General features: G+C 39.5%; 1 protein-coding gene across 1 annotated transcript; it reads left to right on the top strand.

The window, feature by feature from the left end:
* The first annotated feature begins 3805 nt into the window (after positions 1 to 3805).
* Positions 3806 to 29814, top strand: kiz (kizuna centrosomal protein). Its single transcript, XM_042500144.1, has 15 exons — positions 3806 to 3969; positions 4481 to 4543; positions 5080 to 5242; positions 6583 to 6657; positions 7958 to 8573; positions 8656 to 8914; positions 12459 to 12578; positions 13267 to 13431; positions 14494 to 14644; positions 16670 to 16826; positions 17265 to 17327; positions 18665 to 18751; positions 20565 to 20634; positions 28527 to 28573; positions 29509 to 29814. Exons 1-15 carry the CDS (start codon positions 3821 to 3823, stop codon positions 29601 to 29603), a joined length of 2280 nt encoding a protein of 759 aa, XP_042356078.1. The 5' UTR covers positions 3806 to 3820; the 3' UTR covers positions 29604 to 29814.
* The last annotated feature ends 31134 nt before the right edge of the window (positions 29815 to 60948 follow it).

Below are 60948 nucleotides of genomic sequence, written 5' to 3'. Positions count from 1 at the left end.
ATTGTTTATTGCAATCATTTTTGGGACAGTATATTGTCCAACAAAAGTAGTTATTGTGACAGCCATATGTACCATTACTGCGGTTTTACTGAATATGCAATGGTTTTGTAATTATACTGCAAGGTACAATTAAAGCAGACCCAAAACTTCTACATTACAGGTGTACGTATTCAAAATGTGGGAAAATAGTTAAAACACGTGATACAGATGCACAGTGAGCCAGGACAAAAACAACACCAGCCACCCTCTAAGCTCAGCATCAGTAATAGGTTCACTCCAGTGCAAGTCACCCGCTGCACAACAGCCGGTTCACTACTATCAAGTCTGAGCTGGTAAACACAGAGGTGGAAGGGCAGCTCCTTAACCAGGCCAGGGATCATTGAAACCAACCAGGCCCACTACAGGAGCAAACACTAAGCCCTAGCTGTCAGACGCCTGACCCACACAGCCCAGCCCACATAAATCTCATCATCTGACAACCACACACGCTGCCCTTATTCGCTGATGTGTACTACACCGCCCCTGCTATCAGCTGTCGGTCAAACTCCAAGCTCACAGACTCTTGTCAAACTGAGAGATGATCCTCTCCTTCCTGTCTCTCTCGCCCACTGACAGGATCTGCCCATGGACAGCGAGGATGCAAAAATGATTTGAAAAGCGGCAGATGTCCAACGGAAAGAATTTTTTTTTTTAAAAGGGAATAAAATAGAGAATGAATCCACTCTGAAAACTGCGACATCACAAGGCGTGCATGCGCTAACAACAGGCCACTGTCATTAGACCTGGGAGTCTTTGTTCAAAACCACACTGAAGCATTGTGCTCTCAGACAGCACTCGAGACTGCCCTGATGTTTATTCAAATAACCAACAAGTGCAGCATCATGGTGAATCTGATCTCCTCGCTCATCTTCTGTGATAGAAGACACAACATATACAGAAGAAAACAAGTGTACATTTTGAAAAAAAAAAAAAGAGGTACACAATATGTCTTAACACAGCTTAGCACAGCCTCTTGGTGTTCAATTTCTTCTTAAGTTGCAAATGAAAAGGCAAGCATTGGAAACTAGTTCCCCTCCACCCCATTCTATTTTGTCAGCTTTCTTTTCCATGAAATTATAAAGGGGATTTGTTGCAGCTTTTCATCCACTTGATAGCACTTAACTAATTGCTGTCCTCTCATAGACAAAAACGCACTCGCAAAACATAGACACGCAAATAAACCATATACAGGCATGCAGGCACACGTGTGCACATACACACAAACGTAGAGTGATGATATTTTGTATCCTTTTTAAAATTTTAATCAGACCTGGTTCTGAACAGATACTACTAATATCATCATCTGGACACATTTAATCTTTTTAATATAACTTTGTGAAAATCAAACCATACCTGTGCCAACTACAAGTGCCTACTTTTTGAAACGATTATAAAAGCCCGGTCAAATCTCTTCCGCTAGTGGTATCAGCCAATTATAGAAACAAGTGACCATTGAATTAACACATGGAACTTGAAAGCTTTTGCACTCTGATGTAGAATGCTCTCTGGAAAAAAATATGTCAGACCTTAATTTGCAATTTCACAGGGAGTCACCTGAGTTCTGGGCAAACAATGGGCTGTAACTCAATGGAAGCACAATGGCATTGTAAATGTTAAAATGTGTTGATAAATGTCACAGTTCTTGTTCAACATTTTGTAAATGCTATCCGGGCAGGACTGCGAATGAATAACAAATGTTCAGACTAAGTTCATTTTAAACTTGCCACAATAGGCAACTCCTACGCCTTTTTTCTTCATAGATGAGAACTGAGGATTTGCATTAACCCCAAACACTGCTTCAGTATCTAAGTGATAGTGAAAAGAGTGAAGGGAGAGCCATGAAAACCAGAGCCGTGAAGGAACAGCCACAAAAGACAGATAAACCCAACGCCACAGAGAGGTGAGCCAACTGTTCCAAGTCTCACACAAGGGGAGAAAGAAAAAGGGAGGGGGCGGAGAAGATAATTTAGCATTTGTGTAAGCTGTTTATCAAATTATTAACTGCACAGATGTTTCTGACTAGCTAGGGGCTGAACATGGGCTCTGCCAGGCAGGGGAACAAAGGTCTGAAGGATTCAACGGAGATGTGCACTGAATATCAATTTAATTTACTAGCTGTTAATTCTCATGCAAATTGTGACCTCTGTTAGGGCATATCATTGGCCATACACATTGTATGTCTTCCGAGGAGCAGCAGGCAGAAACAGTGCAGAAACAGTGTGTAAAACTACAAATAGAGAAAATAATATGTTCAGTGCAGCCATTCATGTGGTGAGATTTGAAAAATGTATGCGTAGCTCTCTTTTGTTTTTACCGATAAACACTTGTAAGAGCTATACCTTCTCTATCATCAAAACTGTTTTTGTTTTGCACCATTTTGGCTGTATATGTTTGTTAAAGCTAGGAAGGAACTACACTGTAGATAATTCTCTGTGGAGTTGAAATGAATGCTGTTCAAGAAACGGGCAGATAAGAAAACAGTGTGGAAGAGAAGAGAGTATAATATATGAGCGCTGAAGTTTTATATGAATTAATCTACGTAAAGTGACTGAAATTATACTTACCCGTATGTATTCACCTTAATTGGAGTGTTGTTACTTTTGATGCAATCTCACTCATGGTGCCAGTACATCTTGATGAGTTTTCAGCCTGATACACAAAGCAGGAGAGAGCATCGTGAGTAAACTAAATGTGAGTGTTGTCTCATAATCTGCCAAAAATAATCATGAATGGATGGTATGACATCCACCAAAAGGTTGATGACTGGCATAAACCTCAGCTGAGCCCAGCTAGAACGCAACATTGCAAGTCCCATTTTCTTCATCACCTCCAAAGTGCCGCCTTTCAGCTCTCCACAGCACAAACAAAAAGCCTGGCAACAATATCAATTATACATGCAGGAGGCAAACAAGGGGATTTATTTCACAACAAATAGCCTCATAGAGAGATGCTGAATAGGGCAGATTAGCATTAGAAAAGGACAACAAAACTCCCCAGTTCAACAACTAAAGAGCAATTTGATGGGACTGGAATTGGGGAAATTGCTTGATTAGGGTGTGTATTTGGATGGGGCTGTCAATTTCAGAATCCCAGCAAGGATGTGCAGTGTTGTCCCTTTGATAAAAATGGCATGCGGCTGCAGTCAAAACATGACATTATGAGAACTGTCAGTGGTGAACTTTGATAATGCGAGACAAGATCTGGGGATGATACAGCATCCATCTGGGCAAATGAAACATCAATCTCTAACTGATAGAGGAGGCTTATCAAATAAAGACAAAGGAAGCCCTTTAATAGCTGGTATTTAGCCTAGTCAGATACAGACATTATTTGTAAGCAAATAGTAGTTTTTTTGTTTTGTTTTTTTTAAACTGTGAGGTCCTATTTTATCCTGGAAACATAATTTATAGGCTACCTCATTTGAATTTACAGGGATACACAAGAAAGTATATTTAAATATCGTCATATGGGAGCATTAAAAGACGTTGACAAATGACTGACGTTGAAAGAATATTTAGTTTACTTTCTAAAAGAGGGCTATTTTCAACAAACCTTTGAGTTTCTTGGTTTAAAATACTGCCGTTTTTCTTACCTAAGACTTATAAGGACGCATTTGGCTGCAGTACATTTCTTTTTGTCGTGAAAAGCATTATTCTGACATGCACAAGCTAGTTTTGAAAGAGCAATATCGACTTCCCTATGATACATCCGTGGCTCGCGCCCGTGTTAGCACCACGTGCTTTCTGTGTTTATCAGCAGGGACTTCTGGGAAGCGGTGCTCATGGTAACCACTGTAAACACCGGCCGCCCCCCTCTTCCTCCTCCCGACTCAGCAGTAGCGCCAAAGCGGAGGAAAATGGCAAGCATGGCTCGCAGAGAGGACCAATATTATGAAAAGATTCAGTCGATTCGTCAAAGCATGAATACAAGGTGAGGTTTCCCTGTTTTCTTTGATCGGGACAGGGCCTTGAGGAGACGGCGGACTTGAGTTACAATCTCTGCCGCCTTCCACTCTCCTCCTGCGGCTTGTCACAAAGACATAGGCGGCTAGCTACCAAGCTAACCAGCACAGTTAGTGCAGACGGGGATGCTAGTTAGCGTTGTTAGCCTGTTTACCATGAACGCTACTTTTGGCTAACAGTAGTAATGTTGCTGTTGTTCTTGCATGTAACTAGACGAATGGACAGTTAACTCCAAATAACGGAGACATTAACGTCTGTGAAGCTAATGCTCGTGTTTTTTTGTATGTGCGGCATATAGCTAATTTTGTAGCTAATGTAGCCAATTCGCGTATTAGCACGCGCTTTATTGTTTGTTAATGAGTAAAAAGGGACCGTTAGTAGATTTAGTATTGCTGGTAATTAGCCATCAATTAGCCTAGCATACCACGGAGATGCTGCTGTGGTCTGTGTGACAGCTCCCCTGACTTTTCTGTGTGCAGTGAGAAACGGAGACAGGAGCTGGAGAGGGAACGGTTTGCTTACTCCAGATCTGATCATAGAAAGTAAGTTACACAGATTACGATATTTCTATATATAAAAGATTACCTTATCCTTGTTCTTATATCTTGACTTAAAGATTAAGCTGTAGCTTTTATGTATTAGATATTTGAGAAGAGAGCCCTTACTATATAATTCGTTTTTAAAATAAAATTAGTTTTTGCATATTTACCATGATATTTAAATATTCTACAACCTATATTGTATATAGATGCCTTGTCATGTTAGTATGTTTCTTTTGCATTTGTGTTGATCTGATTTAAAACAAACAAGAAATATATCACCACAGTACTCGAGTGTTTTACAAGCACAGTGCACCTTTGGATGTAAGCTGAACAGCCTGTTTTCATCGTAAATTGACTCTCATGAATATTAACATGCCAGGTCAAAACAGCAAAGCTTAGGCTGATACGAGAGTTGAGAAGATTCAAATTTAAAACATATTGTGCTTAACCTTTTCTTGTGAAACGTCTAGCTCTTATTTTTTGACAATGCTCCAAGATAATATTTCTTTGGAATAATAGTTCTCCACTGCCTTCAGCTCACAGATAAAGTGTTCCAAACTGCGCAGTTATCTCAAGGAAATCTGTGACAGGGAAGCACGAGCGAAAATGAGAAACCTTGAGCTTCTGAGGGATGTGGAGTGCATAGAAATTAGCATGAAGGAATATAGTCCTGACCGTGGCCCCCTGCAACAACAAAAGGTAGAACACACACACACACATATGCACACGATTTCATTTGTTCAGTGGAGTAGTTTTTCTAATTATGGGGTTTTATGAAGAGCAATGTGAACAAACACCCTGCCCCCTGAGGTTTAGTCAAGTTTAGACAAGCATATTTCTTTCTAAAATATTAAATTAAATTCCTAATAATTGATTCATTTTTGTATACTGTGTATTTAGAAAAACATTTGTTCTAGGTTACCACATATTCTGAGATTTTATTATGAGAACAAAAAGCACACTGACCTACAATATCATAAAATGTCTCGATTAATGTTTTTGTATTATTAGTAAAGCATGTTCATGCACATTTGCCTTAATGCCATGCAGTAATTTTAACACAGAGCAGAAACATTTGTTTGCAATTGCTTGATGTGACAATAGTAAACACTCAAACTGTGCAATTTATCACGACAAGCAAATGAACGAGGGAGAAAACAATGAGCCAGTCAGATTATCACTTAAAACTCAACGACAGTGCTTGACAGCTTAATATCAAATTAACAAAATTGGCTAATTATGACTCACTGAGTTAATTGCCCAATATAGAGACTCTGAAGTGCACCAGAGGTTTAGTCATTCTCTCCCCTCAAGCAGTTGGTTTATTTCCTCTTGATGCTTTATGAGTCCTGCATGTTTGTTGTTGTTATTTTGGTTGTCCTGTTGCTCTTTGTTTTTTGTTTTATGAATTTGCCCTGATTTTTTTTTCTAGTTTAACTCTACAATGAAAAATAATCAAATAGGACAATGAGTGAAATGAAATCTGCATGCTGAGTTGCATATATTTATTCATGACAATTTTAGTTAGATCTTTTTTTAGTGTTGTTTGTGCAAAACGTTCAAATACATGAGTGGATAAATGCAGAATTATGATTTTTAAAAAAAAAAAAAAAAAAAAAAAAGGTCTGCTTCTGTAAACTGCCACTGTTTTGATAAAGGGTGGGGGGGCATGTTTGAGCTAATCCAAGTGCCCTTAAAACGACCATTAGGATTTTTTAATTGGAGTTGGGATTAAGGCAGTTAGTCTGGCCGGTCAGATAAATGTTAAAGGGTGTCAGCAGCAGCAGCTACACAGAGGACACTCACTTGGGAAAACCAGTCGTGACTGACTGTGATTGACTGTGATCGATGTTGTCACTTTTGCCTTCATACCTGCTGCTTTTACATCACATGCAGATAATATTCAACACTATCACAGCAATATAATGGACAATTCTTGGGGTTTGCATGCACTGACAATGTGCTTGTCACATGTCAGTTACGTATCATTTTTTCTGCTTTTATCTTTGTCTATCAATCTGTCTTTACATGTCTTGTAGGCTGAGTTTTTCGAGAAGATTTCCAGTTTTATGGAAGCAAAGAAGAATACAGAGAACAGGCTTGACACTGCAAAGGTAATATGTGTTACAATGTTAGGTAACAAGAATAGCACTGTTGTTTGGAAGTAACATAATTGTACATCGTGTCATATCTACAATTTTTTTGCGACACCCTTGTTGGTGTGTGTTTTTACGCTTTTTTTTTACGGTTAAAAAATTACACTTTTTTTATGTTGGCTCCTTCTTTTTGAAATGTTTACAAGGTTTATGCAAATCTCACTTCTATCAAGCTGTGTTTTCAGGTTTAGAATAACAAAGGGAAGTAGACATTATGCCTGGTAAATCTGTAGAGGAGTCTACATTTAAACTGTGTATCTGTAATAGCACAGGTGTCTAATCCTAGCTGGTGCATCTGTACAAGCGATGTAGTTCAAGTCCATAGCTGCTTTCTCCCTTCACTTAAAGCAGTTAAAGCTCTTTTAGATGAAATGTCTAAGACATCTCATAATAACTTGGAGCATGCTGTCTAGAGCAGTCACTTGTAACTGTGTGCAAAACCCCCGTCAGCCTGTCGATATTGTAATGAGCAAAATGGTACCGTCACTCCATTATGCATACAAGCCATTGGCTGGCAGTGTGCATGTCCCTCAGGCTGCAGCATTCATTAAGGGAAGCTTACCGGGCTGAAAGCTGGAGACAGATGATAACGGGATATGATTTTCATATTTAATACATTCCTTGGAAGAGCACACGCGTGCCGCAGATTGATAGAAGAATCAATTGCTACTTTAGTGAAACACTTTCTACTTTGCCCTGCAGCTACCGATGGAATCACTCAGCCAAGAAATTAACTTTTCCTCTTTTTTTACCTACTTTGTGGATCTGCTGGGCAGGCTGCATGGTTTACAGTGAATGTTATTAAGCAGCTAACTGTTTGGTATTTAAGACGCTTATCAGAAAAGAAACAGAAGCCATGCTTTTTGTTATTATGTTTGGAGGGAGGCTTTTTTGCTTCACTCCCCCCCTCCCCTCCTTGGTGACATTGCAGACATGAATCAAAACTTGTCTAAAGGATTTCTAATAAGATGAAAAGTTAAAACATTGATCCGGAGACATTCTTCTGAAAGATGCCGTGAAAATAATTCTGACCTTGGCCCAAATAAGCTACACTTATTCAAATTTGTAAAATGGATAGTTAACATACTTGAGTTTAATTTCTTTCAAAATAGGCTTATACCACCTAAGCATAAAATTTCAAGTCTTTGAAGAATTGTGTGTATTTACAAATATGATTTTTAAGAGAAAGTTTTGTTGCCAAAGATGAGTACATTTCAGTGATCGCCCACTCCCCCTTTCTTTTTTTTTTTATTTGCAGGTTGAAGCTATGTATAAACAGCACCAGGACTGCTCCCTTTCTCACCCAGCTAGGGATTTTACACAACCACCAGCGGTAATTTTTATGGGCCGCCAGACCTCCAGAGGGTCTGACGCTGAAGCTGGCACCACAAGTGTACACTCACACCAAGCATTGCATCGTTCACCCAATCGCAGCATGCACTCCCGCGAACGTCTACCAAGTGGCCTTTTGAAGGACTTCAGAGTTGGCGGAGAGGATGCCGCCAGCAACCGAGCACATTTATCAGATGACATTTCAGGCTCAAACGATTCCCCCGACGGCTGTAATTTGAGTGACAAACATGAAAGAACGATGGCGGTGCTTCCATCTGTTCATGCCTTAACAGGCGCAGCTGGCAATGTGCCTTTTGGAAGTGATGATGAACAAGAACCTTCACCTCTGGTGACCTTGACGGGGCTTGAGAAGAATCTGTCTCCCAGCAGCAGTAGACTCATGAAGGCTGAGAATTCCCCTGCTGAACACAGTGACTCCCGAGAGGTGGCCCATCAGCCGTCCATAATGGAAGATGGAGAGAGAGGTCTCAGCCATTTAATGCCTCAAACCACTCTGGCAAAAGAAGCTCAAGATATACCAGGTTTGTAGCGCTATTTCTTGCTCATTGCCTTGTAATATCTTTCTGTTATCTTTGCTGATATCTTGAATGTGTTTACATTCAGGTAGATGTGGGAGTGTCAGCGAAGCAAGCTCTGACGTGAGGTTGTCAGAGAGCAGTGCCAGTGACCTGTCCATTTCTCTGACACAATCTGAGCTGGAAGAGGATTTACCAGAGGGTGTGGCACCTGAGAGGAATGCCACCTCCGGAGGAAGTGACGATCACAATCAGCACAGTCCTGACTCGTCCCTCCACTCTGATGGCTCCAAGAACATACGGCGGTTAAACCTTGAATCCTCAGCTCCAGTAGTGACCTTGGAAAGGTACAGTATGTCTGACTTCCGTACTTTGTTGTCTGAAATTTTCAAAGTGGAGAGAAACACTAACATTTTGATTCCTGTAGGGCAACACACTTCTTAAAAAGTGCACAATGCAGTCAGTATTTCCCCTCCCTATGATTTAAAGCCAAGCAAGCTGAGAAAGGAGAATGTTCTGCATAGCCGTGCTGAACCACAGAGGGCTGTTAATGATAGGAACGGGTGAAGACACCGTACAGTCCTTGCCACCATCACATCAGAGGCTGACAGAGAGGATTGTGGGAGTCACGGTCCATGCCACCGTGCTCTCTGTGGCTCGGCGGCAGCTGCGGTGGTGGCAGTGATGCATCGTATAGGGAGAGCTCAGGACCTGTCACCAACAATATTGCCATAATCCAAGATAATGCTGTAACAGAGCAATTTTCTGCTTGAGAGACCTCAGGAAGTCCCCAGTGGAGGAGGAAATTTGTGGCACCATAGAGTGTTCTGGAGGGTGGGCATGTGGACAGCACTTACAGCCACAAATCCTTAGCGTGATGATGGCCTCTGAGTTGAAGGATCATTTTGGATGGGGTTAGAGCCACAGAAAATCCCATGTGAATGTTTGCACCCAGAGCCTCTGCATTTTCCCTTCAGTATATATACAGTATTTTGTGAACGGGACCTTTCATACGCTTGAAAAAAAAGAAAGAAAACTTCAACTGTCATTTTTTTGTTTACCATATTCTTAAGGACAGTCCCCATGTTTCAATTTTTGTGTCCTTGGGTTACATACATTATGCTTGTTTTAGGACTGGGCAATATATCGATATTATATTGATATTGTGATATGAAATTAGATATCGTCTCAAATATTTGATTTCGTAATATTGTAAGTGGTGTCTTCCTGGTTTTAAAGGCTGCATTACAGCAAAGTAATTTAATTTTGAGATTGTTCTTGCCGTTCTTTTATTTGCCTTTACTAGGGCTACAATGATTAATCGCTTAATAGATTAGTTGTCATCCATTAAATTAATCGCAAACTAATTTGACAACTGATTAATCAATTTGAGCAAAAAAGAAAGAAAAAAGAAGTCAAAATTCCTTAATTCCAGCTTCTTAAATGTGAATATTTTCTAGTTCCTTTACTTCTGTGTGACAGAACTGAATATCTTCTTTCTTTTATCTTTCTTTACAATTTTACTTTTTACTTTTTAGTACTTTTTTTTTTGACCGAACTAATCGATTGATTGAGAGAGAAGTCCACAGACTGTTCAACAATGAAAATAATCGTTAAACCACTTACTCATTAAATCAACATTGCTGAGGATTATCAAAAACCTTGTTGTGTAAATATTTTGTGAACGCACCAATTGTCATCACAGTGTCAGTACAGTATCGATAAAGGTATTTAGCCAAAAATATTGTGATATTTACTCCATTTCGCCTCGCCCTAGCTTGTTTACCATTACATACTAATGTTTTTCCAAAACATCACATTATTTTTAAGCATTATCCAGTGCATGACACTGAGCATCAAAATATTTCATCTTCTCTGAGAGTTTAGCATGTTCATGACGGCATTGCTGTGTGGTCTAAATATACTGTTTATAGTGTGACCTTAAGAGGAACTGCAGTTAGCCTGCACCGGGTAGACGATGGTGGGGGCTGCAGCTTTCATTGTTAACACGGAGGGCTTCTGTGTATGAGCAGAAAACCAGCGGCTTTGATGTAAAGCTCAGAGAGCATCCAGTCTCTATCCTCTCTCCCTCTCTTTCTCTCTCTCTCTCTCTTAAGGTTAGAGTTTAAATCGCTCCCTCCATTCAGCTCACAGTCAGGAAAAACAAGCCCGGGCAATTCATTAGATTATCCCATTATATTTCTCCTCCAGCATGGCTGGGGTGAGTGAGGGTATACGACTGAAATATCCTCCAGGTTCGTTTTTTTTTCCTTCGAGACCCATCATAATGGCCTCACTGTGTTCTGCTCTCAAATATGTCGTCCCTGAACTGCATGATGGTTCTGCCTCATTGGTCACAGCATGCCACACAATTTAAGTTCTTATAAATACAATACAAGTCTAGTGGTTGTATGTAACATGTATAGGCCTAAAAACAATGTTTTGTGATGTTAGCTTTTTTACAAAAACAAAGGCTCATTGCACATTGTCACACAGTACTTTGTAAGTTCACACTGTGGTGAGATATGCACATCCCAAATTTAGTCAGGCAATCCCTGCCCCTCAGTGTCTTGTTATTACTTGTGTTTCCATTCCTTTGTGTGCTATATTTGCTGCCCGTGCCACCACGATGAGATCCTTCTGACATCAATCACTCAACAGTGAGACCATTCGCTGTGGTAAATCACACTGGAGCCCGTACTGTACACTGTAGAGCAATATCGCTGCGGAGAGGCTGACCTCTTCCTCAGACCTAACAATAGGCTCCTGATGATGTCGACATGCGGACAACGGCAGCATCTAAAGTGAGGTTGAAGACCTTGACATGAAAGCTGGCAACAATATAATGAGAGAGAGAGGTTTGCAGAAAAACACAACTAATTCACTTTCTCCCTCTCTAAAGGTCTCTTTTTGAAGAGCATTGACAAATAAAGTGGAAAGAGAAAGATGACTATTTCAAGGCCTACGCTGACGATAAGGGAGAAGGAGAGAGAGAGAGAGAGAGAGAGAGAGAGAAAAAGATAGAGCTTTTGCCTATGCTACTTCAGCCACACTGAAGAGGACTTAGCACAGACGGATTGCACACTACAGAATGTCATGGATGCCAGCTTAATCAGGATGTTACCAGGAAACAACCTGCAAAAAAGAAGGAGCAATTGTTTGCTGACCCCTAACCCAGGAGCCCATTACAGATTGTCATAAATTCTTTTTTGGCCCCTTTTATGTAGGGGGCTCAGGATCTCTCGGCTTGGGGTTTCTGGGAGAATTCAATGAGGGCCACCCAGAGCTTAATGCTCAAGAAAGAGATGGATTCCCAATATCCACATGCATTAGGCATCCATTTCTCATTTTGCAGTCTCACACAGGACCAGATTAAAGTGTAAATCTCTCACCAAAAGAAATCATTTTGAGGCCCCTCTATTTTTTTTGAAACCCTTTTTCTTACATTTATTAAATTTGAGATAATGATGTTACATTTACATATTGTCTTTTAATTTTTTATAATTAATTTACATATTTATGATGAACTTCATGCAACTATTCAGTTCAAGTTGAACTCAGCAGGAGGCAGCTAATTCTACAATGTCTAGTTTTGAATGCCACATTTCACAAGCTTCTCCCATACAATTCCCCTCCCTGTCATTGCATGCGGCACCTTCAAACAGACACTTTAAGTTACTGAAGCACTGTTATGCGGAGGTACACTTCTAATGATCAGATTCCTCCAGCAGTCCTTGAAAACTTCAAGGAAATTGCTTGAAAAAAATTTATTAGATTTTTGGATTAAACTGCATCCTTTTTTTTTTTTTTACAAATAGCCAGCCTATCGATCACATGGCCTCCTCTATTTTTTATTTCCTTTCACCACATTAATGGGTGATGTGTATTTAGTCTCTCCCAGGAAGGACTCTTCAATCTGCTAGACAGCATTGAAGGACGGCTCTGCGGTGAACAGACCAGAGTGTACGGGGATTCTTCGATTGATGGAAGACAACTCAATAGAATTATCAGGTACACCCTTACTGTCTTTCTTCAAACTTCACAATCTTATCCCTCCCTGTCTGAATTAAACATTGCATGTATTTATTAACGGCCATGGAGCAGTTTGTGCAGATGAGGAAAACATATTATCCTTCTGCCAAGGGCTCTCACTCTAGATGAAGTGTCATCACCGACGTGCACACGTCTTTATTTCTGAGGGGTTTTCAAACACATGGGATTGTTATAGTAACCGCCCTGTTGAATTGTTATTGGGGGAGTCATGGAGATGGAGGATGGAGAATGTGTTTCATTAGACCGAGCTTATTTTTCATAAGCCTTTTTATATTTCATAGCATGATTAATTTACCATAATTGGAGTTCTTGTTGTAAAGTACGGATAAATGTCTGGCAAATGAAAGATTCCCCTTTCTTTTTAAACCCAGTTTATCCCCATCGATGCAAACACGAGTGTTTGTAAATGATGTCAATAACATCTTCAGTAGCAAAGAGAGTGGCCGTCTTGGGTCGTGACCTTCGGTATAATGTGTAGTGTCGCTGTAATATCATGTGCATTGATGTGCATGATCATACTTGTATACTGTGTGTGTATTTGTGTGAAGTGTTAGCAGCTGTTGGATGTACTCCACGAGGCTCGTGACCTGCAGGCTGAGCCCAGGACTCTGTAGCAATAGCTAACTGCTCTCTATATATTGGACAGCCTTTGTAACGGTGGAGCGGACTTGAATAAGGAGGACCTTGAAGCATGTGGAGCAGTCATCCTTCATGAACTTCAGAGGTTGTCATGGAGCACAGCAAAGGGCTGCCTGCTACCACAGGATCTAGTGAGAGCTCACCAGTCCAGCACTGAGCCTAATGAAATAAGGTAAGGCCTCCTGGATTCTCTGTGAATCCAACAACAAAGACTCGTGCCTGTAGTTGTGGTTATTTGTGCTTTTTTTCAGCTTATGAAACTTGTGACTGTGGATTTTTTTTTTTAATGGCATAATCGGGTTTGAGCATCTCATAATGGTTTTTTTTCTACTTAGCAAAAATGTAGTTATATGATTAAATACAGAGTAATATAGAGTGTGTTTTGTGTTGACAATGGCATTTTCAACTCCTTTGATGAGTAGTGCCATAATGGAGTAATTCAGAGCACAAATATCAGTGCTCTGAAAGCTACAGAGTTCAATAGACCTTTCTTTTCTTTTCACAGACTTGCAGTAAATGTGAATTCCACTTTTCAGACAAAGACTGGATAGCTGCCTGTGCATTTTTTGATCAGACAGTGGGGGAGAGGGCACGCACTTACAACAGTCGCCAAGATATTGCACGCTACCATTCGATATGGTCTCCCTTGTCCACAAATGTAAAGGTCATCTCTGGTGTCACCTCCTGTGGTAACACTGCACGGGTGAATGTCATGAGTAAATTAAAATGCCCTATCTGTGACTTCCAGTCCTTTGGATAATGAGTAGTTATACTCTGAGCCAAATCCATGCTCCGCTTCACTACTCTATTGATTTCGCTGAGACCTCTCCTGCTATGTACTCAATCCAAAGAAACACATCTAGCAGTGTCCCTCTCTTTCCTGTGGAGATGCCTATTGGCTCTTTGACCTTTTTATCTAGTTTTCAACCAGGAGCTATATTGCTTTGTATGTCTATTCAGTGTTAACTGGCTTTCATTAATGATCTATATCTTCTAAAGCGTTAAACTGGATGGACACGCAGCCTTTTAAGAATGCTTCATATATATATATATTTTTTAAATAGTGCGACAAATGTGTTATATAATTTCTTGACATAATGGTTAAACTCAATTTCCTTGATAATCCTTGATAAAGCAATTTCTTTTACTGTAAGAAACATATTTACAGATGTCCCACTGTGCTGTGTTTTCAATAAAAAAAGCCTCTCTTTTTCTGCCCCCACCCTCACCACAGCACCAGCCTCCCTCCTGATGCCGCTCGGCTGTGGGATCGCTGGTTCAAGCACGCCCTTCTGCTGAAGGAGCGCCGTGTCCTCAGCACTGAGCGCTTGGTCCAGCTGTTCACACCGCTGCTGCTGGAGCGCCATGCCACCTACAGCCACCAGGTAGCGTTGGAGGCACATACACTGCCACCACGCACACACACAAGTAGGAGGTCACACTCGCTCCCAAAAGCAAGCAGACATTAACACGCACATATGACAGCAAGAGTTAAACGCCTTCTTTTTTCCCCCCACTTTTCTAAAAGGCTAGTGTTTTTGATTCTGTGCATGTTTTTTTTTTTTTTGAAGAGAGCTGTAGTTGGTAGTGAGTGCCCTCTTTGTGTCTGGCTTTTGAAACCAAGCCCTGGCTGCCGACTCATCAGATTGCTCCACACGTTGACCTAGACAGAAGGGAAACCCTGACCCATGCGCTAATCGCAAATTACAGCCTCTGCTTGGCTTCTTTCATCTCACGTGGCGTATTCATCTGAGAAACACTTGCCTTTAATTTGGCATTAGCCAAAAGTATAGCTGTCAGCTGGGTCCGATTGAATGAGGGAGCCATTTGGACCTTCTTCACAACGGACAAGATTATTTTAAATTTCCCCACTCATTGACCCTGTGTGGATCATGCTCTATTAAACAAAGAAAGAAATTACAATTAATATTCACACTTAAAAGCTAAAGATAATGTCAAGAGATTGGTCAGGAATTTTCTGAAAATTCTATCTGCAGGAATGACGTGCACGTTTTTATGTTATTAATTTTTTTTTTTTTTTTTTTGCGGACTCATCTTGTGGAGGTTCTTGTGGCTCGGAGATCTTGCTCCAGTGTTCCCGACGCAATGAGAGAGGCAAAGAGGGAGACTGTAGAGCCTCTTGAAAATATGAACTGACAAAAGGAAGAGAGGCACTGCCATCTACATCATTGTGTCCAAGTGCATCAGGAAAAGCCTGAGTGAAAATCTTTCTCCCCCTATATCTCTCTCACTCCATCTACTCCATCTAGTTCTCTCTGCCTTCCTCTATTTCTCCTTCTCTCCCTTTAGTCCTCCCTCTCTCTCGCTCTCTCTCTCGCTCTCCTCTCTGTCCTCTCATACAACAGCTTACTCTCCTCACACAAGAGCAAACAGAAATTTCCATTCACGTAATGCCACACAGCCCGGCTACTCCGACAAATGGGAGCATGCAGCTCGCATGCACACACTCAAAGAGGCCCTTTGAATATTCAAGTGCTAACAGTTGCATTCATTGATATTTAAAATGCAGTGGGTCTGCGAGAGCCCTCAACCCACGGTACATTTGACTAAATCTAAAAAAAGAACAAAGACGGATATCGGGGACAAGGATCAAGACAGTTTTTATTGTGCAGCAACATCAAATACCAAGTGGCAAGCTCAGATTGGCATGTGTTTTGCCTCCCTTCCCCTCGAAGAAAATGAAAGCATGCGCATTGTCAATCTTCGCTGCGACCTACTGATAACAACTTACAATGTACTTAAAGTTTGTCACTGTCAAAATCCTCCTGATCATCCCCTCCCTATTAGTGCTCATTAAAAGTTGCAAATGGCCATCTGAGGCTGAGAGGCAGTCTTTGATCACAAAAGAGAGATGATGATGGCAGGATTTGATATGGGGGAGGGAAACAACGAAGAGAAAGGAAATCGGTGTGAGGCATCTCCCTGCTCCTCATCTCCCGGAACAGCTCCTCTTAATTGTGTATCCTCATCTCCCCAGAGATAAAAAATGAGCTGGAGAGGGAGGAAGAGAGCAGTTTGTCTCAATTCTCTCAGCCAAGAGGGGAGATATCTGGAACGTGTTGCACATTAACGCCAGGGTGATTGCATTCTTTAGGCGCTTCTCTAATCTCATGGATGAGAAGAGAGGGAGAGAGAGTGAGAGAGGAGGAGAAAAAAAAAGTGTGATTGAGAGGGAGAGCGGGAGCGAAAGTGTGCGAAATAATCTTTTTTTAGTTAAACGAGTGAGAGAATTTGAAGTTATTTTCTCTTGGCGTTTGAACAGCTGCACCTCTGTGCGAGCAGCCGTGGCCAAAGTAAATGACTTGCCTAATCGGCGAGAGTTCAATTTGACACTTCCTTCACAAAATGGGAACAATTAAGAGTGTGGTTTTAATTTGTGCTGCTCACAGGCCAAAGTGCTGCTGAGGACACTTGTGTCCCGGTCCAGTGAGGAGTGCCCCTCAGCGGAGGACGAGAGTGACTTGTCTTCTTCGTGTGGTCCTCCTTCTCTCCTGGCTGACAGTGATGTGAAGCCCGCCAGGCCAGTACAGAAGCAACAGATCCAAGGTCACTGAAGATTATTAGTATAAAAATAAGCATGGGATATTCTAATTAGACGACAGTATTTGAATACTGGGTCTTAGTGCATTTTCTAACAATCAAAAGCTCTCCCCTTCGCAAGTGCTTTGTTACAGTTGCCAGTAGATTCCCACAAACATCCCACACTGAGATAAGTCTATCTTTGCACAGTAATATAAAACAAGACCATTAACAGGAACAGATGTAGACTGCTGCTATTTTTTTCTGCAAACCACCTCTGCAGAGAACTTCGCTTTTATGAAAGAAATCAATTTCACCATAGAGCTTTTTTATTAATCCCTCACAGCCCGGTTTTCCTACAGGCTTCTATTCAGAGCTAAAGAAAGACCCCCCATTCCCATTTCTATCCCTGGACTCCCTTCCTCCCTGCCACTGCTTCTCACTATGCGCTTCCCTTTCTTACAGAACTACAAAGTACTGAAGAGGACAGCCAGGACGAAAGCCCTGTGGAAAGTGTTCCTATTAGAGGTAAAAAGGCATCGCCGGTGCCCCAGCATTCACACTGTCCTTATGTTGTGGTTTGTTTTCTTCCCACTGCAGTGAATAATGGGCTCTTTTACGCAATGGCTGAGGCAGGATGATCAAGGTGAATCCAGGGTCAAAGTCCCACCTGAAGAGCTGTGCTAGTTCTCTCTAATTATCTCCGAGAAAACACTAGCTATGTTTTCAGCCTGGTCTGAGGCATTCTGGGCAAAATTGATAATTCGCTGGCCCCGGCATAATGCGGCGGCTTTAATTGTCAGGACGCCAGGGTGGGAAGCGCAAGAGATCTGTCATCGCTTCTCATTAGCTTCTAAACAATGCTCTGGCAAGGCTGGACTTGAAAAATACTAGATGTGAAGGCATCCTGGAAGCAGTTGGTGTGCCCATCCCTAAGCTGCACCTCTGAAATGTAAAGCAATCCTATATTACCCTTGGCTATCAGATATCCTGCGGGGTGTTTCATGTGTCTGCATCCCTAAGGTGCACAGCCAGCAAAATGAGTCCAGTTTCCAATCGCTGTACTTAATCAAAAGAGCCATCACCAGTAGAAAAGAAAAAAGGAAAACATGACTAAAGATTTTGCAAGGAAAGGGCTTTGCTGTGGTGAGCAACATCAATGTCACAATCAAATACCATGACCTTGGAACTGATAGTAATTGCCAAGACATGCACGACTGTATTCCTAATGGGTTTTTTTTAGACAACATGTAAAAGTGCTGCCTGTATAAAGTACTGTGGGTGGAATAGCGCTGTAAATATGATATGGTTTTAAGAACATGATTAAAAGTGGTACTTTTATTATGAAACCAAGTAAAGCGTGTTAGGGCATGGTCATACAAGATCACAATTTTGCTCTCTTCTTTGATTTGGTTTGTGTTTTCACAGCATCGTTGTGACTACAGCCCGTTTATTATGCACTTCTGCTCTGTTGATTTTTACCAGCAAAGTCTCTCTTTGCTCCTCTCAAATATGATACCTACTTTAGTGTTGCGGCAAGTAATTATGAGTGTTTTTAAAACAGAAAATCAATCATTGCCTTCCTGGTAGGGGATGCTGAGATAATGCGAGATGCTGATTGCTGTCTCATGGAAACTGTTGCTACATACTGTAGGCTAGAATCAACAGCTTAGCTGATTGAGCACGGTGTTTTCACCCACTCTGTTCAGCGGTGAGACCAAAAGACTCAGCAACTGAAGCGTGTTGTCTCATCAAACACAGAAACCTCTGAAAGTTGGAAACCTGGGTTTTAAGCAAATATTTGACAGCGACTTTGTGTGTGTGCCTGTGTGTATGCGTGTGCTTGTGTGTGCGTCCCTGAACAGAGACAAAAGCATACCAGTTACTTAAACAATCAGCCATGCAGGAAAGGCTGCAGAGTTCTGAAGAGGAGGACGACGATGACCTCTCAGGTAAGAGATGTAGTCCACTCTACCAGGCAAGTAGCAAGCAACGTGAGCCTAACCTTCAGTCAATGCTGGCCATCTGTTCTCACAACACATAAGGACTCTACAGAAAGTAGAGGTCGACCGATAGTGGATTTTTAGAGGCCGGTATAATAAAGACGGTTTGGAGCAAGAAAAGCCGATAGTGAATTAATCAGCTAAGATGTTCTGTTCAACAGATGTTTGAATATTATCAGATATCGAAAGTAATAGATACTGGGGGTGTAAACCACAAGTTCCATCAGGAAACAATATTATATTGTTTCTTTGGAAAACCATATGATATTTGTTGATATTACAGAACCTGTCACAAGATAATTTTGATTCCATGCAATTCAGGGGTCTGGGACCAATATAAGATGATTACTAATGCACGACATTGGAATTTTTTGCTGATATCCAATATGCCAATATATAACAACTCATTTTGCCAATAACCCTTTACAGATATATATGTTTTTTTGTTTTTTTGTTTTTTTTTGAAAAAGAAATTATACAACATTCTTTCCCAAATTCTCTGACTGATTATACCCCTTTATCTATATGCCTGTACCCTGATTTATATTTAATTTTATATGTATTTTCAGTTATTCAAGTGCTTATTTTATCATCTTTTTATCTGTCTGTTCAATTTTTTTATATAATCTACCTGCCATTTTGAACATGTTCACGTTAAAAAACATTTTTTTTTCTTTTATCAGTTTGTTACATAGGAAGATATCAGCACGTTGGCCATTTCTGATATTTCATTTCAAAGTCAATATCGGCCAATACCAATTACGTGCCAGTATTATCATGAATTCCTCAAGATAATATCCGTAAATATCCTCATTGTGTTTTTCTTGGCTGCTTACCATGTTTTGCCTGGCGCTAGGCCGCTAAACTGTTTGAATGTTTCTGAAGGGGGTGAGCTTGGACGGAAATGGAGACATATACGTGTCATGGGAATTTCAAAATAAGGGAGTATCTTAAAGATGATGTATTGATGTTTTCACTTTGCATCTATATTACTGGATTGTTGTTCACTGAATCAATTTATCAATCTAGATTGAAATATCATTACACCCCTAATAGACACTTAAATATACACGTGGAACTGAACATCTAACTAAAAACTTAAGTAGGGGTAATATTTGTTTTTTGAGCTAATATTTTCCCTCCATGTCAGCCCAAGATTCTCCTGAGAGGTACTCAGTGACACTGTTTTGACTTTGTGTATCGAGCCTCCATGCAAAACGGTGATCAGAGATTAGCATTATTTCCGTTAGTTGTATTTAAAATATGTATTTCAATTACTTTTGAGTATTACTTCAACTGGGCTGAAAATTTAAATTTGAAATGTGTGCTTTAGTTTGAAACAAGGGAACTATTAAAGTCTTGCACCGATGCAAAATCTGAATGTAGTCACTGACATTGTGACCCTAACTCCTCGCCGATTAGTAGGTCGACCTTTATTAGAAAGACCATGTTGTGTACATAGATGTAAGTTAATTAATAGACGAAGCCCAAAGCTATTAATCCAGATTTTCTCAGCCTAATTTAGACTCATAATCTAAGTTTAGGTATTCATAGACTTCAACATTTAATAAAAAATTATTTTTGTATTCTCACATAACCATTGTGTGCATATCAAGAGACTCCAAAACCAAAGGTTGAGATACCAAGTCTGAGCCACTTGTAAGCCTCACCATAAGTTTCTTTATTAATATGCATTGTAGATTAGCTTGTGATGAGATGTCCAAATCAAATGGTTTTATCTGGCCCTGTTTGCTCTTTTAAGGAATAAATCATGGCCATGAAGAGGACCTGGGGAGGGCCAAACGCTCCTCACATCAAGACCCTTACCCTCGGTAAGAACATTGTTATTATTCAACGGGCCACAGGAAATGGGCCACCAGACACCAAAGTGGTTGATGTACATTTGCATGGCCGCTTTCATAATTCCCTGTTCATTTCCATAAGATCAAGGGGGCGCCACCCATTAACTCGCTTACAAAGACAAAAGGCCCCCAAAGCCCCTCTCACTCACTGCTTGCTAGGTTCAGCCAGGTTTTAGAAATCAAAACAAAATGACTATCACAAAAAATAAATAAATAAATTGGGAGTCATAATCTCGCTGTCGTCATACTTGTTGTCAGAAGGCAAACAGATCATGTCAAGAAGAGAATCAGGGACAACTGTTTTGGAAGAAGGAGACTCAAGTGTTGACAAGGACAAATGTCCTTTCATTTTTCACCCTTGAAACACATTTAGGCTGCTCAAATCAGAGCCCTAAGTGGGCTGGAAGAGAAGACCTAATGATAAATAGCTTGGTGGAAGCTAACACCATCACGGATACATTTGAATATCAACACGACTTCATCAAATCTGCAATTGCGTGTCGGGTCCTCAGAGCACCTCTTCACTGCGAACCCATTTGGGCTGTAGTAATGGCTGGGTAAACGTTATGAGGAATAATCTTCTCTGATTTCATGTGATTACTGGGCACCACGCTGACACAAGGGCTGAAGTCTGTATCTCTCTGGCCTGGCAAGCAGGCGCTCCCAGTCTGCCTATTAGCCCAGGGAAGGGCCTAATGGGCTGGCTCTATTGTGGTCCTCATAGCTGCTGATGCCTGCCACTGCCAGCCCCAGTGACCACCCTCTTTAATAAACATGAGCCAATTTCGGGCCCAGACCCTCTCAGATGGTGCCTGTCCTCCCATCATTAATGTGCATGGGAAGCCGGCAATATACGTGATTAAACAAAATTTGTGGAACAAAAAAATGGACAGAAACAGAGAATGTCCTAAGTAGCAATGAGACACAAGTTGTGTACATAAGCAAAATTGGACAAATGGGTAGTTATGCATGCCTGACACTGAAATCTCACTGGGGTTAGTAAGGAAGCAGTGCCCAGTGCTACTAGTCACCGTGGCCCTTATCCTTCCTGTGGTCATACAGCGATTTCCCCGTCTTTTCTTTGCTTCTCCTGGACGCTTAGATTTAAGCATTCCACTTACCACAGTCACTTCTTGCGCTTTATTGCTTCCACAAGTGGTCTGGAAGCCCTGCACTTAAGCAGAAGCATAACACTGCAGCATGCTCTTGCCCTGCTTCTCTCCTCTCTCTGTGTGTGTTTCTCTCTCTCGCTCTCTTGCCCTTTCTCCATCTATTTGCCCCTCTTCCTCTCTGTCTTCCTGTACCCCCCCCCCCCCTCCTCTCCATCCTACTTGTTAATTATTTGCTTTATTTTGTCAGCGAGCTGATGAGTGACATCAAAAGGAGGATGGAGCTGGACTCAAAATACAAAAATGGCTTCCTCTCTGTTGTCTTAGACAATAATTATGATTTGCCAGTTAAGCCTAGACTACAGCAGAGGGATTGTAGTTTAAAGCAGAGGCTTTGGTGCAAAAAATGCATTTATAGCCCTTTGTGAGGCTCCTCATTATGTGTGGGCCCGATTCATTAAGTAATTGGTTTGCAGTTGTTTACATGAGTATTAAGGCCTTCTATTCAGGGCCTTTGAGAGATACATTGTGCAAATGTTGCATGTTATGAATGCAGAATGAGAGGCGGGGGGCCAGTCCTATTGGCCAAACACTGCACTCGGCTGAAAAGCGAGAGAAAAGCACTGGGTGCTGCTTTGCATAGCAATGACTAGGGCCTTAATAAGCTTTACAGATTAAATACATGCAGTCTATACAAGATGCAAAGAGATACTCTTAACACATTTATATGTGCTCATTTCACTATTATGGCGTTGGAGAGAATTGAGGTCTTTCATATTCTTTTTTCTCTCTACTCTCCCTCTCTTCCTTGCTCTCTCCCACACAGTGTTTTTCAGTCAGATACTTTTATAGAATGTGCTGTTTATTGTATTATAACTCGTGGGGAAGCGACTGATTTGTCCATTAGAAATCTTTTGCTGTCTTTGTGAGTGGCAAAGTAAAATCACTTTGTGGTTGAGTGGGGATGAAAGGAATAATGCACGAAGGAGTGAGTCTTAATAAGCAGCTGCACTCCATGTAAAGACCACTTGTTCCCCTTTGTATGCGAGTGCATGCCACTGCTTCCTCTCGTGCAAAGAATCATTGTGCTCCTTTCTACTGTAGGCATTTCAGATGCCACTCCTTTCTTATTTTTATTTTGGGGTTTTCTAATACCTTTCTATCGCCCCCCCTCACACCCCCACACCCGTTTTTGATCCTCAAAAATGCCTGCATGCATGTGCACAGACGCACGCACAAAACGGAATACTCCAGCCATCAGCCGGTGTGATGATTGTTGTGCCTAGTGCCTGCTTGACAAAAACCTTGACTCAACAATTAGTGGTTTACAGCTTTGCCTTGGACAACAGGATGTGCTCAAGCATTCGACCTCAAATCACTCAGAATGTCAAAATCAGAAGCTCGCTCGCTCTCTCATGGGGAGGCGATGTGTGTGGATCTCTGACAGCTCACTGGGAGGAGGATGGAGGGGTGAGAGGGACATGAGCTGAGAGAAAGGACTGGAGAGGGAGGGGGGGCGTAGAAAGAGAGAGCAGGAGATAGAGGGAGACAGAGAGACAGTAACGGACAAAATGGTAGCGGAGAATGTAGGGAAACACATGTAAACAATTTCACAGATAATATATGAATGATCAGTAAAGTGCATGTGGCAGCACTGAGTCACCACTTCTGTATTTGTTTTGGAGAATATATCCTCTCTCAAAACAGCCAACAAATTTAATACTATTGTTTTTTTTCTCGTTTATTTACATTTGACAATTAATTAGTTAATCTTGTTTAATTTAGAAACAAGAATAAGATTACAACCAGGCCAAAGCAGGTCAAACAACAGAGAGATTACTGAGAAAGGCAGCATTTAGAGGCTCCAACCAGAGGAGGTCACTGTCCTTCATAGGCTGCCTTAACGTGTACAAGATGCCTGATTTCACCTTAAAAATAGCATTCAAATGCTTTCTTTGCTTCGACTGTTTATTGTGTTTTGTTAATGTAATATGCCTTTTGATTTATTTACTTGTAAACTGTTTAAGCAAATGGAGACATAAAAAAATTAACATAATAATCAGTTTTGACATCGGCGCTATTTGAATTTTGCTGTTTTTCCATTGCTTTATTGTTCAAATTATTTTCTCACACATTCTTAAGACACTCACATAGTGTGCGTGTGTGTGTGTGTGTGTGTGTGTGTGTGTGTTGGACATGTTAGTTAATATTAGTCTACCCTCACACAGGTTATGGCGCACAAAAAAAAATACAACATGATATGAATGATCTGTCCTTCAGCCATCCCTCACACACTGGCCGTCTCCACTAGACTGCCACCAGTCAGGAGGAGAGCACGCTGTGTTGAAATCATTGCCCTCCCAGTACCTCTTCCTCTGAGTTGCAGTACTTACTCGTCGCCAGCAGAGAGCACTCACATGTTAGAGAGTGCCCACTCACAGTGCACTCACAGTTGCCTCTCACTGTTTGCCCCCACTGAGCGCTATATCCCGCTACCATTCAGGCCTGTGAGAGTACATCTAAACGGAGCCTAAACAATGTTTCTGCGGGGTCATAGCTGGGATGGGAGTAGGAGTTGATGGGAATGATGAGGTGATGGGTCTCCCTTTACCTTTAGACAAGCACCGCTGCGCAAAAGTGCTATTGTGCTATTAGCATTTGTGTGTGGGTGGCAGGAGCTTTAAAAAAAAAAAAATGCTGGGGTAAATAAAAGCAGTTTCTCTCGCTATCTGTGTGAGCAAGGCAGTATTAAATGCTTGGTAAGCAATATTTCCTCTGTCAGCCCTCACATTCCCTTATGTGACTGCAGGATTACAAGTCAAATCTGTCTCCAGCGACTCCAAGAAACCAAACCTATTCTTGCTTAGCAATTAGACTGCAGTTTAAAAGCATAGCGTGTTCTACATAAAGACGTCCTTATGCCCTGGGATATTTTTGCCAATATGTGACTACAACACTTGACATACTTTTATAAAATGGACATCAGAGTGAATAATAGATGTATAATTGCAGCCTTTTATAGGTCTGAATTCCTTTGCTACGTTCTCTGTAGTCTATAAAACTGTTTTATATGGCGTACTTGTTCAGCAGAACAGGTCCTGACACAATTTAATAAAGTAATCTCAACTGTTCATGATAGTATTTATCAGACATTTGCAATAGTGGTATTTTTGTTTATTTATTTCACAGTTGAAATACTCAAAAGATTGGTATTTTGGTAAAACAGAGTCAAGATGCTCAGGGGCAAATGAAGAAAAAATTTACAAAGAACAACAAAAAGTGTAACCCTAGGTCTAAAAACAGAAAAACAGAGAACAGTCATAGTGGAATAGTGGAATAATTATTATGTTACTCTTAAAGAAACACGTCACTATTCCTAACCACTGGTGCCAGTTTCATCCTTTTGTACATAAAATGTGGTGACATAATTGTCCTAGTTTTATCAGTGTAATGGGTATTTGCACATTGTATATCACTGCATTACCAGCCTGCATAACTTGTGTTTTTTTACAACCTGATTTTGAACATTTCAGAATATGGAAATTTAGCTTTAACTCAGCCCATACAACACCAGTGTGGTGTAAACTGACAAAACAAGACGGAGGTTTGATTAAGGCAATACACTGACAACAAACTTCAACTGTGTATAAAACTCATACGATTTCAAAGGTCGCTGTGGACTCAGCTATGCATAGCAGACAGAGAAACTGTTAAAACACGAGATAAACAACAATATGAATTGTAAAGGCCAGAGAAAGAGAATGAGCGAGGCATTGGGGGAAAAAAAGAGGACATTACAATAGCTGTAATTTGCATCATTTTACACATTACATTCACCTCTGTCTACCAAAGCTTGTAAAACACTGGCCAACCCAGTCTTACATATTCAGATCATTTGCCTCAATTAAGGGAAACTCAGCAGAAGATGAACTGGCATAAATGTTTATGGAAACGGAATATTAGATTGGTGGGGTCAGATCCAGACTGGGCTCTCTATGGTAATAGCCCTGTCTTGAAATCAGTCCTGTCCCTCAGTGAAGTGGAACAGCTGATAGACCATTCCCATCCCCGGGGGGAAGTTCAAGAAAAGAAAAGCCCAATTTACTCTCCGTAACAGCTATTATTGTGGCAAAGGAGAGGAAGTAATCGTATAGATTATTGCTGTATTTTTGCTGCTGCCGGGTCTGTTGCCTAACAGTTGTAAATGGATGCAGTAGTCCTTGTAGTTTAGTTGTGCTTCAGTTCTTTATCTCTTATTCAGTTTGAAGCCTGAATGTTGATAGCAGGTGGATGTCTTTTTTAAATCCACGTATGTATAGCAAGGCAGCAGCTGTAATGTAATGTAATTTAGGGGGACACCCCTTAATGGCTGAATATGCTAAATATGACCCTCCCCTTTAACCAAAATTTTGATTAAAAAATAGAATAAAAAAAAAATGCCATTCTGTGACAAGCAAACATGTACCGCTGTCTGGAAATAATTGTCAGCAAGTTTAATTATAATCATAAATTAATTTTAAAAATGGTGAATATTATTACAATGGGACTGTTCCCTATTTATAAGAAGGGAGTGAATGGTGCAAAACAGGGGAGGCACTCCAAATATTTTTTAATCACTGGACAGAGAGATATTTTTTTGTTTTTTTTGCTAAGAGGAACATTAAACTTCAATGATTGTATTTTGTATTTATTTAAATAACCTCACAACTATAAGTGGGTTTGTAAGACATGTTTTCTGAAAAAAAAAAAAAATCCAGAATCACATCATTTATCATGACCAGAAACTATCAAATATGCTTATATGTGGTGGAGGGAGGGCCATGCATTTCATTGGGGCTCATGGAGACATATTTGTAGCTCTGGGGAGGTCATGATATTGACAAAAAAATAAATAAATAAAAATAAGTCACACCTGAGACACCCCTCCACTCTGATATATAAAGTGCAGTCCCTAATAGTTCTAGTATTATGCTGTACTGCAGTTCTGCATGTGGTTTGTCTAAGTGGTGTCGCCGTACCCCAGAAGTTTTACTATCTGCTCTAGGCATGTAAAACAGAAATAACATAAATGTCATTATTACATTATATTTGTAATATAAATAACGTATATAATTTGAAAAAATCAATGCTTGGCGTCCATGTATCAATATAATTTCAACACCCAAAAATAAACCCCCATAGTGTAATGTATGGCTGTACTTTTTATAGATAGATTAGATAGATAGACACCCCCCCACACACACACACACACACACACACACAATATTTAATTTGAAATTCAGCTTCCCAAAAAATTGCACATTCAATGTATACTGAAACACCACAGGACTCATATATCCAGTTTTATCTCCACTGGTACAGTCACAATAACTACTAACTGGCTATGATATTATTTTCTTTCATCAAAATCTTTTTCTATATGGCCATCTGTTCTGTTATGGACATAAGGAAATGATTTTGCCAAATAAAAAAGCTTTCATTTTCCCAAACATAACATAGTCCAAGGAGACATTGCAAACCAAAAACAGTATCTACCATAACTCTGGAGTCAAAATAGGCGACACAGAAAAATATTTACCATCTGCACTGCTATCCAGTCACCACAATTCATGCCGTTCACATGATATGATTACTAAAATGCATTTTGGCAAAGAAAATCCTCCATTATATGCAGTGCACCTTCAGTTTGCAAGCAGATAGGCTGATTATCCGTCATTGTGTCTTTGCTTTCTTCTTTTTTTTTTTTTGCACTGCGTTCCTTACTCAGCCTCTGCTTTTGATTTGCTAGCATTTTAAACGCCTGAGGTTCAGCAAGCTGTCTGAACAGATGCAAAAAATCATGCCAAATGTTCCTGCAGGAAGTCCTATCAGCATATGAATATAAAGGTTATATTCTAATGATTATACTGGCTGTATGGTATATTGCTTTTAGCACCCAGGCAATCTGTTCACAGTTAGGAATGGGAGTTGCCTCTTTTTTTCTCCTTTGCGCGCGTTCTGCCTTGAGTGGTGCAAGGCAGCAATATATAGTTTAGGAGACAGCAATTGGAACGCAGCCAGAGTAATTTGGTCCTTAAACTCAATGTACAGTCACATGTGCCAAGACTTAACGGAGGGAGAGATGAGGAGATGAGGGTGATTGAGAGGATGACAATCAAAGAGGTCATCGGTTTGAATTGATGCAGATGGGGTAACACACCACACAACAGTTTTTCTTTCTTGTGGTTTTTTTTTTTTGTTTTTCTTTTGCCAGAGCTCATCTGCTTAAAACTCAGTAACCCCCCCCCAAGAAACGCTGCAACACAGCTCTGATATAGAAGGTCCAAACAAATAAGCCATATGGATATGTATGCTAACCTGGGAAATGATGAGGCTATATTGTGGGGTTTGAATGGGCTCTGTGATGATGTAAATTAAAGAGGAGGCCTTTAAAAGTGGAACGGGGGGCCTTATTGCATATGCATAGAGGTAGATCAAAGCCTTTTTGGAGGTCACACATTTACATAGCGATATCACCAGAGCTATGGGAACCTGGCAACCCTGTCTTTGGACTATTTTTGAATAAAGAGGGCCTTGTGGAAGTCCTTTGGCACAATTAGAACAGGAGTCAAGGAAGTTCCCTCTGCTACACTGTCTGCCTTTCTCTCTCTCTCTTTTTTAAGCTATTTTTGGTGTAAAAAAAAAGCACCTCTCTGTCAAAGAAAGCCTAAGGTAATAACTTTACAAGGCTAATAACTGTCTTTGTGCTTGCAGGAAAGAGAGGACTAACTCAAAGGCTCATTCTGTTCCACAGTCAAGAGGTGAGTGTAGACAAAGTCATTTCGATTACATGTGTCAGAATAGGTTAATTACAGGTTCACGTGTTCACATGCATGAAATTATTGCAAATTCTCCAAAAAAGCACCTACTGTTTGATTGAATTTCTCTTGAAACGCAGCTATGCCCTTTTTGATGAAGCGGAAACAAAAAAATGACCGACCTTGGAGCCAAATCCATGTCACGGAAAGCTTTGATTTGTGTTGTCAGCAAGCGCGACATAATCCTTTAATAAATAACTAAAATACATAACTAAAACAGTTCCACATTGGGACTATGTTCTTACATCACAAACGGCTTTAGATAATACCCTGAAGGAGAGCTTTTGACTGTTATGTGGAGCAGCGAGACAAGTCTCGTTGCTATGACATTTTCTAATTTTTTTAAATTTCAAATCTGTCCAATAGTTCAAGTGGAGGCAGATTGCAGTTGACCACTGGTGCCATTGCGTCTCAGTTCTTGTTAAATAGCACCTTTCACTCAACTGCTCTATAGATTAAACAGACTCAGACATCACATCAATTTCTTAGACCTGCACTGCTAATAAATAAACATCACAGTCCTCTGAATATAGCTGGAGCAGTTGGATCCCAATGCATTTACATTCAGGTGCCAAAGTCACATCTGTATTTACATTATCATAGCTGACATCAGATCACCCAAGAGAAGTGAATAAGACATATATTTTAGACATATTAGACTGTATGAAAGGCTATGTTGACATTTCCATTGTGCACTCAAGCTCAAGGTAAGCATTAGATTCAGTGCTATTAAATCCATGAACAACTATGAAGAGAGTGTACAATACACCGGATAAAGAAATTATGAAGACGATGTAAACAGTAACACCCAATGTGGAGCATGGAAGGCAAAACATTCTGCTCTAATCTTGTTTTTTTTTTTTTACCTTTGTGTACAGCTTTCTGGGGGGAATCAGATGATGGCGACTCAGAGATCGAAGCAGCCTTACGTCCTCGACCTTTCAACGATGACACTGATGACTTCTGTGACTGATATTTACCCACAGATATTTTTTTTTTTTAAATGCACTACATTATATCACTGCAAAAATGCTCAGGCTCGCAGTAATTCACCTCCCTGACCATTATTTTAGTGGTCTGCATTGTAAATCATATGCACACTGTATCGTAAAAACAAATAATAAAGTTGACAGCTCTCACGCTGGGTAAAGTATGTGAAGAGTTGTCCAACACTCTGATGTTAACCCTGCTTCAGTCTCTTTATCTGAACAACTCTCCCAGCTCATAATAACAGCTCGAAATAGATTAAACTGATCTTTTAAAGCGATTTGTTTGCACTAGGCTGAAAATCATGCATTTTGAATGCCGCAAGCATCTCAGAGTGCTCTACCTCCAGCATGCTCGAGTGTAGTGATGTGAGTCACCTGTGAAATGACAAAGCACAATGGCCACTCTGCACGCTGCTGCGCGACCTGTGAACCTGCTGAAGAGGCCCATCTCCCAGGGCACAAAGTGTTGCAGCGCAAACAAACTCAGAATATTTAGAACCTCCCAACAAAACGCTCTACACGCGTTTTCGCAGCTGCTTCTTTAATAATCATGCTACAGAAGCACAAAGATGCATGTCTGAAATCCTCTGTATTATTGTGCAAATGAGTCACGAGTAGCAGGATTGTTGCTGAAACCACACAATAGTCTTCTGCAATTTATCATTTTGCAGCACTTTGAACGCTCAGTGTCTATTAATAACTCAGAGCTGCTGTGTGGGAGGCTTCATTCCCAAGTTTACATTTATAGTTCATTATGTCTGTAGTGTAAATTTCCAAAACTGCCATTCTGGGATGTGGTAAAAGCCCCTGGCATTCAGTGTCAGCAGGATTCCATTAGTCAGCTTTAGGTGACTTTACATGCCTGAACCTTTTAAAGTAGGACTCCACATTCATTACCAATAATGGCTTCAGACAGCCCTGACCCACCACAGAAAAGGGACTGTGGCAGAATAATTTGGAGTTTGCTAAAAGGCTCCCTAACATAATATCCATGTTAAGGAGCATGTCAACAGATACTTGTGTGCGACAGATAGCTCATGGAGTTATATTGTACTAATGTGTACTAACACAATAACATTTTTTAAAAGGAACTTTTTCTGATTCCGTGCCAGAGAGACCATGAGGATGATATTCAGCTCTTTTTTTTTTAAAGCATGTGTAGTTAGACTGCCATGGGAGGATGTGGAAAAGGTTTTTATCTTGCAGTTAAAGGGTGTTATCCGTACAGTGACTGACTCAATTACAGTGTCGGCTTTGCCAAGTTAATTGATCTATCATGTTCAGGTTGACATCAGACAAAACTCTGTTCTTAGAGCATGGTGTCTCCAAATCAAAAGTGAGGAAGGACAAAAAACAAATATATATATGGTTATGATAGTGCTGCAATATCATTTGTAATTTCAACACAGAAAGGAATTTTCTCTTTCAATTTCATTTTTGAAGACTTCTCATTATCCTAAAAATAGTTAAGGGACTGTTCATGATTCATGAAGGGGCGGTGTAAAACAGGGGAGGTGTGTCAAATAATTTTTTATGATTGTGGGGATTTTTTTAAATTTTGGCTTGACCGTAAGCACTAACCAGATCCTGTAAAAAAATAACATACTGTGCTCCTGCATGCATGACAGTGAAATGCCAAGGCTTTTTTCAACTCTAGCATTTCATTTTTAACTTTTAACTTTCAAACATTGAAGAGTACGTTTAAAATTTAAAACAGGCTAAAATCCACCATGCCGTATATATATATATATATGTGTGTATGTGTGTGTGTGTGTGTGTGTGCACAGTTACTGGATTGTAATCTAAGTATTATTCAGCCGCAAAACATCTTACTTTTTTTTAGGACACTGAATTCATAAAGTCCATTATAATGTCAATCAGAATATATACATATATATTTTAATTTTGACATTGTAGACAATGTTGATGTTTATCAAGTTAAAAATAAATGGCAAAACACAGCACAGTCCACAAAATCCCTCTGTCGTTGTTATACATTATATGCATGGCACATCATCAATATTTATATAAAGTACTTTCTTGTGTGTTTCTATAAAATGAGAAACTCAAGGTTTTGTCTCTTTATCACATGCGAAGATGTCACAAATAGAGAACCAACTGTCCTTGAAACCCTGAAATTATTCCCACTGGTTCAGTGTGAGAGCAAAGTGCAGAGAGACTGCTTGACTTGCACATCTCCTTTTCAGTTGAAAATAAAAAGCTAAATTATCAAAGCAACCTAAACGTCGCATCTGTAAGAAGCAATGTCAGACTTACAAAATGTTTCAATTCAGATTCTCTTTCCTTGAGGACCCTATTTGAAAACAAAAAAACTCTGTCAGATTTGCTTCATATTAGCAGCTGCGTGGGCTCAAAAGAGAAAACCTTTTCCTCGTCACCGGCTTCAAAATTGAATCAGTAACAATTTAGAGTGATGCTTCAGATCAGTGAGCTGATCTCTGAAGCAATATGTCTAGCTTTTAATTCAGTGTTTAATATGATGCGCTGTAGCTCATTTAAGCTTTCACAGCAGTCGAGAAATCCATTTTTAGTTAAATGAGTAACAATAACATAAACAACAACCACATCTATTGGCAACATGTGAATGCATCTCGTGTTTCTGCTAAATGCTTTGACTCGTTCTTTAGGCGTCCATAGAGCTCCACGTTTACACTAAAACAAAGGTCAAGGTCTGGCACTATGCAGCTTTGTGGAATGTATGAATACAATATCTGTAAAAAAAAAAATAAGCCCCCCGCTGTTTTACAGCACAGCGGACAGTATTTCAGTAGTGATATAACAGGTGAATCACCCATCAATGACAGCAATGGGAGGATAGTGGCTGAGTTTGTGGCTTCCAGTGTCAATGAAAAAAAGAAGTTGATATTAACTTCTTTAAGTCTGCTTGAATTCTTTTTCTAATTTCCAGGATTTTCCAAAAAAGATTTGTCGCAGTATTGTGTTTGCACCCATTTGGTACATTTACACAATGAACTGATGCAAAAAAAAAGGTACAAATTGGCACAGAAAAATTCACTAGAATTGAGTAAATTAAGTGTCTGATGTTTTAAATTTCTGGTGAAGGAACCTTGAATCCCTTGTTTGTTGTTGACAGTGTTGCAAAGCGATGAGTCTTAAAAGAAACCCTTGCTCTCAAATTGCTGAAAAGAAATTAATAATATTCCGGGAAATTATCTGCAGCAATTTTCATAATCAATTTGTAATTTAATTTTTAAGTATTTCATGTTTATTTTGAGGTCTTTTATGATGGCAAACTTAATGTCTTTCAGATTTGGCCCACTGTTGAGAAAAAACAGATCCCCTCATGGGCTCTGGATGACTATTATGTTTTTTTTTCACAGTTTGCTAACATTTTATGGACCAAACATTTATTCAATAAAATTAGTCAATACCGACAACACTGCAGCCAACATTTGTAGTGATATCCAGTTGTGGAATGTAACTAAGCATATTTATGTAAGTACTGTAGGTAATCACATTTGAGTAACTTGTACTTTACTTGATTATTTCTATTTGACGCTACTTTACATTTCTTCTCTTCTACATGTTGGAGGGCAATATTTTTCTTCTTACTCCATTACACTTATTTCATAATGTTGGTTACTATAGTTAGTTTACATATTCAGATTATGAACAAATTATGTATTTTTATAGACTAAACCATCAAGCAGTATATACTGTAATTTATATTATCTTCAGTAGCTGCAACACAATCATGCATCAATAATTATTATCCAGTAATATCATATATATTATTATGAAATGTGCCTTTCTTTATGAGTACTTTTACTGCTGATGCTTTAAGTATAATTTGAAGCTCATACTTGTACTTTGAGTATGACTGACGCATTTTCCATAGTTAAGTACAGTTCTGAGGTATTCGAAATTTACTTGAGTAATTCTTTTTTATAGTACTTTATACATCTAATCCATTACATCTCAGAAGGAAATATGCTCCGCTACATTTATTTAATAACTTTGGTTACCAGTTACTTTTCAGATTATTCAATGAAAATATAATTAAACTAGTAAATAATGTTGTTTGTTTTTTGTTTTTTTTTTGTAAATTAAACTACCCAGCAGGATATAGTAATTAAAATGAGCTCAATCAGAAGCAGTTGCAACATTAAGGTAATACAGGTAAGACATTAATGCATCAATATATATAAATCAATAATAACATATATGTTATTCTGAAATGAGTTTTACCTGAATACTTTTACTTAAGCATGATTTTGAATGCAGGACAGAGTATTTCTACAATGTGGTGTTACTACTTTTACACAAGTAAAAGATTTGAGTACCTCTTCCACCTCTGGCGATATATTAGATCACTGACACATTTCTCAGTAATCAAAGCTCATTGTACCTGTGCTGTGCATCCAGTACTGTGTAGTGTGGACGTTATGTCATTCACATTCAGAAATGTGGCCTGAAATGTCATTTTCGTGTTGCACATGAAAAGTGCAGTGATCCCGCGAATCCTGTAGCGAAGATTCGAGACCATGCAAGGTTACATGATACACAAAATAGCACAAATATGCTTTTGAATGTGAGCTTGCAACAACCACTGTTTTTTGAGTACGGAAAGCCTGTTCCTTTCAGTCTGGCACGCTATCAAGTACCGAGCTTAAAGCCATTCATGTTCGGTCCACATCAATTCAGCCTTTTTTTCCTCACCAATTGCTGCCATGAGTGTCTGGAAAGTTGAGAGGAGGGTCTTGCTCCCTCACAAGCCAGATTGACCTGCTTTTTGTCCAGACAACTTCCAATAAGAAGGGGTCACTGTTCTTTCATTGGTGTCTTGCATTTGAGTCTCCCGCATGCGTCTAAATTGTTCACCCAAGACACTTGTGTTAGTAACAGAAATAGTGGATGCATCGCTCCATGATAGTAGATTTCATGTGTTTACAATGTATAAATAATCAGAATAAATTAGTGACAATGGTTTCTTTTTGAAAAGTCTGTCAATCTGTGCTTTTAAATTGGCTTTCGTGCATTTAAGATTTCTGTTCAAATAAGAATTTAATGTAATCTGTGAGGGGGGAGGGGAAGAGAGGCAAAGTTAAACACATCCATCAACAATGCTATGGTTTTGCCCTCATATGTTTGTGTAATATATTCCTGCCTGCTGGACAAACCGAGGATCTTGAGTGTGCGCCTTCCATTCTCCCCTAGCCTACTTTTATTTTTATCACTGAATAATCATTAAGAGCAAGGTCATTTTGATCTTCTGCCTCAATAGGCCTCAATTAAATATTCATTCATTCTGATGCGGCCTCCTCGGCAGCTTCTTTGGTATGTGTGTTACAGAGACAAAAGGCTGTGCTTTTGATTACACAAGCTTGGGCTTTTTTTTTTCAAAGAGATCAGGCGCCATTATATAGAGTTAAACAATCTTTTCCACTGATCAACAGAGTTGTTGGTAAAATGTTTACTTTGGCGAGGATAAGTGAATTTGTCCTTGGATGTTGAAACAAAAACAATTCAGTTTGCAAAGCTTAATCGAGCCGAGTCTCCAAGGCTTCTGTTTCATGTGTCATGCTGTACTGCTACATCATGAATTTCAGAGATTTATCTGCAGCTACGCCCCATTTGGTTGCCTATTAACAAAGAGATAGGCTTTATCTTCTAACAACATTAAATTATGTTGATCTACGAATATTAAACGGTGAAAATCATTTTCACAAACGCAGGTGCATTCAGTACAGTATATTATTAGCATCTTTTGGCTTTTTGGCTACGTTAGCATCATTGGTGCAGGGATGGCAATGTTTTTGTTGAGGCAACACTTACACTAAATAACTGTTTGATGGATAAGAGTGACATTTAGCTCACATTCATTGTCCACAGAGGATGAATCAAAATGACTTTAATCATCCCTGACTTTTAACTGTAGCAGCATGAGCACGTTAACCTCCACTTTGTCCAATTCATGACAGAACACCTCTAAAACTAATGACTCATTTCCCAATAGCCTCAGCCTGACAGGCTGTGTCTGTGACAAGCAGGTTCCCAAGACCTTCCCGTGTACAGAGAAGAAACCCTTTAAGTTTTAGGGAACATGTCCTATATACTTGAGCCACCCTCAGACCCAATTTTACTTTTTTTTTTAATGTAAGGATAAGCTTTTTACACAGCAGACATTTTCGCTTCTCATAGTAGGAAAAGCAAAGGTGTTACAAGGAACATAAACAATGGCTCCGTACAACACAACACCAGCCCTTCATCCAAAACTCCTCCCTATCAACAATAGGGAACTATATGTGTCCTCTGCCTTTGTCTTTGCCAGAAAATTTAATTTGAAATTTATGCTGCACAAATGATCGTCAATTTTTTTCACAACAGAACAAGAAAGGTAGTGTCCTGGACACACACAGCACTTGCCACTAACAATCTCACAACGCAATGTGTTACATTTGATTTAAACAACATGAAAACAGTTTGTACACTGTAGCTCCCATGAGTCAAACTTATTTGCACATCCGCAAGAGATATCCTGAGCTAATGCACTTCTTCAGATTAGCTGTATGTATAAAGACGCCACTTTTAAATAAATATGCTCCGATCCTGATGATCCTCTTGAAATACACCCCCCTCCAACCCCCGTGATATATATATATGACAGAACATACATACACAATATATAATAACATGCTATACCCAATATGTGCAACAAGACTTCAGAGCACATAAGGACAAACATCTGGCCAGAGGCCATCATACACATGGCTAGATATAAATAGAGGCACCACTATATTAAACAGGATTTCCTTAACAATTTTATAGGACTTAAGAATAACCATAAATATACATGGAGGAGAGGAACAACACACTAAATACACCAAGGACACAGATCATAAAGAACAATCATCATTTCATGGATAAACAAGGATGGAACAATCTCTCACAGTCAGAAACGGTTTTAAGTCCACCTCAACATCAGCCAGCATCTCAATGATGATCTCAGTCTGAATATAGCAGCATCTGTCTTTATACAGTGGCCAGATTAAATCACCATAAATTATTTTAATGCTGCGGAGATACTGCATTTCTTAGATTTTTAAACATTTTGATCAAAATAATTGCCCCTGAAGTAACTGAAAAGTAATTTTCTGTACTCAGAGTTAGTTTTAATTTTTTTTTTAAATAAAATTAAAACAAATAGCTAAGCATTATACATCTTGTCTGAAACAGAAGCCAACCAGCCATTGTGATGGACTTGAAACCATTTAATGTGTCACTTTTGCCTCTTAGCACAGTAATAGTCATTTCAGATCCAGTCAGCAAATGTGTTGCAGAAAGCATACAATGCCACACAAAAAAATAAAGAAATATTAGTATTACACCAATAAAATTAAGTTGGCTATTGTTCTAGCTAGTTGTGAGTGCTTATGCTTATTATTAAGTCTTATTATTCCTGTTCACTATATGGAACATATCTGCAGCCCTGCCATTACATTTATCACTTGATTCAGCAAGTATCTGAAAGCGCAGTGGGTGAACAATAGGTCCAAGGATGATTTGCACATGAATGATGTCTGTGAATGAGAGTGGGTTACAGAGGAAGGCTGTCTCTCCATAGTCGGGGCAGGAAGGTTTTCTCCCCTCTGCCCCCACTCCAAAGACCAGGTGAGATTCTCCGACACAAAGGGCCAAGTGAAAATCTGTTCAGCATGGACGCCTAAAACCCTTATTATGGTGATGCTTTATGGAGGATTTCAGCAGACGTATATAAAAGCACGGAGTTGCGCCTGTCTACAGCTGGATACCACGTCTTTATGGATTGCTGTTACATGTACATAGGGCTTTGATCTTTAGATTAGAAGACTATATTTTTGCTATATAAATATATATATTGTACAATGTCAGTCTCCATTTCTGTGTGGAACCGAGACCAAGGATGTTTATCCCGAGCCTTCCCCACTGTGCAAAACATGAACCTCATGTGTCCTTTGCATTGTTATTTGACTAAAATAATGTGTTGACAACAAAAATCAATATCTTAAATTTCAGAATATGAATATTCTGTTATGGATCGTTTCGTATAAGGCTATGTCATTTCCGATGGTGCTTCTGTCTGTTAGTCTTTGTTACCAGTTTTATTTGGTATATTGAGGTTGACACTGTTCTATTACTTACACCTGGATCATATGTATGCTATCATTAAATGCATGGCCCAACCCCCACACACAGACAGACAAAAACTGAATGGAAATTCATGGACGTCATCTTTCAAAGTTGTCATATATCATATGTAGCGGAAACACAGCAAATATCATCCATTCACCAACCAATAATGCTTCCAATCAATTCCAACATCAAGCAGCCTATTGCAGAATATGCGTTATGAAATATTTCTAAGTTCAGACCAGCTGCAACTGCAAAAGGATTGGGACAAAATTCAAAATTTAACTAACTACATGCAAACATACACAATGATCATCATGCAAGACCCAAACAGTTCTGCCAAAGACTGTGTTTTTGATTATATGACGCAAACACCTGTTTTTGCCCATCTCAAGTGCCTGAGTCATAGGCTGTTCAAGCAGGTCTTTAACTTCAAACAAAAACTCTATAATAAATGTTGAGATTTCCTGACTTGTGTGGATCTTTTCTCCTTGCCTATCATGACACTAGCAGATAACAACAAAGCAGATAGATACAGATTGACAACAAAGCACACTATCAGGAACATTTTACCAGTGAATACTGCAACCAGCTTTTAACCTCAATAAAAGATTTTTTACTGCCCCAGATTGAAAGTCTTTGCGCATGAAAATAATCATTATTATTACTGCGTTAAAGTCAAACAAGTTATTTCCCACTTGATACCACCAGTGTAGAAGCAACTAACTACAGCCTAGAAACATTACAGGGACTCATATGGTAAAACACAGTCAGATATGTATTCTAGTCCTAAGATTGATGGGCCATAAGCACTAGCATTAGGGTGGTCAGTTTTTCCTATTTAGTGCATTTTGCTAAAATGGTTTTAAGCCCCTTTTTGTCTCATGAAAATTAGCATAATAACAGCTAACCATAGCTGTAAATGCAATGCAATAGCAGCTAGCGTTAGCTCCATCCTCTCATCAAATAAAGTCAATTCTGGCTCCAATAGTCCAACGAGCCAAAATGCCAAACTTGTGGCTTCAAAACAACAGTCCACAAACCAACTGTTGACGTCACGGTAGCTACATCCATTATTTTGCATAGTCTATGATTACAACACATGATTTATTAATTACAGCACTGGATTCTGAAATATTCCCAGGTATTGGTGAATTAACTCAGGTTAAAAGGGGCTCTTCTCACTTTCCCAATTGAAATGAGCTAAAGGAATAAGAGTTCAGGAGTTGAAATAATCTGCCAAACAGGCCTGGAGTGAAAATAACCAATGTGCCCCAGTTTTACTCCTGCCTCCAGTCCATTTCTGTGATCCTCAGGCTAAGGGGACGAGAAGGGCCAGCTATGCTAAGCCATAATGAAGAGACCCAAACTGGAGCTGTGGTCAGAGAGCTCCAAATCTAGATTGCCAGATTCCTGCTCGAGATGCTTCAAATCACATTATAATTAACCGCATTTAGGATGGAGAGCAGAGAGTCCCTGCTTAGAGCTATTCCCATGATTCTCTCTCTCTCTCTCTCTCCCCGTCTTTCTGTCCCTCACACTCTCTTCCTCCGTCCCCATCTCTTGCTGTCCCTATTTTCAGTTGGGGTAATTAATATGGAAAGATGGAAAGGCATCATATTCTACAAATTCCTATGAGATTGGCTTGCAAAAGCTGTTAAAGCCAAGTAGGTAAATTAGTATTCATGCAGGTTTTCCTGTTGCAAGTCATCTTTCCCTGTGGGACCAAGTAGTAGATTGGGTAGACAGGCAACGCTCATTCTTGATTATGTGAGCAGAATGCCACCACAGAGCCGCAGCCCAGCAGGAAAAAAAAACATTCCTTAGGCAGTAAATCAATTTCTGTGACCTGCTAAATGTAATTGACTACACTCTAATTCTTTAACCCTGTGTATGAGGGTGAAAACACATCCTGAGGTAGAATGATTACCAGCTATTATACAAATCCATGGTTTCATCAGTTAATAACCATTTACAGCAAAATTATACATACACCATGATTCAGTGGCAATAAACAATTGCTTTAATGCACTAGTCATGTCTTTGTTTAGTCAATCAACTGGATCTCAGAAAACCAGCTATTATTCAAAATAGCAAAATGGCTTGGTAAAGAGTTTTTTTTGCTTTTAGATGCATGGAAATTTGTATGTAAATTGAGATGTTAATATTTCAGCTTGTGCTGAATATTGGATATGGCCTTTAATGTTATGGTTCATACACCATAGGATTCACTGGGAACATTTGATGCTGTTACGCGACATAAAATGCTTTAATGATTATGGATCCACATTACTGCAGCTTGGGAGTTTTTACACAGCGTAACAAAGGTTATAAATATTTGATTATGTCAAATTCATCATCAAATATTTGTTTGAAGACAGATAATGCACCATGCTGTTGTTGTTAATGCCATTCACTAATAGCTGTCACAATCAAAATCAAATAAACACACTTAATTATCCTTTCCGAAAGACTTTTATAAACACAAACACAACAGTGTGCGTATTTTCTTTAATTAGTACCTCTTCCTAAAAGATAACTTTTTCCTATCTTTGAAACATGAGCTCATCTGACAGAACATGTAAGCCTGGCCTCAAGTTGACCAGTTGTCAGCGGGCCCAGGACATGGGCTCTGACTTTGGCCACATTAATTAGCAGTCCATCCTCAACAGTCCGTTTCCCCAATTCCTATTAGACCCAGCTCAGCAATCTGGTGGAAGGTAATTTGGTGCTCCATGCACACAGGGCGCAGCATTGACACCTTATGCTTCGTGATTGAAGGCAATCTCCTGGGGACAGCGCTAAATTTATTCATGGTACGCTCTCCCACAGCCACTAGAGACGTGTCTGTGCCCGCCTGCCACACATCCACAGATTTCCTGCTCTGCATCTTTCCCCGAATGCACAAATAATACTAAATGATCTGAGGGAGTTGTTGCGGTGTCTTATATTCCTACCCTTGCGGGAACCTGGTGATCTCTGGGTGAGAGACTTGCCTGTGCGCCGCATGCAAGTCTCTGAAATGAAGACAATGCATAATGTCAGGCTGGTGAATGTTATTGCATTAAGAAAATCTTCACCCTCACAACCTCTTCCATTCTCCCTCTCTCCCCCGAGGGAACACACATGTTCACAAACTTGTGTGCACACGCGTCCATGCTTGGTGCACATGGGTCACAGGAAGTGGCATTAATGTAATTCCTTGTTGATGGCTGAAATCTGTTGATAATAGAGATGTTAGCAAAGGTGATCAAAGCAGATTAGCCCAAGACACAGCAGGGGGATTGGTTGGACCCCCCTGTCATTAACTCAGACTGTTATCTAGGAGCCGGCACGCTCACTAGTCCTAACTGGGGGGAATACAGGGTCAGCCATTAGCATGGAGTAGAAATGCCAATGTTCAGCTTGAATCAACAGACCCCTGACTGAATGCCACCATTTATTTACTGCTGAGATTTCGAAGCCGGTTTCAGCCAGTGACGCAAACAGGTGACCTTTGGCTCTGCTAACCTTTGTAGGTAGTTGTATTAGGTGCATGTAAGGTCCCTTACAGCATAACCGAGAAATGAACTTTTGTCACCAGGCATATAGTCTATAACACAAATGTGTGCATAACATCACATGTACGACCTGGCTTTTCACGCAACACATTTCGACCTGAAGCATTGCAAACATTGCGAGCATGGAGTGCGACACAAAGGTGAGAACGCACCATTAGATCACAGTTGCGTTGCTGAGAGCTTTACACATCCCCTCGTCTCTCTCAGTGATAAAAGGAAGTACGAGCCATCACTCCTGAGGCTGCAAACTTGTTTGGAGTTATTGAATCATCAGTGTAGAAGAGGCAAACAAGTGCCCTCAAGTCTTGCAGTGCTTGAGGTGGAAGAGGTATTTTGACAATTAGCCCTATGAATTTGGTTCCCTCGGCATCAAAACATGAGTGCTATCAATATTTGTTACACAATACATGCACATGCTGTTCCCAGACTGAGACTAGCCTTCTTTGATAAGTGACAGAGCAGAAATGTAACAGATTTTCGCTATGATTTGGGGTTATGGCATTATTCGCCTGATTTACTAGCAATCATGTCAATATAACAGGTGCGTAGTTATTGGCAATAACCACAGCTCTATAGTACACATTGATTTTAGCAACAAGGGTAAAGTTTGGACAACATGAAAGACAATATGACCAATCAAAACCTTATTTTGCAATAAATCCAATACACACAGTAACATTAAAAACAGAATGAGATTGCATAGATTGCAAAGAATGCATTACAAGGGGTGTGCGTGAGTATCAATGAAATAGTCATTCAATAAAAGTAAGATTCAAGTCAGAGCCTGGTCTTGGCAACAACACAACAGAGTACTTGTAGCCTAAACTTCTATGCCAATCCTGTCTGTATGTGACTAAACTGCTTTCTTTATTACGTTGCTGTGGCAACTTAATTGCTGCCTGGATTACGTTCAGACACATGTCTGTCAGGTGACAAAACAATACATTAGTTTACAGCACAGGCTTCACCATGGAGGATAGTGGGTGTACAAAGAGCAGGACGTTGACACCAGGGGTCAGATGCATACACAATGTGTATGCACAAAAGCCATGTGTACAACTTATCCCGCAGATAAACTTGTGTTTATGAACATGTGGTGAATATCTGCACACCTCACACATTCTTAATGAATTCAATTAATTAATTACTACTAATGATCAAGATTTCACCGTGACAATAATTTGCAGAAATGTGATGAACTGGTTGTACTGATGCTTCGAATATCAAAAGCCGTGCATAAAGACAGTTTCTATGGCACCAATAGAGAACTTTGCAGATGCAACACAGTCAGTGAAAATTCTCTTTCTTGACTGTATTTTCACTCACTGACAGGTGTAATAGATGGTGGAGGGGCACACGTCAATATGTAAAAAGCTGTTTAAGGGCATTTGTATGTCTATTTATGGTGAACTATGGGTGTGTGAATGAGGCTTGCACCCGTGCATCCAGCAGCACAATGACTGATATTTATAAAACAGAATCAGGCGTGCACACAGCTTTAGAAATCTGACAAAAAGAATGTCTGCATGTTTCTGCCTCTGTGTGTACGCACAGAGGCAGAAACAGTAGTCTTAAATCTGCAATAGTCTTGAATCTGCACAGAGTTTTATGCATCTGGCCCCAGAACCTCAGGTTTGTACTGAGACCCCTGTCTCAGGTTTATGCAACACTTTCACTTTGGTTAAGCTCAGAGAAACATCAAGAATTTGGTTAGGTTTATATAAAAGATATATTAATAAAGAGTGTCGTCTTAGGTTGAAATGCATCCTATAGCCCTTGAAATAAAGAAGGCCTCACGACCCTCTGAAAAGCTTTTATGTAGCCTGAATATATGTTAAAATGCAGAACACAGAATACACTTAACCTGAGACACTGTCTGTCACACAGCGAAGGGGAGCAGCTTTTTCTGGCGCTGGTATGTCCCTGTGCGACTGGTGGAGGCTACGCTGCTTACAGCCGCTATCAGAGCCAAGCTCTGCTGATACGGATAGTTTGTTAATCGTCCTGTTGCCGCTGATTAACAAACAGAGAATTCTATCATTGCGGTGGCACCCGATCCAACACTTTAACATGTAATAATCACTTCAGTTTCAATCAGTGTCTGTTTTTCTTATCCTCTTTATAACGGCAGCGCCATCCATTCTGACACTGTGACAAGTATCAGTTAATAACTTTAAAATAACCGTAAGGTTTGTGTCTTATAGACACGGCTGTTCCTAAAACAAACTGATGAGGTGATCCTTTCTTTTTCTACTCTGTCCAAAGCCGAAATAACAGCTGCGGATGGCTCGTTAGCTGACTATCTTGCTATTTCCACCATGCTACTAAGTAACACTGGTTACAGAGAATGAGGAATAACTTTATAGAAATACTGTCAGCGTGTCCAGACTTACTTAATCTTAAAGAACAGCCAATAGGGAAATAGCAATGTCACATCCTCAGTCAAACTGACCAATAGTGCAACTTCATTAACTCACTCACTCACTCACTCACTCACTCACAGAGTAGTGTATGCAGCCATGAATATGGCTCAGACCGGCATGCTGCGGTCCAGCCAAAAACATATTAAATTAAACAATATAGTATTAGCTGTCATATAAGTTGACAGGTAGGTAGATAGATTTCAAGTAATGCCAACATAAATGTGAAATGGAAATATTCATCCCACTACATTTTCCATTTAAACTGGACTGCCAATCTCTGGTTCCAACTTTTATTCAGCCGATGTTTAGCTCTTCTGGTTAAGGGACTGATTTTGAAACTGCTTTTGTAAAACCCCTCTCAATGTAGAATCAAGGGAAATTTGTCTGGTCGGCCGCACAGTCCGTCAGGCACAGGGAAATAAGTGTAGCTCTTTGTACGCAAACATTGACGAGAACACAGCAATGTATGCCATTCAGTTAGTTTCTCTTTTCAAAAGCTCCATACGCTGCGAAGGAAGGCCAAGCAGTAGGCCTATTCATTAGCCCCTGCTTTGATATGGTTGCTCAGTACTCTATGGGGATAATGCCCCTCAAAAAAAAAAAAAAAAGCCCATGGGCAAACCTGAATTTTTCATCTATATAGTTCATACCTAAGTAAGAATAAAAGAAGCCTAGATTCAGATGAACAGACTATTCACGTCTTTCAGTAAACATCACGAATAGTTTAAACACTTGAGTATATCTACAGCTCCTACGGTGGCTTAAAATAGTGGTTTGTTTATTCATATATTGGTTGAAACTACTACAAGTAGCTCCAACCAAGCAATCTGATTAGTCAACAAGACATCTTGAATGTGTTCAAATCAGCATGACAGCACCTCATCCTTTAAAATATTCCTCCGCCACTTCTTAACCACTGCACTTGCTGACACAAAGAGGGTGGTAACGTTTGTTAGGCATGACAAACCTGGTTTTGAACAGATAAATACTACTATAAACACTGACAAAAAGTGATATTTGCGTTTGGGAACTAAAAAGAGCAAACTTAACTGCAAACTAAAAACTACTCAGTGCAGGACTAGGCATGATGGGAATTTGAGTGTTGCTACAATACTTATATAGGCCAAGCAAGTGTAACCGCAGTGGAAAAAGTTGTTTTTGAAAGACTAAACACCATCAACTATGGACTGAAGTATAACGTTGCATTAGATCAGAACAAGCTGTGAATTTTGGAAATATTGATACATCAATCTTTTTTAATTAATTTTGACTTTCAGACTTTACCATGCTTGGGTATATTTGACATCTTCTGGCTTCCTCCATCATTTAAAATACAGGTAAAGTTAGCAGATGTAGTTGCTCAATTTTCAACCTGAATATTAAAAGGACATTAAGGTTCCAACAACTAATTGCCACTCAACATGAATAGGCTACATTTTGATTATACATTTTATTTGAGGGGTAATAGTTGTATAATCACAATATTACACAAGAAAGTGTGCTTTAATGTCATTTGTGGCATGACAATGATCAGGACCAAGGCGCTTGCTATATTAAACCTAAATTAGGCATAAATAGTAATAAACCAAATATTACAGCTGCAAAATAAGCGGAATACACAAATCCCAAGAAACAAGCAAACCAATTTAACAGTTGAGGGTTTCACGCTTCCCCCTGTTCAGCTTAGTGTATCAACAGCAGGCTAGAAATGCCAGAATTCAAATACTCAAACACTTTTTGGTCTGCAAGTAACCTTTTAAAGGGGATTTATAACATAGAAATACACATAAAATAATAATGGGGCCCATATTGTTAAGTATACAAACAACAAAAAACGACATAGTTCTCATAGTTAACCCCCAGATGCAGGCCTGACCGTGGCTAGCATGCACTGAGAAACTCCAAAGATGATGGCCACTGACAGTGACCACCCAGAGAAAACAGGTTACTCACCGACCTGGAGTTCAGTACTTTGTCCACGGAGAGTGCCACTCTTATCACCAGATCCTCAGGCAGATGAAAAGTCTCTCTTCCCTCGTCGCCAGAGGTGCAGCTGGGCTTTGCCTTTGTCCGCTGTAGAGGCTGACGATGTCCACGACGGTGTTAGCTGCAGGTTAGCACGGAAGCTAATGAAGTCTAAAGTCAATGTGGCTAACTTTAGCATAGCAGCAGCGCGGAAACTCACAAAAAAAACTCTGACAGACCGAAAACACACTTATCTGACATTAATGTGACTTACTGTGTCGGGTCAATACTACTATTCTCTTGACATACTGATGGCGATATTATTCACAAAACACAATTTTCGAAGCTTCCGGCCGGTGAGCGAGGGACTGACGGTGAGTGCTCTCACGCACCTTCACCTGTTTTTCTCCCGCCCTCCAGCCAATCAGCAGCCAAGAAACTTGACGTTGCCTCATGACGAACTAATAGGAGGAAGGACGCAACAAACAGCAGTATAAGATGCAACTGTGCTGCAGTATAAGATGCAACTTCTTATGCTGCATTCACTGTCTTCAGGACATTTTTTTCTTGTTCTTTACTAAATTTTTTTACAAGTCATATTTCAAGAGCTTTCTTGTCTTTAACAAGTTTCAGTGGCTGTTACACGTTTTTTTCAATCACAAATAATCACAGATTTTCAATAGCTAATTTTTTTTTGCATTTTTTTTTTTGCATTACAAGACAGTTGACAAGGTAAAGCAATTCTTACCAGACTGTCTTGATTATGAATCAAATGATAGCAAAAAAAAACTGTGTAGGAAAATATAAAAATATAATGGAGTAATATGCAAAAATTATTTGAGAAGTATCTTGCCCACCCACATTCTTCACTCAAAGAAATGCCTTGAGGCTCTCCATGTGCGATGTAGACTTACATTTCCACCGTGTGATAATGTGCAGCAGTTTGGTAGAGCTCTCTAACAAAGACCCCTACATCAGATGACCTCCAGTAATGTCACATATAAATCAAATATCCATCCTTCGATGCATCAGTGAATTCACCCATTATCTGCATAAGTCATATGTATCATGTTAAGAAGGGCGACATGGATTTTCTGCCTTTAAAAAATACCATGCTGCAGAGTCTTCATCATCACTATGGAATTAGTACGAAGGGAAGACACTATAAGGCAGGGCCTCTCGTGGATCTGCTGGATTTAACAATTTCAGCCTCAGGTTCCTCAGTGTAAAAAGGAATACATTTAGCTTCTGCAGCTGTGATGGACACATTTTGTTAGTGCAGTATAGCTCGTGACATACGTCACTACTGTAGTATGCTACATACCAATATATTAGCACACATATATGTTGTTATGAAAATAACTTGATGTCTTGTCTGTGTATCTTATACAGCCACTAAAGGGTGCACTGATGTGTCAGTATGTGACACCATGGGCCACTAATCAAGCATCAATATCTGGTAAATTGGGAGTGAGACTGAGTTGGAACATAAATGTCTTTGTAAATGTCATGCCAATCCATCAAAAAGTTTCTCAGAATTCCCTAAAAACCACTAAAGTTAACCTCATGGTGGCAGTAGAGGAAACGTCAGTGTCTCACCAAAGTCAGTAGTCTGTGAACCATGAGTTCTTGCACAAAATGTTGTGCCAGTACACATAGTATATAGAGATATTTGACTGAAAGTGGGAAAACGCTAAATCAAAGGTCAGTGGATCACTAAAGTCATTAGGATTCATCCTCTGGGGAACATGGATGTCTGCACAAAATTGCATGGCAATCCAACCATTAGTTGTTAAAGCATGTCAGAAAAAAATGTTTGCCTTGAGATTTCAAAAACAGTAAAGAAAGAGAAAATGTTGGTATTGATTTTGTCTTTGATTCATTAAACAGACTATTAAATATAAGCACTTTCACCTGGCTGAATAAAGCAGCCATCCAGCAGCAGTACTACTGCAGCTTCATTTGGCCCAGCAGATATGAGTCTTCAGACTCTAATGACCATGCAATCTGTTGCAAAAAGGTTGAGAATTAAAATATAAAGGCACGCAAACTATTGAAAAATATTAATGATTCCATCTCTGAATTATAAAGGATAACTCAATGTTTCATTTCCCTCATCAATTTGTTCAAAACAGGTTTTTAGATTTGTCCTTTGTTTTTGTCAAAAGGCATCTTGTTAACCTTGACAGCTGTGTCATGAGGTTTAAATGAGCAATGCTACACATGTTGACAAGCAATTTTTTTAAAGGGAAACTGAGGGGCAATGTTGTTTCAATCCAAATGAGCTATCCATTTTTGAAGTCAAATTTATCATTGCATTTATTTAATGTAATATTTATGAAATTATGACTAATTTCTGACACAGTGCTTAATTTCAGGGACACAATGAAGTGTGTTCCAAAATACCAAACCAGTAAATGAAGTTTTCGTTTTTCGTTTTGCTTTTGTCAAAATGGATATATTCTAAAACATTTTGGAAAAAAAAGAAAGAAAAAAAGACATAATGTAATTTTATAGTGGAAGGTTTTTGAAAAAGTCCTGGCAAAGAAGAAGAGTAAACTATTATTAATAATATTGATTTAAAAATGTCAGGACTTAAATTGTCCCTCAAACAGTGATTCCTATTCTGTAGCAAGGAGGGACAGCCAGTAAAACTGTGTCACTCTACTGGAAATTGAATTGCAAATACACTTTGACAGAAATTTCTCATTTTAATAAATATAACTGAATTATCTTTCGCAGATTTCATGTGATATCAAGTCTTACAAGAGTCATCTGTATCTCAGAATTGTATCAGGGTTGAAGAAATGGTAAGGGGATGGAATCATGACACCTAAAACAATAATCTTATAGTAGGAGACGATTAGTATCAGTTTTGATACAATTTTTGGAGGGACTTCTGTCTGTGTGGTGATCTGAGGTACCTACTAATCTCACTTGTGATACTGCAACACAGTGTCACAAAAATACATGAAATGGGCATGCCCTCTTAACAACACATTACATAGTGGTGGGCATAAAATGTGTTAAAACTATGTGCTGCTCTCACAAAAACACTGCCAATGCAAAGTCTATGAATGGTCACAGTTTTGTTGTGGAACAGTAACAGTTTGATTAGGTTTACAGGAAGAAAAACTTGTTAAAGTAACAACAAACAGGATGTAAGTGGTATAAACTTAGATATTTTGTGTAGTTATGTGTACTAATTTTAAGTACTTGTAGCTACATAAGTTGTGCAGTCATGTAACTACAATAACTTTCAGGGGCCGTTTGCATGGCAGCGGTTCCAGAGATCCACCTTAGAGCATTTGACTGAAAACAGCTGGTACTACCTTGCATTAGTATGAGCATATCATTACTGCAAAACATTAGCATTGTTGGGACATCTTTCAATGCTACCTTATAGACCAGCTAAATTTGTGCTACATCTGCATCAATCTTGCAGTTGAAAGAAAAAGTCGGATATTAGCCAAATAGCTACCAGAATGCTATGCTTTAATTTTTATCTCATTGCTGTTATACATTAAACTAAACATTATCTTTGTTTTTTTGTTTAATTTAGTTTTAATCACATATTTAGAGACAGAACAGGCATTCCTTTCACACTGTTTGCACCCTATTCACTTTCCTATTTAACTATATGCTTGTCAGCTAATACCACCAACACTTCAGGTCAGGGGCAGCTGTTTTCTTAAAGCTGTCACCTTCCATAACACTGCCCCCCATCGCCCACTCCCCCCACTGTAACTGTCTCCCATGCAACTCATCTCCAATGCACAATACACCATATTCATATTTACAAACTGCACCGTCTATTTAATTGCCACCAGCGCTGATATGCTGATAGCCTTTTACTGGTTGTCCTCCCTGCTGTAGGCTCATCATGTGCCCTACTGACTCTGATTTCATAACAGTTACCGTGTCACCCAGATCTGGTCATAGTTCTGTGGTTGCACTTTGTCACTGCTGCTTTCTAGACTTTTTCTCTTATGCTGCTTTACTCACATGCTACTTCAGTACAGTACTGCTTCTTGTAATACTTGACATAGTGTGAGTAATAATGACGTAGCAACACATCGTCTATCATGGTACCTCCTTTTGTAGTATTTTTGTATAATAATCAATTCTATTATTATTAATGGTATTAGAGGATAACTGCACTGATCAGTCTGTTCATAGGTTCATACTACTACACACCATGTAATAGTTATGCGAAAGAAAGTTGTACAAAGATTTTGTGGCTTCAGAGGAAGCTGTGTGAATACTGATAAATTATATATATATACATATATATATATAAATATATATAGATAGATAGATAGATAGATAGATATAGATATGTATATGCCAACACAGTCTGTGAGTCAGCTTTAACCCCTTGCTCCTCCACAGCTAAATATGGTCACTTCTGGCAGAAATCAAGATGGACAGACAAAATGCCAGGTTCCAGGCTTCAAACTAACTGGTAACGTCACTGTAGCTATGTCCTCTATTTTGTACAATGTGGTTGCAATTAAACTTAACAGGTGTGCATTTTAGACCAAAAGCTGGGTGAGAGCTAGGGGGGTAGGAAGAAGGGAAGGGGTCATTGTTCTCCCAATTTATGATCCACTCTCACATTTGTTATAAATCGCGGCTCTGTATATTGAAGCTGGAGTTATTCCATCGCAAGAATATCTTAAAAATTGGATCATTACTTGGTTTTAGATAAGGATTTTGAAGATTGCAGCCAAAAAGGAGCAAACAGTCAAGAACTAGCCTCAAATTTATTTTATACTTTAATCTTAATGTGACTTGACTCATTGTGTCTCCTTGTTACATTGTCTGGTGGACATTCTAATGAACACTAAAAGAAATCAAAATGATTAATTTGGTGTACTGATATTCAACAATATCACTGAAGCTTGAACCATTACATGTCAGATGCCCTCACTAGAACTGGAACTAGCAGTTTATATTTGACCTCACCACACAGTTTATTCATTTTTCAATAGCTGTGAAGTGAAAAGATAAAGAAACAACATGATGCTCCAACAAGCGTACTTTCTTCCTCCTCCTGTTCTTCTTTAAGGCTTGAAATATTGTGTGGTTTTACTTGTGAAACACTTTGAAGCTTTCCAGAAGGTACCGAGCTCGACAGAATGGGGCTGGTAGACTGAGCGAAGGGCAACGCGGTCAATCAAAGGCCACCTTTTCTCTCTCAGCCCTTGCTTTGGGGTCTTCCTGCCGGTAATTCTCTGATTTGACTTTGATGTGCCAATTTGTGCCTGATGAATAATTGTCTGGTTTGCTGATAACTTGTGGGAGTCAAGTGTATTCTGGTGGCACTCAATGCAAATGGGAGATATTTGGGTCCTTCAAATCACGACAGTAGCCCCTCTACATTTGCCTCCCCGTTTCGTGAGTAAACTGACCAATTAGCTGTGTTTGAAGAAGCCATTTTTGATTAGAGCAATCAGTAAACAGCAAGGCCTCTCCGTGATTGTCCCCCTGATTAGATGAGTTGTCACTTGAGAAGTTGTTGGAGATTTTAATTTATGGCCTTATATCGCTGAAAAGTATGGTAATTACCTAATCTATTCTTCACAGTTCAGCACTTGGATTAAAATTCATCCATACTGTCAGTGCTGATGACCTCATTTTTCCACCTAAAGTTTATAAGTAGTCTCTGAATTGACTGAATCAAGCAAATGGGATGCCCGTCAGTTACGCTGTCAGTGGTGAAGACATCAAGATGAGGAGAAAAGGCTGTACAAACAGCATATTGAACAGAAATTGAATAATGTACTGTCTAACAGATGTTTTGATTTATTTCACTTACTCGTGGCTGTATTCATCCTGTCAGCTCTGGCATTACTCGAGAAGGATCATGGAATAATCTGCATAAAGAAAAGCTTATTATTATTCACGCCCATCTTTGAGTGTCTGTGCATTACATCCTAATTAACACAATGGTCCCGTTAATGACTAAAAGACTGAAATAAGTGATAAATTGCGACACCTCGTATGAAACAAATTTGCCTGTGCAGTAATTCAGTAAATACATCATCAGGAATCTTTGTAACATCTGAATGACATGGCATTCTGAGTAATATAATAGCAAAACAGATAGTATAGTTAATAGTTACATAGTGTAATTATGTAAGTGGTAGTGCAACACTCTTAAAAACTTAAAATGAGGTGATGGATAATTCAATTCAAAAGAAAAAAACAAGTTGTGGCACACAACATCAATTTTCTCATTTACTGAGACCATTGTTAAAGGTTATGGTCTATGCTCCATGTCAGAGCTCGGATCCACATATAAAGAGGAAAAGGGAAAAATAAATTTATTAGGCTATAAAAAAAGTAGCTTCCCCTGAAAAGAAACAGCTTTTATTTGTTCACAATATAGAATACATACAATGCAACTTGATTTGTTAATGATTTATATTCATATGTATGATGGAAATATGGTATTCACTTATGAATAGCGGTACAGTTCATACAAACTGAACACAAGTGACATGAAAACAGCAGAAATTCCACTATGGACCAAGGCCGAATAGGAAATTAAGCAGAAAGCGTTATTCATTATGGAATCATTTTGAATGTATACACACTATAATCTTATACATTTAGCTTATACTGTAAATGTAAAGCACTTCTACTTGTGTAGAGGTACATTAGTTCAATTATCTTACTTAACTTTATATTTTTTTGGCAGATTTTTAAAAATGTATCGTCATAAAAGTGTTTGTATGATATTGTCCGAAAAGTTTTGTGTGCAGGTCACAAGTTATCTTACAAATTAGCACCTAGTTTAGCTTTGGGAAAGGGACCATAGTTGGGCTTCCATAAAATGAAGACATGATTCGACATTATGTACATACATAGCCTAAAATAACTCAACATTGACTTTTGTTCTCCTGTGTCAAAGTCCTGTGTTTGTTTGACCCGTCTACCACATAGTTGCATAAAAAGAACAGGATTCAGTGTTGAAGGTCCTGTTTATTCCCATAAAATGAATCAGTAGCCACCTTAGAATTATAAGGTTCTGTATATGTTCTGAGCAGCTATGAGATATTGAGCTTCAAAGTTTTGCATTCCAAAAAGCAAAGTGATATAAGCTTCTTTTGTTTTCTAAATGAAAACTCCAGAATTCATATAACTTAAAAAAAAACCTCATATCATGTTCATAAGTTGACAAAAGTGACAAAAAAATTCTGATAGAACTTTATAATGCTAAGGTGTATGACTTCAAAAAAAGTTTGGTTTGCGGGTTCAAAATTACCCAGATCTCCTGCATCAATTGTCCCACTGAGTGCTGCAGGAGAACTTCTGCACTTTCGGTTTCCTAGTCTTGAAGTCAATGGGTTTTTTTAATTGCATTTGTGTTTAGATGCCTGAAATGCCTTAAGCTTGGTTAACACAAGGTTAAAAGACTTTTACATTTGGTACCACAACTTTAAATTGATTAGTAAATAACCTATTTGTGAATTTCGAGGCTCTTATTGTCTTTAAAAAGCTGGTTGCTAACAAGTGGCTAAAGTGACGAGAAAGCGTCATCACACTTGAAGCTGGTTCAGCTTTATAGCCCCGTTGTGGTTAAGTCATGTGACTGTGGTGTAGTTCGTTTATAGCCTAATGTTAGCTTTTTACTTTTGGCAATTGAATTTAGGCTTTAAAAATCCCAAAGGCTTTTTGACGATATTACCAGGGCGATTCTAACTTTTGCATCACTTTTTCATCAACCCCCCCCAAAACAACAAAAAAACAAAACAAAACAAAAACAAACAAACAAAAAATCCTGCAAAGTCCGCAGCACTCGGCAGGACAAACACACTACAATTTCCTTTAGTCCCACCTTCCAACCACTAGATCTCAGGCTCACTCACATGACAAAAATAACTTGATAATCAGCTATTAATGAGTTTTACAACTTTTATGACATAATGATTTAAATAGAGCCTTTGTGTATTCATACTGGGGCACTGATTCTGTTTTCCGCCCATGGCACCTTGAGACAGACACAAAAGTTGTGATTCCATGGTTTGGCCATTATGTCAAATAGGCGTCAAAGCTCGGTGCTGTTCCTGGAAGCTTGATCCACCATTCCAACCTCCCAACATGGACTTTATCACTCTCTCCGCTATCTGATCTGACTTCGTTGCTTTTGCTCCTGTCATATGAAGGTCAACGGCCTGAATCACATAGGTATTACGATGACAGCTTCCTGGCTGACAATAATAGTGCATTACTCTCTGTAGGTATTAGTATGAACGGTAAATGAGAACAGCCTGCATTTTTCAGATAAATTTTGCCTGAGTTATTTCCTTTTTAGCCTGTAAACGTCAATTGTTTTTCTCACTTTTTCTTTCGGTTTTACGTGGCCAGTGATGAAAATGAGCTGATACAGTAATACATTTGCCTCACTGTATCACCAAAATGTCTTCAATATTCTGCATCACTTGCTGGGGAGGTAAGAAACCCACCCATGCTTCTAATAGAAGTTTCATCAGACAACATCATATAATGGTATGCAGGGCACACCTATGGCCCATTGCAGATTGCAGTGTATTGACCACCAAATCCCCAAATGATGCCTTAATCAATACAGCAGACAGAGTAAGTAGAGAGGAGAATCCTGTGTGTATGACACAAAGCCAGGATTAGGCCTGATTAGGGCAGTTTTAACATGTCCTGCTGATTAGGGGCCAGTGGATCTGACCGCTAATTAGCTGTGAAGTGTGGCTGGCCGCACAGACAGGACAGCGGCAGGAGGAGGGGTTGGCAGCCCAAATTCACCCCCCACCTTCCCTCCCTCCCTCCCTTGTCCACTCACCGCCCCCACAAAAGGCTCCGGGGCTCTTTGATTGGGTGTGCTGCATTGTGGAGAGGGGAGTTGAAAAAGAGTCCCATTTCCCTTTTGCTGTGCCACTACCCCCTGCAGGGTAGAGTCAATGTACCCTTTCTGTGCCTTCGTATGACCAGCTGGCTACAGCGGGGCAAATAAACACTCCAGGTCCACTGGGTAGTGTGACTCCCATCTGAAACAGAGCCTTTGTCCCCTGGGGATTGTGCCCTAATTGGTGTCCCCGAGACAAATTCTCAGTGTGATTGTTATTTGCACTGATGAGGTTATAACAGACAGATAATAAACACAAGATACAAGTAACAAGTAAATAATAGACTAATGTTAGCCTGCTGGAAGAAAAGGAGACCACCCCTCCTTGGTTTTCAATATTAATAACAACAGTTTAAAAAAACAAAGATTAAAATGTTATCATTCATAAACTTAAATTTAAAGAATAAAACTTTGAAATATAAAATAGAACAAAACTTTTGCAAAAAAACCCACTTTGTGTTTAAATGTTGTACAATCAAATTACATTTTAAATTACATTTAAAATACATTTTAAAACTGAGGCAGCCACTCCAGGTGCCACCCAGAGTTTTTTTTAGGGGGAGTGTTGCCTAGGGCACCAAATTTGTTAGGTCTGGCACTGTTGTACAATTGTACAATATCTCACTTAGTAAGCAAACTAGTAAGATATTCTAGAGCCTAATCCATCCAGATATACAGTTATTTATGAAAAAAAAAGAGAAATGTCATATTTTGGCTGTACTTTGCAAAAGGTATGGACTTTGTAGACCTGGGCTGGCTTTTAGATCAGTGGTTACCCAACCTTTTTGGCTTGTATCTCTTTAAAATGAGGAAAGACGGGTGATCTGTTTTTTACAGCTGTATTATGTCACTGGACCAGAGGGATTTTTGACTTATCCATTTCCATTACCTAAAGGGGAAAAGGGAAATGATTTGAGGAGTCAGACAAGATAAGCAGTTTTATACATAATAATCATATTTTTGATTTACTCTTATCTCAGTAATCATCTTGTGACCCTTCAGATTTACCTTGTGACCCCTCTGGGTGATCTGGACCCCAAATTGGAGACCACTGCTTTAGATTAAAGTGGAAACCTTATTGCACACTTACCCAAAATGACTTAAACCTTAGACCCCTATATTGAACCAAATCATGTAATTATAATTCAGAAAATAAAGTCTGAGACAGACAGTAATACTTTAAGCACTGGCCCAAATACATTTTAATAACCCAAATGTAAACTTACATAAAAATAGAAAATAGACAAATGTATCACAACATAACATGGTTTTCCCTCAAATATGTCACTTTAATAAATAAAAAGACATCAACAGGATAAAAACAATATCTTTGTAAACATATGGTGTATTAAAGGGATGGATGCTAATATTTTTAAGCATGAAGCTCCTAAATTTGGTGGCCACAGAGTAAGTTTTTGTGGCCAAGAGCCATCAGGCCATGGTTAATAACAAAACCTGTCACTTTTTTAAAATTTCTGTGAAATGGACAAACTAGAGTTAATGGCTATGTGAAACTACATTGATGTCACTTACACCTGAAGTCATTTGTATATTTGTACACTCGGAGGGGTATTCAGCTGTGTCCCCAGATTTCCCATCCCTGCCTCCACCCTGAGACCCCCCTGACCACAGCAACTCAAGAGGAAGAGGGGAGTCAGAGTAAAGGAACATGGGATTTGGGGCGTAATCCTGTTTGTCCTCGGGGTCACATGCTCTACACAGTTGAGATTGTCAGCTACAGTCTGGAAGTTTATTGGAGGGACAAACAGCAGTCTAATTGTAATTCCCTCTGGAGAGCAGTCAGTGTCTCCTGCTGAATGCTGGAGAGGAGACAGGTTGCTGCAAGATGATAATTGAAAAGAAAGTGGGTGGTCCTCTTTGGCCCCCATGGCCCTCCGGGACAGATATATTGAGACGTCTGCGTGTTTTGAAGGGGGCAGATTACAGAATGTTATATTTGAAGAAACGATTATGTCCTTCTAGGCTTAATTTGACAGACGAAGCTATTGAGCGCTGGCTGTTTCTGTTGTCTTTTGCCATTCATGTCAATTTGTGTGTGTGTGTGCGCGCGTGCATGTCTGTGTTTAGCTGTTTGCTGTTGGATCATTGCCCCCCATTAACTAGTTCTGAGAGCATTTTTCAGGGTTTTTTTTCTTTTTTTACAAGCATGTTTAAAGCGTCCTTGAATTTTCCAGAGCATTTTTTTACTTGTACAAATCCTGCCTCCCTGTTGTGTTTGTGTTTTATGTTTGCAGCATGCACGCCTATTTATCTCAAATTAAAATGCATGACCGTGTGCATAAACACTAGGACAATACGGTGAGATTGTGTGTACAAAAAGACATGAAACAATAAAAAGAAATAAAACACACTTACAGAAACACACACACACACACACACACACACATACACATTGATAACTATGCCCTAGCCAACACACACTGATCTTATCCATTGCCTACCTTCATTGAACTGCTCTTCAGCCCTGGCCCTATTAACCAGTAATCCGCAGACTGGCAGCTGGCCATTACTGTGGCAACGGTGAGCTGGGACAAAACTGCTCGCTGGTTCAAAAGTAAAGAGGAGTGTTGTGAAGGACAGAGATGAACTCTTTTGTCCTGTGAATGTGTCTTTTTCATATTTCCAAGTACAAAAAAATAATTTCTTATTCATTTTCACTTCAACTCTTTACATGTTTGGAGCCGACAATGAAATGTCTTTTATGCTAGCTTGATTTTTCCTCTTTGTTGTAGTGTGCAGATTGAAAGTATAATTATATCATGTATGGCCCTGTCGACTGGAGTTGACAGGGCCATACAACGGGAGTACTTATGGCTTACAAATGGGTTATACAGAAACTTTTCCTTCATGTCATGAAAAATATTGGTTACTGATGTTTACAGTCAGCCATTTCACTGTGAGTTAAGTCTTTGTCCCATTTTACTTCCTTTTTTAAAGTGAAGGACAGATTTTTATACACCATAAAATGACATTTTTTGATTTTTATGGTGACAAAAAAATATGCCAGATATGTTGTATTAAATGTAATAAACTAAGTCAGTCATAAAAATATATCAAATTCCTTGGGCTAAAAATGTGTCACCTCACATAGCTAGTGGTATGAAGTTTACACTTTCTTTACAGAAGTCCTCTGCAGTTCTGTACAACAAAATTGCTATGTGGGACACTGATGCATTATATCGCATTGTGACGCATTTCTATTTTGTCAATAACACACCAAGGAAACACAGAATTAGATGAGAAATTTAGAGGTCAAAAAGTGTGGGCTTAAAATACAAACATTAAAGGAAGGAAAGAGCACACAAATCGATTGATTTTAGGGATCTTTCTTCAGCCTGTCCTTGCCTGGAGTCTAAACACAGTGCCACCTCAGTAGGGGCTCCATAGCCGTAATAGATTTTTTAGAATTAGCTAAACTAATTTTCTTAAAGAAGAGTTTGTGGGACTTAATGAGGCATAACTAATGGAGGTCCCACAATCATCAGTGCCATGCTGGAAGCACCATGGCAGGACAGAGCGGCCATTGATTCTTGCTTCAAACCTCTTGAGTTCCTAATCAGCTTCTTTGGTTGTGCGTTTCAGGCCTGACAAACCTATTGTTGGCCTGTGTCACTGGAGGTCAGTAGTTATTAGTGGCAACTGAAAACAGTTTCTCTAACTACTTATGAGCATGCATAGGGGGACTTGGAGGGGGGATTACTGGCAGCGCAGTGAGTCCGGCCGGCGCAGGAGAGAATGTGACATGGTTTTCTAATAAGGGATGCTGCCCCCACCACTACACACCCTCACACACACACACACACACTCCTAACCTGGTCCTCTATTCTAACCCCCTGCCATCAGTACAGACATTTGTGAATAGTCTTCAAAAGATTGCTTTGGCCTCATATTGCTAAAATGGTATTCATAGTAAGCAATGGAATTAGCCAGTGCAAGTCCTGGAATAGCATAATTGTGTGTGTGCACATGTGTGTGTGTGCTTTTGAGTTCATGTTATCGTCAAACTAAAGGCAACAGCAAAAATGTGGTTTCATGTATTTAATTTCATGGAAATCTATTAGAGTGAGAATTGCTTTCAGAGTCCTATGACCTTCTTGAAATGTTTTTTCCCCCTCTGTAGGAAGATGATTATTTGCAGGCTATTTTTTCCATCTGAAAATGACTGGAATTAGGGAACTTTTCTCGCTTCCGGCGTGGGGCAAACGACTTGCAGACTTGCTGTGACTCATTCTCTTTTTTTTGGAAAGCAAACAAATTCAGCAGGCATAGGTTTGAGATTGAAAAAGAGAGAGATTGTCTCTCCTTGGCAGAACGCGAGAGCAATACACTAATTAAAAATCTCACTCTGTGTCTCTCAGAACTTGCCAATTCAATGCATTCATTCGCACAGTGAAATGAAAGGCAGACCCCGCCACTCCTAATCATTTCACATGGGGCAAGATTTGGGGACTATTTTCTGGGAAGGGAGGGAGAGAGGAGGTGGTGGAATTTGTGGGAGTAAACTTTAGATATTAGACTTGATATCTATTCATGATGTCTGACTATATGCATGTATGTTATCATATAGAATACCATAAACAACATGAAATCCTCTCTGTTGTGTGGAGCCACATTTTACCTATATGCCCTCAGGAAAAATCTTCCACTATATTCCACTTAGAAACTAGGCCACATTGCTTTTAGCCTTCTGTTTTAATTGCTTTTTTTCTTCTTTTTTTTTGTTAAGACGAACAACACAAAACAACCTGTTGGTCTGGGCCAAACTAAACAAAAACAGTAAACTGTGTATGACCAGGGTTATATGTTTGGCCTATGTTTCTGTGTAAACTATGTAGCCAATAATGTTAAGCCTTTGCCAATTAGCGCTCTCTAGGTTGCCATGGTCAATTGAGGGACACATCAATAGGACTTGAAAAGGTTTCTCTGCGATCAGACCTTCTGACATATTAAGTAGAATAATGGGGAGGAAGGGACTTGGGGTGGGGGGATGTAGAGTCTGAAGCAAGGCTTCCTTCCACATTCACATTATGCAGTGCAACCTGCAATTACCTGAGAAGAATAGTCTAAAAATTCTTTACAACAGTGAAATAGATTACCCTGCCTTTTATGCTGTGTACTAACAGTATATATGGCATTGAGGTAGTAAGAGACTCCTTCCAGCTCTCCTGGAAATATCCGCTTTGTGCACGAGAGGCAATTTAATCTAATGCATGACTTATTTGGTTGCTTTATTTGTGAATGTGAGCTGCATGCATTTGTATGTGCACATGTGTGTGTTCTGCAACTACATACATGGAAGTAACACCACACAGTAGCATCTGCAGCCTTTATATAAAAAAAAACAACTTTCCAGACAGAAATGATGATGCCAGCACCAATTACAGTGCCCAGCCTGTCTCATATATCCTTACAAAGAGAGGTACCCCCCAATAAACTGAGAGAAGCAACAGGCACAATAGCCAGTGATTACCAAGCATAGCCTATTAGTGCGCCATAACTATGGCTATTGAAAAGAGAAAAGAATGGCTTCACCTCCACTTTCATTTCACGCGGTACACCATCAAAAATCTTTGTTGACAGCTCATTCGTGCCCTCAATTTAGAGACAAAATCAATCAGAAACACCTCGCATTATCAAAGTGTACATTGTGGAATGCATTCCTCTTTTTAACGCTCTTATCAAACTCCCTTCTGATGGAGTTGCAGCGCTCAATTCCAAATGTCAGGTGCATATTGGCTCTGAGGCTTCCTTCGAGTGTGGGGATGATAGCACATATACATACAGCTGCCAGGTATGTGAAGGGGTTGGAAATGGGGGCTCTCCAAGGTCTCCATTGAGACACACTGATAGCCATCATCATCATCACAGGGTGTCATCAGCAAGGAGATTGAGAAGTAATTTCAAAACGTGTTTAAATGACCACAGGAAATGAAATGTTAGTGACTATTATCTGACACTGCTGGTGTACAAAACAGGAGGACAGAAGCAAAGGGGAAGCGACACTGATGCTAAGTGATGACCTTAAACACTCTGGAGTTTGTTTGTACAAATCATTCATCTTGTAAAGAGATTGATCAGAATGAGGCTCATATGTGTGTTTGTGTGTCTGTGTCTGCATACACCATGAGAATGTGTGTGTGTGAATGGGAAAGAAAGTGTGGCAATGTGCTGCTGGGTATTTTACTTCCAGTGCCTTTCAATACATCAGAGAAAAAAAATGTAATTTAACAATAAAATAACACAAAATATAAAAACTCTTGCAGTATTTTTTAAAACTTAGATTGCATCCTTAAAAGTCTTTAGATTTTTTTTTTTTAAATTA

The sequence above is a fragment of the Plectropomus leopardus genome, chromosome 14, assembly GCF_008729295.1.
Source record: "Plectropomus leopardus isolate mb chromosome 14, YSFRI_Pleo_2.0, whole genome shotgun sequence".
In the NCBI taxonomy this organism is placed as follows: Eukaryota; Metazoa; Chordata; class Actinopteri; order Perciformes; family Serranidae; genus Plectropomus; species Plectropomus leopardus.
Note: the sequence above shows the minus strand (reverse complement) of the source record. Positions and strands in the feature narration are given on the sequence as shown.

Bases quoted from the DNA above. Each gene is read 5' to 3' on its own strand.
- kiz (XM_042500144.1), top strand. From the start codon at position 3,821: ATGGTAACCACTGTAAACACCGGCCGCCCCCCTCTTCCTCCTCCCGAC. The intron at 18,752-20,564 runs GTAAGAGATGTA...TGCTCTTTTAAG, and splicing joins GGACGACGATGACCTCTCAG to GAATAAATCATGGCCATGAA. The intron at 20,635-28,526 runs GTAAGAACATTG...TTGTGCTTGCAG, and splicing joins CATCAAGACCCTTACCCTCG to GAAAGAGAGGACTAACTCAA.